Below are 72089 nucleotides of genomic sequence, written 5' to 3'. Positions count from 1 at the left end.
TAATTACGTTTTAAATACAAAACTTTTTGTATAAAATGGTGCACTTTTGACTTAATTTCATTAGTTTACCAGTGGAATTCAACTTGACACATATTGTTCATATTGAAAAGAAATATTCTTGCCTCATTTCAACGATCAAAAATGTCACCATAAAAAAATAAAACCTAGAGATATTTTCAAAAAACAAGTGACGGTGCTGAATGCAAGACGTGCAAAAAGTCTTTGAAAACAAAAGATGGAAACACAAGCGGACTTCATCGTCACCTCAAAAAAAAACACAGCCAAGATTACGTTGAGTATTCTGAAAAAACTGACGACTCTCTTCTTGCTCCTCCTAAGAAGCAACAACGAACCATGGTCGAAATGCTTGAAACAAAGTCCAAATATGACAAAGACAATTCCATTCAAAAACAGTTTAACTCTGCAATGCTGGATTACTTTTGCACTGATCTGGCATCATTTTCAGCAGTCGAAAGAGGAGGTTTCAAGAAATTGTTTGACATTGCAAACCCTAAACTGAGCCTTCATTACAGAACAACATATTCAAGAAAGCTTTCAATTCGGTCAAGAGAAGTTCAAGCTGGAATGAAGAGCATGATAACGGAGATTACGGCAAATCTAAAAAGTGCTGCATTTACTTCTGACCTTTAGACTTCTAGAGCTCAGGACAACTACATCTCTTGGACTTTTCATTCTATTGACGAAAATTGGAGACTACATCACTCGAAACCCCATGTCCAACAGTTCCCAGGCAGACACACAGGTATCTTAATTGAAGGAAAGCTGGATTCTTTCTTAGAAGAATTAAGTTTGCCTGCTGATTTGCCAATGTACTGCGTGAACGACCAGGCAAGAAACATGAAACTTGCAGTCAAATTGTCAAAGCGCTTTGACCAATACTTGTGCAACAATCATATTTTGCAATGTGCAGTTCGAGACTCATTTGGCATGACTGCTGGAATGGATGATGCGTTGCAAACATGCAAAGATTTGGCTTCTTTAACTCACGAGTCAACAGTTGCAGCTGAGTTGCTTGAATCAGAATCAGACGCTCAGGAATCAATTTTAGACACTTACGCCAATCTGTTAACACAAGATGGAATAGTGAGCTGGATTGCATGGCTTCTGTCCTACATCTAAAGAGTGCAATTATCAGCTAATGTGCAAATGAAGATATTTTTTCTTCAAAGACCATCAGTGCATCACAGCGGAAATCAATCGAGGGAGCAGTAAAAATTTTGGCACCACTTAAAGAAGCTACAGAAACGTGGTCGGCTGAGTCTATTCCAACAATTAACACTGTCACCGATTCTCTTTATTTAATCCATGACAAAATTGATCAATTTATTGAGACGGATGGAAAAAATGGCTACGCTGTCTTGTATGCAAAAAACTTGAAAAGCTGCATTGAGAAAAGATTTCCTCTTTATCACACTGGAAACTTATTGAGTGCTGCAGCAAACTACTTAAATCCTGCTTTAAAGGGACTTCACTTGAAGCTCTTCAAAAAATTTCAAATAACAAAAGAATGGTTAGCCTCACAGGTTAAGAATAATGTTGAGTGCCAACCTGTTGCCAGAGTCCTTTCAGCAGATTTGTCCCCTAATTCAAAACTGAAGCGCAAGTTAAACGTCAGACTTGAAACACAAGAGCCAACATCTGAACTGAATCCTATTTTGAGCGAAATGTGCCAGTATGAATATCTTCCTGATGCCAAAAAAGACTTTCCGATTCTTGATTGGTGGAAATTGCATTCAAATACATTGCCAGAACTCTCTTCATTAGCTAGACAAATTTTAGCTATTCTAGCAAGTTCAACTAAATCAGAGAAAGTTTTTAGCTCAGGTGGAAATGTCGTCCGAGCATCCAGACACAACTTACACCCAGAAAAAGTAGAACAAATCATCTTAATCAGAGAAAACATTGTCTTGTTGGAAAAGTTTGGCAAAAAAATTGTGAACTAATATTTGAAAAAGTTGTTTACATTTGACAAATGTCATTTGTGTCAATTTGTCAAAGCCATGTTTACATTTTTTTTTTTGCTTGGATTTTTATAAATTTGTTTTCAAAAATTGTTAAATTTCTCGTCTCGTCTTGTTCTCGGTCTCATGAGAAGTACTAACTTTTCGTCTCGGCTTGAAAAAACCTAGTCTTGCTCATGGTTACATTACTTCATAATGCTTTCTAAAACTCAAAATTTTGCTAATTACCAATTTTACTACATATACGGAAGGTTTTGAAAAAATAGAGCTTTTATTAAATTCTTTAGCAAGTGAATTTTGCATTTTTTATTGTGTCTTCTTCAATATAGTAAGTTTTCAAATTTAAATGCATTATATAAAGAGCAACTATAATACTTAAATTATCAACAATATGAAACATTATGAAACAACAATATGAAACATTATGAAACAGCAATATGAAACATTATGAAACAACAATATGAAACATTATGAAACAACAATATGAAACATTATGAAACAACAATATGAAACATTATGAAACAACAATATGAAACATTATGAAACAACAATATGAAACATTATGAAACAACAATATAAAACAAGTTACAAATTTTACATTAATTATGGATAAAAGTGGCAAAAAGGCTCCTTTGCAAATGACAATAATTAATTTTTTTATTATCATTTTCAACGTGTAAAATTCTTACAGTTACAGCAAATGCAACAAACAATTTATAAACTTCATTGTCTAAGACTTTCTCCAATACAATACTTTTTGTGTACAAAATAAACTGACGAAATTCTGTTGTCTTTCAATGTTCTAGTTCAGAAAGGCTTTTCGACATCCAAGTCAGAAGCAATGGACCGGTCTATTCCAAGCATTTGATTAAAAATCAGTCGTTTCTGCAAAGCAAAGTTAATACGAGTTTTCATTTGAATTACACAAAATAAAGAACTCAATGATGCGCTTAAAGCAACAAATTGCAAATGGTAAATGAACAAACCATATCTAATCAATTTATTAGCAAGCATATGCTGTTTCTATTCTTATGCAATGTTGAAGTATTTGACCTAAATTCAGCATCATTTCTTAAATTTGCATTATCATTTGTATAAATACTCCGTTTTTTGAAAACACTCTGCCATAGAAGTACACCAATCACACCAATTTTTATTTAGGAAATTTGAGCATGCTCATATTATACAAAAACGGCTTCTTTAAATAAAGTCAAAACTAAATGTTTCTATGCATTGTTTTTCAAACAAAGATAAATTGAATTTTTAGTTAACATATTTTTCTTTATGAAAAAATAAATTTCATTATTTTAGCACCAAATTTTCGCGCTGCAAATTTATTCATGCGTGATGATATTATTTTAACAAGGCAAAAAATTTAACAGCGTTTTAATTAGATGATACCCAGCGGGTATTTGTTTTTAAAAGTTACGTTCTAAATGTATTTTAAATGTCTTTTAAACGTCTTCTAAACATTCTTACCTAAAGAACGTTTAAAAGACGTTTAAAAAATGTTTAAAAGACATTTAGAACGTAACTTTTAAAAACAAATGCCCGTAGGGTTATGAGTAATTTAAAATATCAAAAATATTTCAATAAAAATGTCCAAAATTTAAATAAATAAACTTGTATATACATACATACATACATATATATATATATATATATATATATATATATATATATATATATATATATATATATATATATATATATATATATATATATATATATATATATATATATATATATATATATATATATATATATATATATATATATATGTATACAGTATGGTGCAAAATTGAACCAGAGTTTTTAAAAAAATACAAAACTATGATTTATTTTGTTTTCGATATATTAGTGCTGTCGGGATTATTACAGTAGTAAAGTGCTAATTTTTACGACTTTTTACACCTCCTCCTTTTACCCCAATGCACATTTTTATCTAGTGACAAACATCTTTTGACTCAGTTTTGCACCATACTTGATGAAGGCAATATGTTTATTATTTTTCTCAAATTAGTTTAATAATTTTGTGTGCAAATCAATTGACTACTTATATCTAAAATAATTTTCTATTTTCATAAATTTTATTGTTCAAATTTATTGTTTTCGATAGTTTTTTTTAATTTAATGGGAATTTCAAAGACAAAGAGTGATTTAATAAAAAAGATGATCGAAGAAGGAAATGCAACTCGTAAAATTGCTTCTAAAATAAAAGTTAGTCAAAGTACTGTGCAACGAATTAGAAAAAAATGTGGACATATTCTAAAAAAAAATGTTGGCGGTCGACCGAAGAAGTTGAGTGCGGTAGACAGTAGAGGAGTAATCAGATATTTGACTACTGGAGAAGCAAAATCGACATCTCATGCAGCTAAACTTTTGCAACGTGATATAGGAAAAAATGTGAGCAGGTGGACAGTGCAGCAAGATCTCAAAAATAGTAAATTTCGAGCAATTGAAAAGAAAAAAAACCATTACTTAGTAAAACCACTGATGGCCGTCAATGAAGCTGGAAAAGAGAAGGTGAACCATTAACCCAAAAAGATTTTATTCAGACAGTAAAACATGAATGAGGCAATATTAAACTATGGGGGTGTATGACGGCTTATGGATTGGGACCAATTCGAAGAATAGTTGGAAACATGAATAAGGAAATGTATCTTGATATTTTACACCACGAATTATTGGAAACTGTTGAAAATATGCCTTAACCAATAAATGAGGTCATCTTTCAACAGGACAATGACCCAAAGCACACTGCTAAAATGGTTAAGAATTGTTTAGCTTCGCAGGACTTTCAAGTGCTAGAATGGCCAGCACAAAGTCCTGATTTGAACCCAATAGAAAATTTGTGGTCACAATTAAAAAAAGCACTCGTTAATAACTATTCTGACTCTCCATCATCCATTAATGTGTTATATGAACGAGTTCAAGAACAGTGGGAAAATATTTCGTTAAACCTTTGCGAAAATCTTGTAAAGAGCACAAATAGAAGAACAGCAGCAGTTAAAAAAGATAAAGGATTATGAATAAAATATTAAAAATTGACAAAATTAACAAAAATTGACAGTTTTTTTTGCGTGGTGCCAAATTGATTCACCATGTTTTTCATTTATTATTTTGTAAGTAAATATTTTTCTTCAATAAATACTTAATAAAAATTGTTTTTTTAATAATAATTCCTACCAGCAATATTAATTCTCAAAATGCTTAATTTTTTATAAGAAAATAAAAATATTATGCATTCTGGTTTAGTTCAGTTTTGCACCATACTGTATATATATATATATATATATATATATATATATATATATATATATATATATATATATATATATATATATATATATATATATATATATATATATATATATATATATAGTATCCTAAGGTGAACAGATTCTATCTGTTGACCAGCCTCGCACCCCTTCTTCATCTATTAGGCTGGCGCAGATATATTTTTAATACATTGTTTCCGGTTTAGGATGTTGAATGCTGGATCTTCTTGACTCAATGCATTGATTTTGCTTGTGTCTCTGTTATTATGACTAGGCAACTCATTCTATTATCTCCTAATGAGGGTACAGCTCTAAAACTCAGTTTTATGGTTCTGAGGTCGGCTGGTAGCCGGGTTTCTTGAACTCTGTGGTAGCTCTTAGGGAGGCTGATTCCATCAACAGCTGAAAAATATCCAAATATTAACAGTGCCATGTTGCACATGGATGGTGTCCCTGTTTGTACTTTTGGTGTGCATTTCCAAGACCACATTTGGAGCCCTTTGTTACGGCTCCGGGTTTATAATTAGTAATGAAGCAATTGCTTGGGCTATTAAACAGTGTACTGAGTACTCTCAATGCTTTGAGTCAAGTTCTTTAACAAATTTAAAAACGAATAAAGTACCAAAGTACCACATAAATAAGGTTAGATGTCACTCATATAGTTAAAAACTAGTCAATGGAGTGACACCTTTAAAAAAACCAAAAAAAATAAAAAAATAAAACTTTATATAAAACATAGAAAGAATTTAAAATAAAGAGGTAAAAAAAAAAAAAAAAGAAAGAAAGGAAAATAAAGCACTAATATATAAAGATAATATTAATAATTGCAATAATAATATAATTAAAAAAGTAATAATATTAATAATAATGTGAATAAAAAAACATTACAAATAGTAACTATATCATGATAACTTTACTAAAAATTATAACTAATGATAAAAACTATAATAAAAATAGTTATAGTAAAGTTTATAACTATGACAGAAATTACTAAAATAAACATAACAATTGCAAAAATTAGGTATTTATAAAACTAATTATAGTTTTATAAATACTGTAATATGAAAAAAACAATAATAATTAAAGATAAAATTAACATTCATTAAATATATACTCAAATAAGAATTTCTTAATTTGGTTTCGATTGAGAAGAAGAATGTTGGAAATAAAAGGGTATTTAGTTAAAATATTTTTTTTTTAAATGGTATTATTTTGTTCCAGTGAGAAATAATTGATGTTCAATGTTCAATGTTTTTGTGATCTTAGTGTTGATGGTTATCTTCCTTCACTTCGTAAAGACTCCAATAGCCACATGCTTGGCTAAGGCATTTACATTCGTAAGAATTCACCAATCTGTCGAGAAACTAGGTTTGAATTCACAGACTACTGTGGATTCAAACCTAGTTTCCCGACAAATGGGTGTAAACTTCTTTTATGTCCTTTTGTTTAACACCACTTCACTCCATCGCATTTCTCTTTGTTCTATATCGCTCTCCTTTATCTAGAGACTGCACTATTTTCAATGTTATTTCTGATCAAATCCTAACTCTCTCTCTTCATTCTACTTGATGTAGCCGTCAAACAGGTTAATCCATTGCTTGACATTCGTATCACTTCAGCTTCTGTATCTAAAGTGATTTCGTGCTTAGACTCTTCTACAGCTTGTGGTCCAGACAACATACTTGTTATAGTCTTGCATAAGTGTTCTCGGAGCTGTCGTTTATACTTTCAAAACTATTTAATAAGTGCTTATCAGAGTCTAGTTTTCCAGCCTGCTGGAACACGGCATCTGTTATCCCTATTTTCAAAAATTCTGGAGAGCGTTCTGATTAGTCTAACTACCGTCCCATTAGTCTTCTTCCTATCATATCATAAGCAAGGTTTTTGAATCTTTAATTAACAAACACTTAATCTCTCATCTTGAATCTAATAACTTACTATCTGATCATCAATATGGATTTTGATCTTCTTTTTCAACAGCTGAATTGCTCACAGTGTTAACCGATAGGTTTTATCGTGCATTAGATAAAGGTGGAGAGGTTAAGGCCATTACTCTTGACATCTCTAAGCTTTTGATAAAGTTAGGCATGCTGGTCTTCTCCATAAGCTTTCTTCTTATGGTGTATCTGGTAACATCTTTAAAATTATTGAATCCTTCCTTTCCAATTGTTTAATAAAATTTATCCTTGATGGACAGCACTCTTCTTCATATTCTGTAACTTCAGGGGTTCCTTAAGGTTCAATCGTTGGTTCTATACACTTTTTAATTTACATTAATGATCTTCCAAATATTCTCACATCTAAGGTGGCATTGTTCGCTGATGATATTCTCATTTATTCTTGTCATGATAAGCCAACTTTCTCTGCTTGCTTGGAGCGGGCATTTGAGCTTGAAAAGGATCTCATTTCTGCTATAGCATGAGGAATACATTGGCTAATGAACTTTAATTTGGAAAGAACTCAATTTTTTTTAGCCAATTGTTGTCGCACCAGTATAGATTATCCTATATTTATGGACGGTGATGTGTTCGATGGGACATCTACCCTTCAACTTCTAAGATTGGCTCTTACTTCCGATCCTTCTTGGAAACCATATATCAAATCTGTTGCAAAATTAGCATCTTTTTTACTCCGGATTCTATTCTTTATCTCTATAAATCTCAAATTTGTCCTTGTATGGAATACTGTTGCCAAATCTGGGGCGGATCTTCTAATGATGCTCTTTTTCTTTTAGACAAGGTGCAAAAACGCATAGTTGGACCTGCTCTTGCAGCCAACCTCTAACCATCATCACATTGTCGTAGTGTTGCTTCTCTTTCTCTTTTCTACAAATACTATAATGGGCACTGCTCTAAAGAGCTAGCGTCTCTTGTGTCATCGACTAAAATTCATAAAAGTCTGTTGATTGTGGAGCACTAATGATCTGCTTTATTGCGATCAATCACAGTACTTCTGAACATTTTATGGCGGTGGTACTCAAAAACATTTGTAATGCAACACCGACGTTTGAAAATATGGGCTCGAGGCTCTTGGAAGAAATGATTTGAATCAGGTCCATAGCGATTCTCTCCTCTTCTTTTTGCGTATTAAAAGTCTTGTTGGAATGAAGCTTCTGAAATGGATATAATCTTTTTCTAGGAATAAATCAATGTTAGTGAGATATAATTTAACAAGTGTTAAATCACAATAACATCGGCTACACAAGTGAAAATGAAGTCGGTATCAAGTTCATGGAGCTTGGTGAGGAAACCCATGTGTGAGTTCATAACGAATTAGGCTGACTTTTTTTTTTCCAAATCGACCATGAGCCCATCCATAATCATGTTAAACTTGGACACCATTTTGAATATTCCCGTAAGATTGTGTGTTTAGCACTTGTAATTTCATCTCGGTGTCCATTTATACTCATTTATACTCTTCTATATCAGCGTAGACTTTTGCTTTTTGCTCATTGTGATCAAAGTTGGACCTAATATCTAGCAAGAAAAGGAAAAGGGATTCGTAAAGCTCTTTAACAACTCCAAGATCAAGATCAACAGCTTGAGGCATTCTGTTGATCTTATTAAATCTCTCCATAACACAACTCCAGATTATGGTCACTGCGGCAGTCTCCAGTTCCATTTTCTTAATAAGCTCACTAGCTTCGGATTGTGTTTTTGAATGCTGCATATCGTCCTCTTCTAACGCTTCTAATGCTTCCAAAAACAAAAAAAATACAAAAGTATGTAAAATAGGCTTTCAAACGAGACTGTTTTGCTTTTTTAATCTTAATAATGCACAGGCATTAGCACGAGCTTACCATCTGATTAGCGAAAGATTTTTTGGTACTTTGAACTTTATTGATTTATAATTTTCATTAAAGTGTAATGTGGAAATCAAAACGGACAAACGGTGGGTAGATGCAGAAAAAAACTTGTAAGCGAGGCTATGTAGCATGCTCACCGACAAGGTCTTACGAGTGGGTCTTATAATTAAACATTCTAAAAATGGATATAAAATCAAATAAAAAGATGCTCATATTGTGTTGTAACTTTTTTAAATTACTTCCTATTTTCAATCGCACGAACGAAGTTCGTGCGATTAAAAAACACTTAATTTATTTACATTTACATTAATTTATTTACAGAAAAAAACACTTAATTTATTTACATTACAAAAAACACTTAATTTATTTACATTAGGTGATTTTAAATAAAAACGCACAATTTATAATTGTGCGTTTTTATTTAAAATCACCTAATGTAAATAAATTATGTGTTTTTTGCAATTGAATGATAATTACATTATATCTTCGGCTTAAATAACTTTCATGAAAGAAAAATGGTTCTAAATTATAAAATGACCTTTTATAAAAAAGATCATCATTTTTAAATGGCCTTAATTCTTAAGGTGGCCTCCCGGCATTTGCCCATGATATATATATATATACATATATATATATATATATATATATATATATATATATATATATATATATATATATATATATATATATATATATATATATATATACATATATATATATATATAATATATATATATATGTATATATATATGTATATATATATATATATATATATATATATATATATATATATATATATATATATATATATATATATATATATATATATATATATATATATATATATATATATATATATATATATATATACAGAAGCGTAGCTACTGGGGAGCATTTGGAGCAAATGCTCCAAAAACACAAATTATTAGGGCGCATTATTTTTTTTGTACTTTTTTTTTATAACTTTGGAAAAATCTAGAAGGATCTTGTAACAAGCAAACCCAGTCAGAAAGTCTGCAACCTCAATCCGATTTATGTAACGTTTTAAATTGCATAAGTACCGTGCGATACAACCAGCAGGATAAGACTCTCTACGCAGGAGAATATAGTTTTTAATGATATACCGTGTAAAATCTTAACTTAAAGTTATCCAAACACACTCCACTTTTTAAAATATCATTCAATGATATTTTTTTTAAAAAACGTCAAAAGCAATCAAAGCATTACAAATAAAAGAAAAAAAGTTCTAAAAGTCATATTTATAGATAGTTTATAGTTAGTTTATAGTTATTTTTTTATGTTGTGTTTTTTGAAGCAACTGTTGTTAAATGTCTAGATTAGAATTGAATTGATAAATGTCCAGATTAGATTTTATAAATAATATTTATAAGAGTTAATAAATTTCTAGATTAAATTAACAATTGTTAGTAATACTAGTCTAACAATTGTTAGTAATACTTGTAAACTCAGCAAGTTGCCGGAGTTACAAACAGATACCTATTTGCCGGATTTACAAACCTATTTGCCCGATTTACAAACATTTACATATTATTTGCCGGATTTACAAACATTTACATATTATTTGCCGGATTTACAAACAGATATTCAGGGTTGTTATCTGTCAAACATGTCTGAGACATACTTTCTGCCGACATAAAATATGTCCCACATATTTTCTATCGACATATTTTGACATAATTTTATGTCTGAATTATTTTCTGCTGACATAAAATATGTCAGACATATTTTCTATCGACATATTTTGACATAATTTTATGTCTGAATTATTTTCTGCTGACATAAAATATGTCAGACATATTTTCTGTCGACATATTTTGACATAATTTTAAGTCTGAATTATTTTCTGCTGACATAAAATATGTCAGACATATTTTCCATTGACATATTTTGACATATTTTTATGTCTGAATTATTTTCTGCTGACATAAAATATGTCAGACATATTTTCTGTCGACATATTTTGACATAATTTTATGTCTGAATTATATTCTGCTGACAAAATATGTCAGACATATTTTCTATCGACATATTTTGACATAATTTAGTATCTGAATTATTTGCTGTTTGATATTCTTGAAGAAAAAATCAATCTAACAAATTTATTGCGCATTTCAACTTAATTTACAGAGTTAAGTGAAAATAGTTAACAAGTTTGTTGCTTTTTTGCAATCAATTATGCTTCATAAAACTTTTACTTTAAACCCTATAAGCAAACATCAGTTGTTTCATAAAGGTCTTTTTCTGCCCTTTTTAGAAATGTATCATTTGATAGTATTGACTAATATTGGCATTTATTGACTTATTTATTGATTATGACTTATTTATTGATTATGACTTATTTATTGATTATGACTAATATTGACATTGATAGTATTGAATAATATTGACATTTGATAGTATTGACTAATATTGACTAGTATTGAGGCATCATTTGATAGTATTTGATAGTATTGATTAGTATTGATTAGTATTGGCACTTTCCCTTATTAGAATATAAAAACCATCTCAAGCTGAGTTTTTATTACTGAAAGTGGTTTTTATTAGTATGACAAAACTTAAAATTATTTCTTTGATTAAAGTAATTAAAAAAAAAAAAACTTTTTCAGTTATTTTTTATTATTAGTTGATCCTGAAAAAGATTTCATTATGAAAAATTGAATTCAAAAGATTCTATGAAAAAAAAGGCTCACAGAATTTCAAAAAATTCGTGCCAAATTAAATTCATTTAAGCTGAAGAATTTGAAATATTTCATAAAAGTTATATTCAGCTCATTAAATTCATATTAAGAAGACTAACCGGTAATAATTTATAACTAATTACGAATAATATACTTTTAGTCATAATAGTTATGATTTATATAACAATAAAATAATTGACAATTGCATTATAACAGCATAATTAACTGCCATAAACTTGCATAAAATGTTTTGAGTGAAATATATATTGGAATAATTATTTTTTTCGTTTTCCTTACGATTTAAAGTCAAAAATGGAGAATAATTTATTGAATGAATCAATTATTATTTAAAAATAACTAAAAATGTTTTTTTTTAAATATTATTTTAATTAAGAGAATAATTTTAAGTTTAGTCATATTAATAAAAACCATTTTCAATGATAAAAACTCAGCTTGAGATGGTTTTTACATTCTAATAAGGGAAATCGCCAATACTAATCCATACTAATTAATACTATCAAATACAATCAAATACTATCAAATGATGCATCAATACTAGTCGATACTCTCAAATGAAACATCGCTAAAAATACTTTGTCAATACTATCAAATGGTACATCGCTAAAAAGGGCAGAAAAAGACCTTTATTAAACAGAAGATATTTGCTTATAGGATTTAAAATAAAAGTTTTATGAAGCATAACACAGGTCAACAAAAACAAAATTTTTTTCTGGTGCCAAGAAAACAATTTGTTTTTTTATGTAGGATTTCTTATTTTGATTTCAAATATGCAACTCATTTTTTACCATCACGTCAAGTTGTAAAGATATTTGGGTTCAAATCTTTAGAATTTGGGGTTAAGTCCCTAATATTGTCGAAAAAAAAGTTGTTCAAAAGTATGTCAACCTGAGTCTCAAAAGAAGCGTATTTTCATAGAGATTTTAAAGATGTTATTCGTTTGTAATAAAAATAAGTATTTTTTGCATTATTGCTGAAAAACATTTTGTTAACATTTTTTTAAGAGTCTTTAGCATTTTTTTAAATAATTTTTTTGCCAAAACATTTTACGGAAAAATTGTTATGTTTTCTAAAATCTCTATACTATCTTCTAAAATACGCTTTTTTTGAGACCCAAGTTGACATACTTTTGAACAACTTTTTTTTGACAATATTAGGGACTTTACCCCAAATATTAAAGATCTGAACGCAAATATCTTTACAACTTGACGTGATGGTAAAAAATGAGTTGCATATTTGAAATCAAAATGTGAAATGCAATCCAAAAAACAAATTGTTTGCTCGGCACCAGAAAAAATTTTTTTTTTTTTGTTGACCTTCAATTATAATTGATTGCAAAAAAGCAACAAATTTGTTAAACTATTTTTACTTAACTCTGTAAAATAAGTTGAAATGCGCAATAAATTTGTTAGATTGATTTTTTCTTCAAGACTATCAAACAGCAAATAATTCAGATATAAAATTATGTCAAAATATGTCCATAAAAAATATATCTTACATATTTTATGTCAGCAGAAAATAATTCAGACATAAAAATATGTCAAAATATGTCAATCGAAAATATGTGGGACATATTTTATGTCGGCAAAAAATATGTCTGAAAATATGTCGACAGATCTGCCAGACATATTATGTCGTAACAACTCTGGTTAAAACAAGACTTTACCGTATTTTATGTTTATATTTCTCCGCAAGTTTTTAATTTTTTCAAATTGATTTTTATCTATTTTAGACTAACTACACTGTTAAGTGTGAGATGTAAAATGAGAGTAAAATCTTTTCTAAAACATAAAGCTTCGTAAAACTGTGTAATCTTGAAATTCACCTTTACTGAAATTGTACGAACCGATAAATTTACTGAAAAATCGTGTTAACAGGTTATTACATTTTTGACAAAACCGTTCGGAAATATTTACAAAACATTTTTATACTTTTTTAGCGGATTCAACTACCTAAAAATATTTAATGCTATGCTAAGACTATATTGAAAGCAGGTAGCTTATTGGTATGACCAATATTTTACCATACCTAGAAATGTAAAACTGCAAATTAGACAATCTAATTTGCAGTTTTACATATAATAATAAATTTACTTTTATACTTTATTTTGGCTCCGGTCGATATTTTTTTGCCTTACATTTATATTTTGTAAAAAACACTGTAAAGCTTATTTTAAACGATAATTAAATAAAAAAAACTAAACAAATTTGACTCAGGGCATGTGTAAATTCATAACATAAATTTCGCAAGTTTATTTACCAAAAAAAGTTTCAATAGGTTAGTCTGAAAAGCTCGTTTTCAGACTAACCTATTTGAAGCTAAATTTGCCTTAATTAACATACAAGAATGGACTTTATTGTATCCGTTTTAATTAGTGAAACTACTTATTTACAGAGACGTTAAAATCTAAGGCTGGAGCTAAACTATGCGTAATCTATTTTTAATTACGAACTACAAACCTATTTTCCGTAAAAAAAATTTAAAAAAATTAAAATTGGAAAAATCTTTAAGAAATGCAAGTAAAATCCTCATTCCGCTTAGATCGTCCAGACTAATCTATATGCGGGATAAGAATACGTACCATGTAATACCAAAAGACCAATTCTTTTGCTCTTATTTTTTTTTTGCTCCCTCTTTTTTATGGGTCTTTAAACCAGCCCGGGCCCAAACACACATAGATCATCCACACCATATTTTAAAAATCCGGGAAATTGTTTGGGTAAAATATCCGGAAAAAATCAGAAATATATTTTTTTTTTTGCTTTTGGCCGAGTTGTTTCTAATTTTTTTTTCAAGCAATTTCTTAGTGTGAGCGATAAGTGAAAAAGCTTAAAAAAAGTAATATATTGCAAAAATATATGCCTAAACTTGAATGTACGGAAAACGTATTGGATATGCGGAAAAACTAAAAGTTGAAAAAATATCCGGAATTCCGGAAATATCCAGAAAAAGATAATCCCTAACAACACACCGCAAGCCCTACCCCCTCCCTTCACAACGGCCTTGCTTATTTAATGTAAACAATTCTCTACGTCAAATAATGCTTTTATTGAGATAAGGGGCTATGAAAATAGCCGTTTTAAGAAAAATTAGGATGAAATATCTTTATTGAACACAATTCCTTCTCCAAGGTAAAGCAGCACAAACTGTTACAATTTTGTCACAATTAAAAAGAGTAACTGAGGTAGCTTTATCAGTTATGTTTTTAACAGTTTGCAAAGGCAATACACCTTGAAGAATGGTGTAACGATTTTTTAACAGCCCAATAACTCTTTCTATATGAATCCTTACAGATGATATTTTGCGAGATGTTTCTACCTCTGAAGCAGAGTTGTGCTTTACTCTTTGTAAAGGCTGGATTAATTAACACAGAACAACTTCCAGCTGCAAAATCGTCTTCTAAAGTAAAGCCTCTATCTGATAAGATTTGATTACCTGGCATATGAAACTTGCTAGATGTAAACTCTGATTCTTAAGTTATTTGATAATCTGAAGCTCTCTCGCCATAACATTTGGAAATAAAGTTAATTGCTCCAAGATGTGTGCATGAGATAAGACATTTAATCGAACAATGTTTTTTATATTTGCTGTAAAATTGTGCTCTTGCCATAAGAGATGACGGTGATTCCACAAAAATCTCAAAACAATTAATAATTGATGTTAGTCTTAGGAATTTTTTCTTGAAAACAGGAGGGATTGTTCCATATATATGATCTCGATCTTGCATTTTTATTAAATATTTTAATTTTACATACATGTCAATCCATTTCCAAAAGTTATCCAATGCAGTAGTTTTTTTAAAGTCAAACATAAATGATAACATGTCAAAGCTAATGTCGTGCCTTAACTTTACAAAACAGAAAACTATTTGATCTGCCAAACCCAATTTTTTAAGCAAATTTTCTTGAGCTCCTTTGCATAGGAAACACAACAGCTTTTCTAATACTGGAAGGCTAACTCCAGTAAGCATATTGCACTTATCAGGATGGGCTCGAATTTTATTTATTCCTAAACTGCAGTTACTACCTTTTATTGACATGTTCTTTGACATAAATAAATCTCTTTCTAATCGAAGGTTATTTATTTCGATATATAATTGTTGTCTTTCCGAAGTTGTCACATGTCTTCCAATGCCAATTTCAGATTTCTCAATTAAACTTATTTCCGAATTCAAAAGACTATTGGTTGAACTTTGCTGAATATCTATGTTTACAGCAACACTCTTTTCTTTAAAATAGAAAAAAATACATAAAATATTTTGTATACTTATATTGTGTTTAAATAACTTTTAAATAATCAACACCTTCTATATAATTCTTACTAGAATCTTGGACTGGAACATCTTCATTAAATAAAGGAACACTGAATTCTGAAAAATATTTAAAATTTTTTCACAACTTTTGCAAATAAAAGATAATAGCAAACAGTAAACAAAATCAAAAATCAAAAAAGATAAATTAATTTTAAGTTAAAAGTAACTGATACCTTGTTTATTTACAGTGCTGGAACATTGTTCTAAATTAACTTTGTTATGTAGAGATTTACTAATGACTGGAAAAATATATTTCAAAAAACTATACTACAATCCAAAATGCAAAAAGAAAAAAAAAATTAAATAAAAATTAATTAATACCATGACTATAACTGGAAGATTGTTCTAAAACATTTTTGGAACATACAAGAGCAATGACATCAGATTGTTGCAAACACCCTTCAGTACTAACTTGGATATCATTTTCTGCTAAATATAAAATAAATTTCTTTATTTTATGAAAAATTACTGGAGTAGTTTTTAAACCTTACAACCTTTATTATAAATGACAATGAATATCATTATTGTTTATATACAACAATTTAAATCATAACTAAATTAAATAATTAGTTTTTTCACTTACTTTCATTAATTATCTTCTCTTTTTCGATAACAAAATCAACTTCGTCACTTATTGATTGAGCAATAGTTTTAATTTTTTGCATGCAGAAACACTTCTGAAAGAAAATTGAAAAGTTCAACAATGACAAAGTAATTTAAAAAAGTGACTCGAAGCAGACAATAATATTTACTTTGTCTATTTATCCTCCTATTGACTCTGTTAATTATGTTACTATTGATATTTCTTTGAGGAGAACTTATTGTTGCAGTATTAAAAACTGAAGGAACTGAGTCCGGATGTTTCTCAAAGAGTTCTCTTTTGCCTAAAATTTTTAAACAAGTTATATTTATTGAAATTTACTTAGTGTATAAAACAAAAAGTTTAAGAAATGCTGTTTACCAGTAATAAAGTGTGCTGAACAAACATAAACATTCGAAGACTTAGGAGACCACAGTTTGCTCAACGAAGTGCTATCTGCAGCACGATTTATCGCATTTAACCATTTTCTTCTAACCGTTTCATTCTTAGGAATGCGATAAAATTTAAGTTCTTTGTTTTTTTTACAATTATTTATGCAACCTACAACACAACAACTCCTTGGCATCTTTTTGTCATAAAAAACAGTTGTAACGCTATTTGATATTTGTGTTTGTTTTCCCTCCATTCAAGATGGTTAATTTATTTCGCAATTTGGCGTGACGTCACGCCGACTAGATATATATATATATATATATATATATATATATATATATATATATATATATATATATATATATATATATATATATATTAGTAGAACATCACTTAACAAAAATTTTTTTTTAATTTTACACTGTGTTTCATTAACAAAGATTCATCAGAAAAAAGTGATTTTCTACTAATATATAATTGCTCTGTTCTTTTAAGAACATTGAGCACTCTATTGTGTAGAATACATTTTAAAGTTGTTTAAATTGCATATTTTTATATTCTTTTAAATAATTTTACTTTATAGATGCCAAAAAAGTGTTGTATGGCTGCAAAACTAATTACCAACGCACTAAAAATAATAAAAACTTTGAAAAAATACCAGTTTATCGTTTTCCTAAAGATAAAGAACAAAGAAATATTTGGATAAAAAGTATTCCAAATTCTAATCTTTTAGTTTCAGATGAAACTATTATTTGCTCATTACATAAGCCAACAGTTTTTGAAAAAGTTACTGTTCAAGGAAAACAAAGACCGAAAATGCCACCATCTGTATGATCAGGAATACCCTCAAGTCAAATACTTACTCCATTACCACGTCATCGCACAACATGGAAATCTTTAAGCATTGTTAGAAATGTTAGAACTGATGAACTTAGCACTTTTTTATTGGCTGATACAGCAACATATATTGATTTTAAAAATGTTTTATTAAATATTCTCAGGGTTTTTTCAGTTTAAGTAATAGCATATATGATTGAAAAAACAATTAACGACTTAACAGCTGATTAACATTACATTTTATGATGGTATTCCTTTATTTCTTGTTAAAATTTTCGAGAATTTACATTTTGAAACATTTTATTGTGGAATAAAATGTTTTATAAAAGGTTTGTGTAAAAATTGTATAAATATTGTTGATTCTTGGTCAAAGTTTGAGGAAATACTTCATTTTTTAAATGTCATGAAAATAGATCATAAGAAAAACATTATTCAGCAACAAATATCAGTTATGTTTGCAAAACTTATTGGAAAAAAAATATATGAATCAGATACAATTATACGTAGTTTTGAATATTTTTCAACATCTCGTGCTTTATACAATAAACAAAGAAACGATTTTCAATTGCTATCAGTTAGTACTTTGACACGCATAGCATCAAAAGTTTGCAAAATTGATGATGCTAGTTTTTTAGACTCAGTTTTCCGAAACATTGAAGAAAAACAAAAATTTGTATAATTATTCACGATGAAGTATATGTCAAAAAAATGATGCTTTACCATGGTGGAACATTGTTTGGTAAATCTTTAGATGATCCATCATTATTGGCTAAAATTGTGTTGGGAATTATGATAGTATGTCTCAAAGATGGTCCTAAATTTCTGTACAAGATGATTCCAATTTCAAAATTAATTTCAAATTTTCTGTTTGAACAAATAAATGGCTCTTGAAATGTGTTGTAAAAATGGCAAAAGAGTGAAGCAGTTATCTGATGACACTGCAAAATCAATTCACCATACTTGCTATGGTATTGTTGAGCTATGTATATATTTATTAGCAACAAGTCATGATTATGTTCTTCTTGGTATGTTTACAAGTGACCACTTAGAAAAAGAATTTTGGAAATTGAGACAAGGTTCTGGTGGTGCCTACTTTATAAATGTTCAACATATTCTAGAAAAATTGCATATAAATCACACATCACTGTTGTTATCTTTAAATATTGACATAGATTCTTTTGATATGAGTTCAGGTCATGAGTGTGCTTCTTGTACATATGTTTTATGTGAAGCAGGTAGTAAAATATTTGACAATTAAGAAAAACTAGAGTCATCAATTTCTGATACTAGCAAAATGTCTTTGATTTATATTACTGGTTATGTATGTAGAAATGAATATAATGAAAACTTTTTGTTCAATCAAACATTACTTTATTATGAAAAGTTTGGTGAGTACCTTAAGTCTATAAATCGTTGTAGTCTTAAAATTCAACCAGACAATGTTTGCCAATTGGTTTTTTTTTGCTTTGTCTTATTCCATTCGATAAAAGATAAAGTTTGTCATAAGTCCTTATATGACATCTTTTTGCTTGTTTTTGAATTTTACTATTTTGAAATTAATCAAAAACATTGCAACACACTTGCTAATATATTTTTAAACAATTTTTGTGCACAAATTACACCAACATCTAATAAAGAACCTACATTAAAAGTTATATATTTGTCATAAATTTATCATAATTTTGTTTAGAAAAGAATGATTTGTATCTGTTGTTGTTAAAATATATGCAAATATTTTCTTTGTTTTAATTTTTTTTTTAAATATAAAATTTTAACTTTTAATTACATTTTAATATAAATATTTCTAAATAAACTAATTAAACTAATTAAGAGTCATATTTTGACTCCAAAATATAATTTTATAGCAGATTAATATTGGATGAATCAACAGATATTCAAGATAAACCTCAAATGGCAGTATTTGTTTGATATGTAACATCAATGTTACATATCAAAATATGTAACCTTGATGTTACATATCAATTGATTTGATATGTAACTTCAATGTTACATATCAATTGAAAGAAGAGTTGCTACTAAATCTAGCAATTCTTCTTTCACAAGAACATATTGATGTTCTTGTGAAAGAAGAGTTGCTAGATTTAGTAGAGCTAAAAAACACAATTCGTGGAATTGATTTAAAGGAAGCCCTTGACACTGTTCTGGTGAAAGCCAATGCTCCTAAGAACAAGCTTGTTAGTGGTGCAACAGCAATGGTTGGAAAATACATTGGGCTTATGGGTTTACTAAATAGTGATCCTACGTATCCAGAGTTTATCCAAGTTCATTGTATAATTCATCGAGAATATTTAGCAGCAAAACATTTTAATTTTCTAATTGTTTTTAAATTAGTGCTGGAGATTGCAAATTATATTCGATCTAATGCAAAAAATCAGACAGTTTAAAAATTTCAGTAGTGAATTAGATCTTGCTGACAAACCAAGTGACTTGTTGTTTTACTGTGCTGTCAGGTGGCTTTCAAGTAGTGATGTTCTTTATCGGTTTGTAGAACTATTAGAACCAATTAAATATTTTTTGCTTAAAAAGCAGAAGACATTTAAAATCTTTGATGATGTGAACTTTTTGCAATATTTTTTATTTTTAACTGATGTAATGCAACATTTACAAAATCTGAATTTGTCGCTTCAGGGAAAAGAAAAAAAATATATATATAAATATATATATATTTTTTGTTCTTTATTACAATATTTATTACAATTTAAATAAACAAAACTTTGTTACAATAATAAAAGTTAACAAGTCAAGATATCGTTAAGAAATAAATATTAAAAATAAATATAAAGAACACGGATTACTCAAATAACTGGTCTTGCTCAGATTATATTTAGTTTTCAAAAAAAAATTTTTCATAATGATCTTACCTTAAAAACTTTTAATCAACTTCCTCAAATGAAGAAGATGACTCATAATCCTAATCCTACAATTCAGTATGATTATAATAAAATTAAATTATACCGGGAAAAACTACAGAATTTATTCGAAGACTTTTAAAACAGGTTTATAGATTGGTATGCTCTTAAATCATCATTAGCATTTTAGTAAACCCTTTTTTAATTGATATAATTTGTTATTTTCAAACGCAAAAAATTTCAAGGTGGCCAAACCTGGGCGAAAATTTTCCTGGTTGATCAAAGTTTTATTTTCAAACAATTTATAATAAAAAATGTTTCAACATACGGTTAATTGTGCCTTTTTTATAAAATTGTATATTTTAAACTATTTCATATTGATTCGCCATATTTTATAATAATATTTAAAAAAAAGGATTTATCTATAACATCGCCAGGAGTGAGCACGTATAAAAGTTGGTAGGCCGATTTTTGCCTGAAAAGATGTGAATTTCTTCAATTTTCGAATTTCAAACTTTCCTTAGACAATTTTGTTTTGAATTACGGACCTTAAAAAGTTAAATTTGGTTTTCACATAACATATGAATTTTAATTTTTTATTTGTTTTTATTATAAAACAATTTTGTATTTATGGCATGGTATTGGACCACTGTGCAACGGCTTGATTTTGACCGTTATAAAAATTAATAAATCTGTCACTGCCTATATCGCCCTCCCCCCTCTTCCCCTTTCTTAATTATGTTCCTGATGCGTCCAAACTTAATGGTTTTTTTTGTGTTAAAACAGAAAATGTAAAACCGTTTTGCTTATCAATATATATATTAATCCAAAGTCTTTAAAGCATAAGCACTGAGTTAAAAGGGTTTTTATAGTTAACACTAATTCAGACGTATCATTAAAAAATTCAAACTTAATGATTTATAGTTTCAGTATAAATTTTAAAATTGTTAAGTTGTAAATTGTAATTAATCAATTATAAAATGTTGTAATGTAATTTATATTTTGACTATAATATATTTAGTTATGTACATATAAATAAATATAATATATTTAAATATATATATATATATATATATATATATATATATATATATATATATATATATATATATATATATATATATATATTGTATATATATGTATATTATATATGTATATAACATTACGTTTCATCAATTAAGACTCAGAAATAAATGTTCAAATTATTAAAACTTCAACTTTTATCAAAAATTAAATCACAGAAAGTCATTAGTCAAGTTTTACACATTTGGAATAGTTATATTAAATCCCCCATTTAAAAAAAGATTTAAAAAAAAAACAACCCAGAAGTAAACAGTTCTAAAGTATTCCTTTTTATAACATTATTGTAAAAAAAATTCTTTAGAATTGTTTACTTCTGCTATTTTTTAGATATATTTTTAAAAGAGGGATTTAATGTAACTATTCTTTTCGCTCACTTGTTTTTATAATTTTTTTAAAAACTTATTTTCATGCCTGCATTTAGAAATCAATTCTGATTTTTTGTTTAATAAGCATTCTTAGTTTGCATATGTAATTATTTCAAATTTTTTATGTAGGCATATTTTGCATTTTTTGGAAAGGATTTTTAAGGATGGGTCAATTCAATATAAAATCATCAATATTTTTATCTTTCAATTCCCATACGTATTTTGACAGCATGGTGTTTTTTAAATATTTTTTAATTTTAAAGGATTGTTTATGGCTGGCAAAATGTTTTTTCCATTCACCCTCTGTTAAGACAATGTATTGTTTATCAGGTACATTAAAGGAAACAACACATTTGTATGCCATATTTTTTGATAAACATTTCTTACTCATTGGACAATTTTTTTTTTTGTTTACAATTAGAATTTTCTAATGTTTTTTCATTACGGATTTCTTTTTTGTTTAGCAAAGCATTACTGTGACCTTTTATAATTCTTTCTCTATTTTTGTGCAACTAACTTTGATAATTTTAATAAAAAAATTTTGTTTAATTTATTGCATGGTGGGAAGTGTTCATCAACCAATTTTAAAAACACTTTTCCTATGTTAGTGGAAACATTTTTGAACCAAATTACATTTCTAGTTTTATTTCGTTTTTTTTCTATTCTTTTTTTCAGGGTCAAATTTTAGTTCAAAATTTTGAAATCTACTTTTTTTAAGGGCATCTTTAAAAAATTCATTTAGAGCAATTTAATACATTTTCACCAGAGGAGTTTTGGTTTAGCCTGTTATTAATTGAAATCGGGATTTGTTTTAGAATTTGGGGTGAATGATTTGAGTTAATATTAATATAAAATAAGTTATCATTTGGTTTTATAAAAGGCTTGTATGAGTTTTCAGATATGTTGTATGTGACATCAAGAAGGTTCACAATTTTTAAATTTATACTTATTTTGATTTAAAAACCAATATTAAAAATAATTCCTATATATATCTTTTTATATCTTATATGTATATCTTTTTTAATCTTTTTTACGGTTTTTGAAAGAATTTATTGTGTATTAGACAGAGGCAGGGAGGCTAGAGCCATTGCTCTTGACATATCTAAGGCCTTCGCCAAAGTTTGGCATGCTGGTCTTTTCCATAAGCATGTTTCATATGGTGTATCTGGGAAAGTTTTTGAGATTATCAAATCAAAGTTTAAAGCAAATAAATTCATTATAAATAAAGTTTTGCATGCCTTTTTTTTTTAATTTTCTTATTTTCCTTAAAGTGAAGTAATGTTTGTTTGCGTATTAAAAACACTTTAAATTTTTTTTTTTATTCTGCATTTATCAATAATTTTGCAAATGTGTAAAAAAACAAAATTGAATAAATTTACCAAGCATCTTTGATGTATTTAATAACTTATTGACAAGAATAAAAATTATTTGAAAATAAAACTCCCTTATGACATAAATCTCTTAAATTTATTGACATAAATCTCTTAAATTTATTTATTGACGTTCGTCAATGAATAAAGATATGCAAGTCAATGTTCATTTAAAAAAAAACAATGTCGCGCCCTGGGATAGTTAAAAAATAGTTGGCAGATGCGATTGTTTCAAGATAATTGTAATGCTTTTTTTTTATTAAAGAATTTTTTATTAGAAATCATATTTCCATGATAAAATGGTTTGTAATTATTTTTTGATAGCTTCTGCACTCATTTTGCCTTAAACTTTTTAAAAGGGCTTTTTAGTCAAAACTTGCAAAGAGTCGTGACCAAGTCGTCAAAAGAAAGTATTATATTTGTGGTCATATAAGGTGTGCAACTGCATACCTCTTGCGCCAAGGCCTAATATATATATATATATATATATATATATATATATATATATATATATATATATATATATATAATTTAAGGGGTAAACAGATTCTATCTGTTGACCAGCCTCGCACCCCTTCTTCATCTATTAGGCTGGCACAGATTTATTTTTAATACATTGATTCCAGTTTAGGATGTTGAATGCTGGATCTTCTTGACTCAATGCATGGATTTTGCTTGTGTCTCTGTTTTTATGACTAGAAAACTCATTCTATTATCTCCTAATGAGGGTACAGCTCTAAAACTAAAGAATTTAAATTTAAAGAGTTTTATGGTTCTGAGGCCGGCTGGTAGTCAGGTTTCCCGAACTCTGTGGTAGCTCTCAGAGAGGCTGATTCCATCAACAGCTAAAAAATATCAAAGTATTAACAGTGCCATGTTGCGCATGGATGGTGTCCCTGTTTGTACTTTTGGTGTGCATTGTCAAGACCATATTTGGAACCCTTTGTTACAGCTTAGGGTTTATTAATAGTAATGGGGCAATTGCTTGGGCTATTAAACAATGTACTGAGTACTATCTATGCTTTGAGTCAAGTTCTTTAACAAATTTAAAAATAAATAAAGTACCAAAGACTATAAAACACATAAAACCATCGTCATCATTAAGTTCTCTTTCTTCTGTTGAGTCTTATCTCTTACAAAGTTCACCAGACCTTCTTGCTCTTTATACTAATTTGAGTTCAGCTGTCTCAACTTGTGATCTTAGTGTTGATGGTTATCTTCCTTTAATTCGTAAAGACTCCATTATTCACATGCTTGGTCTTGGCATTTAAATTCGTCAGAATTCCCCTATTTATTAGGAAACTAGGTTTGAATCCACAGACTATTCTTTTACGTGCTTTCATTTAATGCTCATCACACTGAATGGCTTGGCTCTTGTGTTAATGACTCTGCAGACGTTAAAGCCCACAACTTTTACCTTTCTCATTCCCTAAGTCAAATAGTCAACTTTCCAACTGGCTTTCCAGACAATCCGAATAATTTTCCTTCTCTACTCAACTTATTTCTTGTTTCTGATCCTAGTCAGTGCTCAGTTTCTCCATATTTACCCTTAGATGCTTCTGATCACGGTTTGATCTCTCTAAAACTATTATCTCATTCTTTTTCATCATCTAAATACCCCTATCATCGTACCTCTTACAACTACCGTTAAGCTGACTGTGACTCTTTCCATGATTTTCTTTGTGATGGCCCTTGGGTAGAAATCTTTTGTTTTTCTGCTGACAAATGTGATTCTTACATAACTTCGTGGATTCAAACTGGCATGGAATCTTTTATTCCCTCTTGACAATTCCAGGTCAAGCCTCACTCTTCTCCATAGTTTTCCTTATTCTTCTCCATGATTTCCTGTGGGTAGATGAGTCATCTACCCTTCGTCTTCTAGGATTAACATTTACTTCTGATCTTTCTTGGAAACCTTATGTCAAATCTGTTGCAAAATTAGAATCTGCTAAGGTTGCATCTCTTTATCGAGCTCAACACTTTTTTTCTCCGGATTCTTTCCTCTATAAATCTCAAATCCGGCCTTGTATGGAATACTGTTGCCATATCTGGGGTGGATCTTCTAATGATGCCCTTTCTCTTTTAGACAAGTTGCAATAATGCATTGTAAGCATAGTTAGACCTGCTCTTGCAGCCAACCTCCAACCATTTTCACATCGTCATAATATTGCTTCTCTTTCTCTTTTTTACAAATACTATAATGGGCACTGCTCTAAAGTGACAGTGTCTCTTGTGCTATCTACTAAAATTTATTCTCATGTTACTCGTCATTCAATTAAGTCTCATCCTTTTTCTGTGACTGTTCTTAAGTGCTCCAAAAACTCTTATTCATCTAGTTTTTTTCCTCAAACATCAGCTCTTTGGAATTCGCTTCCTTCATCTTGCTTTTTCTGATTTATATAATTTGCAATGTTTTAAGTTGTCTGTCAGTTATTATCTTGCTCTATAATCTTCATCTTTTCTCTTCCATTAACTTCTAACTCTAATTAGTGGTTGCTTGCAGCCTTGTTGGAAGCGAAGATGTTAAAAAAAAAAAAAATTTACTTTGTACGATGGTTTTTATAAATTTTAAACAATTATTTTAGCTTTTAAAATTCTTTTATAAATTAATTTACAAAAATTTTACCATAATAGTTATTTTAATGCTTAAAGAAACCAGTGCTTTTTATTACACTATTAAATTTGACTTGTTACATAACTTTTGTTTTCGCACTAAAAATATTTGCTACTAATAGTGATTTTAAAACTAATTCTAGAAAAAGTTTGAAAAGATTTATGAAAAAAAGGCCATATTTATATAAATGTAATTAAGTGTAACATTCTTTGATAATTTAAATAAAATGGATTTATTGTAAACATTATAACTAATTTATTACTTTATTTAATAAAGTAATAAGTAAACTTTATAATTTATGTATTTAATATATTTACATCGTAACTTATGTATTGAATAATTTTATATTTTTATTATACATTTTTATTACATATTTAGTTATCTATTTAATAATTACATAGTTTATGTATTTAATATATTTACATAACAATTTATATATTTAATAATTACAAAGCATTTCGCATAGTATAGTAATTTTTGAAAAACGTAATATAAATATATTTTCCTTTTCAACCTTTAGTTTTTTGAGTGTAGATTTTTTTTTTGTTTAAGATTTTCTTTCTGTTAGATCTTTCAAATTTTCTTTTTATTTTCAGTGCATTTCAGTTGTCAAAACATATTGCATAAAAAAATAATATTTTATGCGTTTTCAGGAATGGCGTTAGATCGCACTTCTTTAATATTTATCGGACATGTCCGGCAAACTTAAGTCTTTCAATAAAAAAAATTTTTTCGAGCCCTGTATATATATATATATATTTTTTTTCTTTTTTAATGTTAATTTACCTCCCCAAGGCTGTGAAGGCTACTACAGACTAGGAGGCTGCTCAGTTGTGGTTATAACCTTCTATCAACTCTATAACTCTGAAACACGAACCTTGACGGACTAGGCTGCTGCTCGGAGAATCAAGTTGAGTGTGATACTAGCAGGGATGTGGTGGGTGGTCAAACTCGGAACCTCTCACTTATGAAGCGAGGGGTCTACCACTACACCACTGCCGCACTTATATATATATAGATATATATATATATATATATATATATATATATATATATATATATATATATATATATATATATATATTAACATATTTATTCAATAATATTTTTGTTATTTCATTATTTGTAAAAATTTGTGCTTGAATATTGAGTAATATTAAAGTCTATGAATAGAATGTGTTTTTAATATAGATAAAATAATGGCAAATGCTAAAGCACAAAAGTATCTTCAGAAAGAAGTTGAAATTTTTCAAAAGTTACAAAAAGATTTTCAGAAATTATTAAATGGTCGTCAACAATTAGATATTCAGTATAATGAAAATAAAATTGTTAAAGATGAGTTAGACTTGCTTGAAGAAGAAGCAAATGTGTTCAAGTTAGTTGGTCCAGTTTTGATTAAACAAGATTTATCAGAATCAAAATTAAATGTTCAGAAACGAATTGATTATATCCAAGCTGAATTAGCAAGGCATGATAAATCTATTAAAGAAATTCAAGAGAAGCAAGAAGAAAAAAAAGAGGCATTAATGAAGTTACAACAAGAAATGCAGATTGCAATGCAAAACCATAGTAACCATAGTGATAAAGTTTAATGCTTTGTATTTTTGTTCTAAAAATATATTCTTTTTATTTTGTATTGTTTATTGAAACCTAGATTTTTTTGTTGTTTCTATACTTAATTCGAAGTTTTTTAACTATTAACTACTACATAAATTAACATAAATTAAGTTTTTAAATTAAGAAAAGTGGTTATAGTTTTTATCTTTACATTTGAAGTACTTTTTACATTTTTTAGCTAATGAGTTTATAAATGTGAATGTTTAAATATTTGAGGTTCTTGTTTAGTTTTTGATATTTCTTCAATAAAACAGCTTAAATATATAAATTTACAAAAGAAGAGCTTAATTTATTTTATAAAAATAAGCTTATTAAAGATTAATTAAAACATTTTCTGTACTATAGATGTAGTTATCACTATAGATGTTGTTATCACTATAGATGTTGTTATCACTATAGATGTTATTCATTAGGTCAAAGCAATTATTTTTGTACTTATATAGAAAAAAATGAAAAATAATGCACAAAAAAAAGGCTTATTCCATATGAGTTTGTTAAAAAAATTAGTTTAATAATAATAAACTATTTCTTGTTTTTAGGGTTTGTGTGTAAAATAGCTGATTTGGATTGATTAGCTCAATTGATTTCAATTGGTTTGATTTGGTTTTAATAATAAATTTAATGTTATTAAATAATGAATGAGTTTTGTGTTAAAGAGGTTGTTCTTCAAGGAATATCTTGTTTGAATACTGGTGATAGAAAGCAATATGATGTTTTATTGGCGGCACTTCTCAACAAAAATATATCTAACGATATCATTAAAGAATACATAGTTGAATTTAGAAAGATGGTATCATATATTAGTAAAGATCATGAAACTTTGATAGGTGTTCTTTTAAAATTAGATTGGAATCATTATGACAGCGAATTCGCTTGTTTATTTTCAAGTTTTTTGACAGAATTAGTATCTGCAAAGCCTTACTATTTAAAATCTTGTGTTAAGCGTTTAATTCAACAATTGGTTCCAAAAACAGAAGTTTTTGATGCAGAGTTTGAACACCTTAAAATTACTTTTGATTATGCACATGCTGCTCTAAAAGCTATTTCAATTCTTGCTCCAATATCTTTGAAGTACATCAGTGAAATATTTACAAATAATTTTCCATACATCGAGAAGAGTTTATTTGTTATTAAGTATTATATTTTGAATGCTTTGCAATTGACTCTATATATGAAGGAAACAAGATTATCCATACTATCTCTCATCATTGAAAAAATGTTGTCTATAGATGTCAGAATACCAAGGGCATCATTAGAAAATCAAAATGAAGATATATTGCAATTCGAAGATGATGACTTAAAATCTTCAAATGAACCAAGCAATGATAGAGTTTTAAAGTTGGATAAGTTAATGATGATTTTGTTCACCTTTATTCAATCATCTTGCTTGAATGATGGAGTATTAGTTTTTGATACAGCAAATGAACTCTCAAAAGATTTATTGCTTGTTTTTGAAAATGTTATTTTAAAAACACAGCAGAGCTCACATGTACAGTTTATTATTTTTTATTTTGCTAGTCTAAACAAGGTAATTTATGGTTTGTTTAAATATTTAATGTTACTATATTGTAAAATCAGTTTTCAAATCTTTTGAATATTTATTAAAGTCTTTATTTTGATTAACACCACAATCAATCTTATTTATTTTTATTTATTTATGATTTCTTATTCTTAGATTTTTTTATTTTAGCATTTTTATTTTTTTACTAATATTGTTGACTAAAACTCTCATCATACGAAATTAATTGGTTCTACCTCACTGATCCAACTGCCATTACTTGTTGTAAATTTATCAGAATATATATTATTCTTGTATCAGTATTATTTTTACCTGCCCCTTTTTAACTACTGGATTTAAATATATATCTTTTAATTTACTCTTTGACAGTTTATTAATCACTTTTTGATTGGTTAGAAGAGATTTTTAGAAGAGACAGTTGTTAAAAGAGGCATTCTCGTTTTTTCTAATTCTAGAAAATTATAAATGTAGAGGTTCTATTCTCCATATCTGTAATTATCTCATTTGTCTTTGTATGGATTACTGTTGCCATAATTGGGTGGTTGTTTTAATGAGAGCTTCTCTCTTTTAAACAAGATCCAAAAATATTTTGTAAATTGCTCTAACCTCCTTGTCATAAGGTTGTATCTTTTTTCTTTTCTTTAATTAATACCATGGTTGTTGCTCAAGTAAGCTATTATCACTTATTTTATTAAAAGCTCAATTATGCATGACTTTAACTGTAACTGTTCTTTTGTATTCAAGGATCTTTTATTCATTTAACTTTTTTATTTTTTCAAACATCAATATTTACCTTTTTGCTTTTCTGAATCATACTTTTTAAAGTTTTTTAATTTTTTTGTCAATTGTTTTCTTTCTCTTTAACACTCTTCTTTGCTTTCTGTTAACTCCCAACTTCAATAGTTGTTGCAGTACTGGGAATGGAAGCCAATCAATGATCAATGATCGTCTATATTTGAAAAGTGATGTTTTTATCTTGCAATATCCATTCTAGACAATCAGATTTGATCAGCAAGAATTGAAAAGTAAACTTAATAAAAAATTTAAATACCTTCAAAAATAGTTAAAATTTTTAAGTTAACAACTAAATATTTTTGATCATTGTTATAAAAATAGTTTTAAGACCATAAAAATCTTACAACAAGTTTACAGTAAAAAAAAGCGCAAAAGTATTACTGAATAAGCAAAAATACAGAATAATAAAAAATATGAATATTTTTTATTGGCGGATTAAACATAAATAGCAATCAAAATAAGTCAATTAAATGCTAATTGTTGATTAATTAAAAGTTAAATGTTAAAAGTTAATTAAATTTTTATGAATGAAATTTTTTTTGAATAAAATGAATTTAAAATAATAACCTTAAATGATAAATTTCTTTTTAAAGTTCAATTAATAAATATAGCGATCAATAATTATTTATTTTTGCTAAATTGTTTAATAATCTCAAAAGTTTGATATCATTAGATGTCAAAACAATGTTATAGTTTTTGCTTTAACTGTTAAAATTGATTAAATAGAAAGTAAAAAATTATCATCACAAAATAGAGCTAGACAAAATACAACTGATAATTATTTCATTTTAATAAGAAATAAATGAATCACCCACAAAAAAAAAAGTATTACTTTTTTTGAAATTTATTATTTGAATCGCCTAAAACAAATGATAGATAATACCCATAACAAAAATGATATTTTCATCTAAGCATCAGCGTTACCACACTGTCGATAAAAATGCGTAAAAATATGTAAATTAGTGTAAAATGCGTAAATCTGCGTAAATTTGCATAATTACTGCGGTAATTTTGCGTAAAAATGCGTAATACGCAAATTTACCACATTTGTCACTTTTTACCGCATTTTTCACTTTTTACCGCATTTTTCACTTTTTACCGCTTTTTATCACAATTTACTGCTTTTTATCACAATTTACCGCTTTTTTTGCTGGTTACCTAAAAACTAAACAAGGATTTTTTAAATTGCTTTTTGTATTTCTATTAGTAAATTTTACATTTACAGTTTAAACAAACAAGTTATTAATAACAAATTAATCATCAGATATTTCATCATCTGTCTCTAATAAAATATTTGCAAGCTCAGATGCTCTGTACTTTTTTTCTTATTCCCCTTCCGATTCGACAATTTTCGAGCTTTTTTGCTTCTACTTTGTTTTTGCTGGAGTGTCATTGGAATAAACAAAGAGACACTATGAGGTTGGTCTTTACCTTGGGTCCCTTCATACCCATCTTGTTGAGCTAGAGTCCTTTGACTCTCTTGAGTATCTAACTGTAGCTGTTGTTGCTCTTTAGGTTCAGGACCAGTTTGAGTATCTGATAGAGTTGGAGAGCCTTTTCAGATGCACCTCTTTTTTTAGTTTCAGTTTGAAACTAAAAAAAGAGGTGCATCTGAAAAAGCTCTTTTCCCTGTTGGTAAGTCTTCTTAGTTGGTAGTGTGACATGTGGTAATTCATATGGCTCTTCTTCGCAAGTTTTTTCCCAATCATTGAGGTTAGAAGGAACCATGGGTAATTTTGACTCACAAAAACTAACATGCTAGTGTTTTCTGGTTTTACGTTATGCCTAAAATCAGTAACCGTCCTACCTCCTTCTGAAAACATTCTTTCTAATGAAGCAGAAGTCACAAGTTTAGCCAAGTAAATTCTAGCCAGACCAGCTAGCAAAGGTAACTCATTTTTATTTTGCTTTCACCCATTCCAAAGCATCCACATCCCTTTCAGATAAGGCCATAGTCTGATACTTTTTAAATTCAAGCATCAAGGGTGGCTTGAGCTTTTATTGGTTTGACTGTGAAGTCCAAGGGTGTTGCACTGAAACCTGCCTCCTGTTTTTCAAAAACTCAAAGTTCACTGGATCCATAGTTTCGTCAAAATCTGATGTTTCTAGCGAAGTATGATCATCAACCAATGACTCGTAGAACTGGATTGTGGTTGGGTGATTGTCAACCAATTCCTTGATAGCGGCTTCCCTCCTTTCCTCACTCTTTGCAATATTTTTGAGTGTATATCCTCTATGGGTGCAGAATTGAACCCACATTATAGTATTTGACTCCAGCGCCATTATTAGGTCAACCTTTCTCAAATTCTTCCATGAAGTTGTCTAGGCACTCTGCAACTTGATGGTCACACTCTTTAACGTCATTTATGGTTTTTTGCAAAGAAAGTGGATATTTAATGTCTTTTTGAACTTTATGCATAGTCACCTGTTTTTCAGAAGACCAAGAATCAGGGCATCACTTACATTTGCCAGAAACGGTAAAATGTTGTAAATACTATTAAACTCTAACTCATCCGAAATCAAACTTTGAAGATCTGGTTTGTTTAGAGTTTCCAGAGCAACCAGTAAACCAGCCTTCAATCTGAGGATTGACTTGAACATCATAAAGTTAGAATTTCATCTTGTTACTATTGGCAGAATGATTTTGATGTCCTCCCTGTCCAATGAAATTTGGTGGGTCCTTTGAGTAAGTCCTTTACATTTCTTAATTATAGCATTAATTCTTTCTGATTTTTCTACAGCCTTTGATAAACAAGTGTTGAGCAGATGATCGGCATAGGTTAGATGATCACTGATCTCTTTGCTTTCCGTGATTGCTTTCATGTTTGCTCCAGTATCAGTAACACCCACTATGTAAAGGTCTTCCCTCAAGGAAATTGAGAAATCATGTGGTCTTTTCCTTGTGCAAGCAAAACGCCTGTATGTCTCCCAATAAAGTTTTGGCAATTTATAAATAAGTTTTTGAGTTCAAAGTAAACATAAAGCAATGTAAGGGAGACAAAGGGATCACCATTTCTTGCAATCTATCCATCTGTAGTGAAAGCTGCCAATTCGCAATGCGGGATGTCTCTCTCAATTTGCATTTTTACATCACATCTTAGATTGCGATAAATCATTGGCAGCTTGTATTTAGATAAGGTGGATGAACTTTTTAGATTGGCATGTGGACAAAGATAATTCAGCAGCATTTTGAAGCCAACAGTTTCAATAACATAAAATGGGAGGTTAGAGAGAACTAGTGCAAGGGTTAGGATGGTATCAAATTCCAACTGTTGTGCACTTTGTGAAGGTTACTTTATGGTTTCATTTAAGTCGTCCATTTTTGTTTGATGACTTGATGATGCACCATGTGGGAGGCTATCAAGCCTTTTGTTTTTATTAATAGGACCAAAATATCCTCTTATGGTACTGGACTTATCAGCCTCTGCTTGAGCATTCCTCTTTTCTTGAACTTTTTTCTCTTTATTTTCATAATCGACTTTTTGCATCTGGTAAAAAGATAGTGGATTGCAGGATCTGAAAGAAAATAGTGAAATTAAATGTTTAAAAGGATGCGTAAATAGCTCATAAAAAGCAAATACATGAACCACAAGACACATTAGTGTATTTTGAGTAATTCAAAAAATGTTGCATTTTACTCAGAAATTCTGGGTTTTCGCGCACTTTACTGCATTTAGGCAAAGTTACTGGAGTTTAAAATCACTGATCTCAAAATGTACTTGGATAGCGTATATGGAAAATTTTTTGAAGCCAGTTTTGGCCTCCCAAGATGGTGGCGGATATAAGGAACGGCTATATGAAAATTATGAAACTGATGATAATCAAGTTTTACATCTTTAGCTCAAATATTGATAAGTTTCGAATAAAAATCTATTTTTTTGTTTAGCATATGATTTTTTTCATAAAAATAACAGAATATTACATATTTATATAAACTTAAAATATAAATATGTTTTATTTAACAAAACAAATTCTTACAATAACTTGTTGTATATTAACTTTCTGTTTTTTGTTTTTTAGAATAAATATAATAAAATAAAAAACAAATTCTCAGTAAAACTAAGTACGAGTTTTAGTTTTAGTTTGCTTAATAGTAGTAAAGAAAAAGCATTTGTTAGCTTGTGCAGAAATCTCAAATTTAAAATAATTAGCACATGTTATATAATTTATGTACCTTTTAGTTCTTAACTACCCAATGCTTGTGCTAGAAGGTTAGTAACACAACTGCATGTTGTGTTATGAAAATATAAAATTAGTCAAAATTGTAGGTAGACACCACTGTCGCTTACGATGCAGTTATGTTATCAACCTTTTAGCATACTGCAATTTTTAATCGTAAATTTCACTTAAAAAGTATATCAAATATTTTGAACTTTAATACTTAAATTAACAATTTCTTTAATTGTCTAATTTTTTTTAATCATATCATTTCTTTAAACTTTTTAAAATTTATTTTATTGTCTTGTTTTGCTTTCAAAACTCTGTTTATTTATTTTCTTTCATATTACTGTAAAGTCTTATAAGATGTACATCATTCACCGCTAAAAGCTTTGATCGCCGCGATCTTGGGAGGGGAATTTTGGCTTTAATTTTTTTTCAAAAAAAACAATAGAATACTCTATCCAGTTATATTTTGAAATCAGTGGTTTAAAGTATACTTAATTATAGTAAGAGTAAAACACTTACTTTAAGCGAGCTTTAACTCCACTGGTGCTACCTTGAGATTTAATCACTTTTTTGTGCTTATTGCACTCAGCAAATCCTGATTTTCTACCAGAGGTGTTATCCTCTTCTCTGTCAAGCTTGGTGAAATAATTCCAAAGAGACAAAGTTTTTTCTAGATGGTTTGATTTGGTAGTGGTTTTGGTATACTAATCAGATCAATGAAGTTAGAACTTTGAGACTGTTAGTCTTTCTTGACTTTTGTCAAGCTTGTATAGGAGGCTAGTTTAATTTTAGAATGTAAATAATTATCTAATAACTATCTGATTTGATAAAAAAAATTAATTTTTTACACTATTTTACCATAATAATCACCACTTTTACTAACTTTTATCACAAATTACCGGATTTACCGATTTTTACCGATTTTACATAATTTTATCATTTTTACGCAATTTACTGTTTTTATACATTTTTACAGATTTTACGCATTTTTACCGTCTTCTGTAATAAGAAAGCGTAAAAATGCGTAATACCTGTTTTACCACATTTTCCCAAAAAAAATTTACCGCCATTGCGGTAATGCCGATGCTTATTTCCATTATTAGCCCTTTTTAATTGCAATTTTCTTTGTATAGAAAAAAGTGCTTGCCTCATAAGTGAGAAGTTCTGAATTCGATCCCACCATGTCCCTGGTAGTATCACACTCAATTTGTTTCTCTGCCCAGTGGCCTTTTTCGTCAAGATTCATGTTTTGGAGTTATAGAGTCTGTGATAACACAGAGTTTATTTGGGGATACCTTTTTTTTTTTGGCAAGATGAAGAGAGGGGTGGGGGTGTCTCTGTGGTAGCCTTATCCCCCTTTCCTCACGAGTAAAACTAATGCTGCTACAATGATTTTTAAATATCACTTTGTTTGTGATCACCTGGTTTAGTTTTATCTACGAGTTGCTATTTGAAATCAACTCCTTATCGAAAATAAGGAGTTGATTTAAAATAGTTTTTAATAAAGCTTTAAAATAGTTTTCAATAAAAGTCTAATTATTGAAAACTATTTTAAAAGATTGAAAAACTTTGAGACAATCAATTTATTGATTGTTACAAAGTTTTTCAATCTTTTTTTTATGCTTAATTTACTAACTGGTATTGCTGAAAGATTCCATCATGCATTAGATGGAGGCGATAAAGTTCAGCATATTAGTCTTATTGAGACTGTTAAATCATTTCTTTCTAACCGCTTTATCAAAGTCATCCTCGAAGGTTAATACTTTTCTTCATTTCCAGTAACTTCTGGGGTACCTCAAGGTTCTATCCTTGGTCTGTTTTGTTTCTATCCACGTTAATGATCTTCCTGACAGTCTTACATCTAAAGTGGCTCTATTTGCTAACGACTCAACTTTATACTTCTGCCTTGACAAAAAGTCAGTCAGCCAATCTTGATCTCACTTCTGTACCAGTTTGGTGCTTGCACTGGGTTGTGAATTTTAACTCCAATAAAACTCAGTTATTTACTGCAAACAACTATCAAAATATTGTCAACACTTCTATATTAATGAATGGCAACCATCTCACTGAGTCCTCTTCTTTATGTCTTCTTGGATTATCATTGACTACTGATCTCTCATGGAAGCCATATAAAATCGACTGCAAAGTTATTTGCAATTAATTTGTTAAGGTTGCCTATCTATTACATTTGCTAAGGTTGCCTCTCTTTATCATGCTTGTCATTATCTTGCTCCTGATTCATTTCACTAACTCTACAAATCTCTTATTCTTCCTTGTATCGATTACTGTTGTCATATTTGGGCTGGTTTTTCTAGATATACTCTTTTTCTTCCTGATAAGGTCCAAAAATATAATACACAAAGTTGGACCTGCTTTATCTGCCAAGCTTGGGCCTCTCTCCCATTGTTAAAAGGTTGCATCTCTTTCCATTTTCTACAAATAATATCATGGTTGCTGCTTAAAGAACCTATAATCTTAAGTTCCATCTACCAAAACTCATTCTTGCTTAGCTCGTCATTCAGCAACTCGCTTTGCTCATTCAGCGACAATTTTGCTGAATGGCTTGTAATTTAGCAATGCTGCATCCTTTTTATTGTTTATGTTCCTGCATTCTCTAAAAACTTCTATCTAGTTTTTTCCCCCACATTTCAATCCTTCCAAACTCTCTTCCATCATGTTTTCCTGACTCATACAACCTTCAAAAGAATGTGACTCTATAAGAAAATTAGTGATACTCATAGACAGATTGTGAATAGTAAGTGCATCTGATAGGTTGTGCTAGAGGAAGTTAAGGTAGTTTGACCATGATGGTAAAGTTGATATGTTTTTACATCTCTCCAATGTTTTCTATCACTACATTAAACCTGTTTGTTTTTGTTTTACTAAGTTTTTACTTGTACTTTTCAAATCAACAATTTTTGTTGTTGGTGTTTTTTTTCACCCATTTAAATTTAGGGTAAGAACATATTCAAGTAATTATGCCTAATTACTTAGAAATTTATTAATAGTTTAAAATAGAATAATGTAGAAATTGAACCAAATTATAATGTTAGAAAAATTATGGTTTTAAAAAGTATGATTTTAAATAATTTTTAAATGATACACCTTTTTTTATTTCAGCATTTTTATGAAGAGTTTTTAGACTGCTGTTGGACAATTTTGAAAAACCCAAACAAGGCAGTAATAATCAGACAAGCTTCTGTTAGCTATATTGCAAGTTTTTTAGCAAGAGCAAAATTTGTTGATCAAAAGATAATAAGAGAACAAATGAAAAAGCTAAGTGATTGGATTCTTCGGTATATAGAGCATCAAGATAGCAATCATGCTGTTGCTGAAATTAAAAAACATGGTGCATTTTATAGTGCATGTCAAGCATTGTTTTACGTTTTTATATATAACTATAAAACAATATTTGAAACATCAAATGGTTTAGAATTTGCAAAATCATTAAATTTTAGTCGAATTATTTTCTCTAGACTTAATCCATTGAAATTTTGTATGGAAACCGTTGTAAGTTATTTTGCTAGAATAACTCGACTTTATGAGGTTGTTTTTTGCTATAGTATTATTGAGCGAAATAACAGAAATACTTTAGCCAGTTTTTCTTTTGGAAATAACAATACTTCTTCAGATAATCAGTTGGAAATGTTTTTTCCATTTGATCCTTATTTGCTCCCAAAATCAGTTTGCTTTATAGAGCCAATATATTTGGAATGGAGCGGAAGAACACAAAACAGTAGCAATGATGAAGATGATTATGAAGATATTGAAACAGAGGCATCTGATGGAAATAATGAAAAATGTCTGATATCAAGTAGTTTTGACATGATGTGTATATCACCAGGGTTTCAAGTTAACAATCATTGAAAAAATTTATTTTTTAATATTTGTTTCTTATTTCCTCCCTCAAGTTAGATACATTTATTAATTTAACATTTATTAATCTTTATTTTTAATGAAACTTTTTTTTATTATTAAAATCTATTATTTGTTAAAATTATTTTAGAATATATTTATTTTATATTTTTTTGTTTTAAAAACTGTTAAAAATAATTTTAAAAAAAAAAAATTTTCTTAAGATTTACAAATTTTTTCTTAAGAATTACATTGTTATTATTGTGTTTTATTATTTTACTTCATACAAATCTTTTTTTTTTTTTTAACTTTTTGTGATATAAAAATATTAACATGATTTGTTTAAGACTATTTCATATACACATAATTTATTTATAAGAGACTTGAATAAAATGCAATTTAATATAGAATGGAGCCAAAAATGTTTTCTTTTTTGTAAATGAAGAATGGAACAGAAAATAAAAAATAAAAAAAGTTTTCTTTATAATAAAAACAAAGCTTTTGTTTTCATCAAACTAATTTAGAGAAGCAAGCAACAAGGTTAGTGTATATTTTATATGCATTATATATTATTGTTGTTGTTGTTGTTGTTGTTTTTGTAGTTGATGTTGTTATTATTATTGTCATTGTTTTAATCATTATTATATAAATATAATATATATGTTATTGTTATTATTATTATTAGTAGTAATAGTAAAAATAGTTGTTGTTGTAGTGTATATATAGTTACATATATGCTGTATCAATGCGTTAAATATTAGTTAAAATTTAAATCATAAAGAGGAAAAATTATGCATATATGTACTTATATGTGTGTGTGTGTGTGTGTGTGTATATATATATATATACACTTACTAGTATTGCATTTCTTTATAACATACAGCTTTTTTATAAAAAGACAAAATGGCAAACCCTCAGTCAATGTAGTGGCACTCCTTCGTAGCAGCAGGCTTTGAGATATTGATGTATGTACTAAAGCCCCTTGCAGCAGGCTATTATAATGTGGCATCACAGTGCTTATCTAAACATGTATTTGTAGTATATTGTATGTGTATATTTATATTTATATATATATATATATATATATATATATATATATATATATATATATATATATATATATATATTAAAAATATTTTAAGAAATTTTAATTGTTTAAGATATTTAAAAATAGCAAATAAAAAAGTATTTTTAGCCTTTTAGAAAAATATAATCTAATGTTAGTCCTCTTATCATACTAAAAGTATTGGAAAAGGTTTGGTAGCTATTGCATTACATTTAGAATAAGTTTTACTGCACTGAGTGCAACATTAGGTTCCTAACAATTTTGGAAGGATTGATTTTTTTTTTCTCAAGCAATTTGTTTAAAGTCAAATAGAAATAAAAGTATAAATAAAACTATGTGTTTTAATGAAGATGAATTTACTTTAATTGTTATATTTAAATTAGTATTGTCAAAAGTTTAAAATATTGTCAAAGGTCTTTTTTTCCGTTTTCACCTTTAAAAAAAATTTAAGAGTCTAGCAAGTTTTCTTTAAAAACATAATCTTCGCCATTTAAGTTTTTCAATGTTTGCTTATGTATTTTTTTGCACTGAAAAAAATCACAATTGTTTTAAGATAACATTGATAGTTTTATATTTGCGGTTAATTTCATATTTTCTTGATATAAACACAATTTTATTGTATATAAAAGTATATTGTATCAATCTGATACAATATACTTCCTAAGTATATTGTATCAGATTGATGCAATATACTTAGGAAGGAAGAAGTCTAGTTGTGAATGCAGCATGAATCTTTTTGGATATACAAAAACCCAGTTTGTTGAATTTTTCAAAAAGCTTTGCAACCAATTGTTTGCAATTAGGGAGCTTGCAATTTCCTAGGAATCCACACTACACCAAAAAATGCACAGCATGGCTCTATTTCATCTCTTGTCATTGCTCTTCTTCTAATTCATAAATCATACAAAAGTTATTGTGATGGTTTTTTAACTTTCTCTCTATATATTCTGGAAACAGCAAAAGCGGTCATGCTGCAATGTTAAAAGTTCTGGTTTGGAACCAAGAGGTTTAAGTTTTGATGCAGGTTTAAGACCAATAAGCAAGATTGGAAAGGCATGAATTTCCTGATTAAATGCTCCTTTGCAGTGCTCTGTGATAAGATTGTTATGTCTTCTTGAAGCATATTATTGATTTAAAAAAATAAATTTCCTTTCTTCTACCTTAAAACCATCTGTAAACATCCTGCTAGAGTAGTTTGGCAGGTTCCATAAAGCTTCCATGATTTATCTGAATTACTGGCCATTTTAAAATATTTTGCGTACGCTATATTAACATCTTCGCTTTCAACAAACTACTCCACTATTAGAGTTGGAAGTTACTGGAAGAGACAAGATAAAGATTGTAGAGCAAGATAACGATTGACAGACGACTTAAAAGATTGCAAATTATATTAATCAGGAAAGCAAGATGAAGGGAGCAAATTCCAAAAAACTGATGTTCGAGGAAAAAAAATAGACGATTAAGAGTTTTTGGAGCTCTTAGGAACACTCACAGAAAAAAGATGAGACTCAATTGAATGACGAGTAACACGAGAATGATGATGTGGTAATGGTTAGAGGTTGGCTGCAAGAGCAGGTCCAACTTTGTTTACAACTTTACGTTTGTTTAACTAACAACTAACGTTGTTTACAACGTTAGTTGTTAGTAAACAATTGTTTTGTAAACAGCTAACGTTGTTTACAACGTTACAACTTTGTTTACAACTTTGTTTACAATGCACCTTGTCTAAAAGAGAAAGGGCATCATTAGAAGATCCACCCCAGATATGGTAACAGTATTCCATACAAGGCCGGATTTGAGATTTATAGAGATAGAGAAAAGAATCTGGAGTAAAAAAGTGTTGAGCTCGATAAAGAGATGCAACCTTAGCAGATGCTAATTTTTCAACGGATTTGATATATGGTTTCCAAGAAAGATCAGAAATAAGAGTTAATTCTAGAAAATGAAGGGTAGATGACTCATTGAGTACATTACTGTTCATAAATATAGGAAGATCTAAATTAATGCAATAACGATTAGCTGAAAGAAAAAAAAGTTTTATCAGAATTAAAGTTCACCAGCCACTGCGAACCCCATGCTGTAGCAGAAGTGAGATACTTTTCAAGCTCAAATGCCCCCTCCGAGCAATCAGAGTGTGTTCGCTTCTTATCATGACAAGAATAAATGATAGTATTATCAGTGAACAATGCCACCTTAGATGTGAGAATATCTGGAAGATCGTTAATGTAAATTTAAAAAAGTATAGGGCCAAAGATTGAACCTTGAGGAGCCCCTAAAGTTACAGGATATGAAGAAGAGTGCTGTCCATCAAGGACAACTTTTATACTATGATTAGAAAGGAAGGATTCAATAATCTTAAAGATGTTACCAGATACACCATAAGAAGAAAGCTTAAGAAGCTTTCTTCTTACGGTGTTAAAGCTGGAGAAGACCAGCATGCCAAACTTTATCAAAAGCTTTAGAAATGTCAAGAGCGATGGCCTGAACCTCTCCACCTTTATCTAATACACGATAAAACCTATCGGTTAATACTGTTAGTATATCAGCTGTAGAAAGATAAGATCGAAATCCATATTGATGATCAGAAAATAAGTTATTAGATTCAAGGTAAGAGATTAAATGTTGGTTAATTAAAGATTCAAAAACCTTGCTTATGATAGGAAGAAGACTAATGGGACAGTAGTTAGACAAATCAGATCGCTCTCCAGAATTTTTGAAAATGCCACTTTCCAAAAGGCTGGAAAACAAGACTCTGATAAGTACTTGTCAAATAGTGGCAGTACTTGTCAAATAGTGGCAGTACTTGTCAAATAGTGGCAGATAAGTACTTGTCAACTAGTGGCAAAATAGTGGCATAAATGGCAGCTCCGGAGAACACTTCTGCAAGACTATAGCAGGTATGTTGTCTGGAATGCAAGCTGTGGAAGAGTCTAAGCAGGAAATCACTTTAGATACAGAAGCTGGAGTGATACAAATGTCAAGTGATGGATCAATCAGTTTGATGGCTATGTCAGGTAGAACGCAACTAGTGGAATCAGGTGATGATATTAATGAAAAGTTATTAGCAAGCAATTCAGCTTTGTCTTTAGGTGAGGTGACAAAGTCTGAACCATATAAGAGAGGCAGAATAACAGATTTATTCTTATTTTTAATACTGTTAAAGATTCTCCAGAAGTCACGAGAGCCTGATTTTTGTGATGAAATATGAGATTTTATGACCTGAGAATAGCTGGCTTTAGCATTAGATAAAAACCTTTTTATAATGGTTTCTAGCAGTAATAAACAAACGTCTGTTTTCTGGAAAATTGTATAGCTTATAAATATGGAAGTAATGGTTTCGGTTGGAAATTGCAGCAGCACAATTTGAGGAAAACCATGGAGAAGAGTGCGGCTTAACCTGGAAACGTCGAGAGGGAATAGAAGATTCCATGTCAGTCATGGACAGGAAAGGCGTGCAATTGCACTCCAATCTTGACCATGCATGTAATTGTTTTTTTATCTTGATGACGCTTTTTAGATTTTTAGAAAACCGACAAAGGAAAAAAAATTTTAACAGGCGAAACTATATAAAAAAGAAAGAAATCTTAACAAAAGAGAAAAAAAAAACTCTAAAAAAAAAACAAAAAGCTAATATAAATCTGAAAAGCTAAAACTCTAATAGAAAATTATTTTTATTTATGCTTTGCAGTTACGTTAAAATTAAATAACTCGTCGTTGGTTTAAGGAGTTTCCAACTGATTTTGTTTATATTAGGAGAATAGCAATTAAATCTTTTTTTCTTTTTTTTTTAATGTCTAAATAAAAATAATTATATGATTAACTTTTATTTATTTATATATTTTTATATATCAATTAAAAAAAGAATAATAAGAAAATAGAAAAAAACCTCAAATAAAAAAATAAGATTTTTTTAAAATTCTCCTAGTAGTTATTAACCTTTTAAAACCAATGCGACGAACTTTGATCTTTTCTAATGTTTTTATAATATTAGGCGAACTCTTTTAAATAAAAAAAAATTTTATTATCATTTAATAAAAAACTAACTTTATTTAAATTATCAAAAACTTTATTGAAACGCATTCGTTGTCGTCATTGTTTATTATATTAAGAACACAAATTGTTTTTAAACTATTACATTCATCATTAAAAAAATACTTAAAATAATAAAATTTAATGAAATTTTTTTTTAATATTTTTGATAATTTATTTAATGGCATTTTAAAACTTTATTTGAAAGCATTTAGCTTAGTGTAAATAAATTTTATTAGAAAGTTTACATAGCATAACATATAGCATAACAAAAAAGAAAAAAGACTTTGTTATGTTTCCGACTATTAAATTTATGGAATCAAAATGTTTATTAAAAAAAATCCTTTTCATTGTTGTTTATAAAAGTAATTGTACAAAGTTTTTTAAAAACATTTATGTTCATCATAAAAAATATACTTTTTAACAATATCTTTCAATAATTTAAATAAATGTTTTTTATAGTAAACAATCTTTTAAAGGAATGCCTAATTACCTTATACTTTATTTAACGCATTTTTCAAACGTTTTCAAAATTTTAGCTGTGGTTAAGTTGTCGTAAAAAAATATTAAATGCGTGGTCTGGAATAGAGTGCGATTGCACGTCTTTCCTGTCTGAATCCACGAAGTTATGAATCCACGAAGTTATGTAAGAAGACGAATCCACGACTGAATCCACGAAGTTATGTAAGAAGCACATTTGTCAGCAGGAAGGCGAAAGACTTCTACCTAAGGGCCATTACAAAGAAAATCACAGAAAGAGTCCCTGTCATCTTTAATGTTAGTTGTAAGAGATTTGATGATAGGAGGTTTCTGATAATGTAGAAGAATGAGATAATATTTTTTTAAGAAAATATGCATAGAAAAATATATCAGCAGATTATTATAGTATCCACATACATAGAAAAATATATCAACAAAAAAAGACTTTAAATGCTCTAAGAAAATTAAGTCATTGAAAAGTTAATTCGTCTCAGTGAAAGGCTGCTTGACAATGATGAAGAATTCGCAATCATTTATCAAACAATGAAAATTTTTTTGTCATAACTTACTACCTATAGGTTTTAAGTATCAAATATGTCAATTATTTGTTAAAATGAAAAATAAAAAAATATAGTTATATTTTTATGCGTTTTTTTCTTTGCAAACTGGTATTTAGTATTTGGTCAAATAGTTTGCAATATTCTGCTGATTACATAATAGTATAAAAAGTAGCCGAATAGGCAGAGTACCGAATAGTCACTGAATATTTGTGATCTCTAATTTGGATTCAAAATAAAATTTTCAATAATAAAATTATTCTTGATCAAAAAGTATTCTTGAACAAGATACTTTGTTGAATTTCCCATCGACATTGATTTTACAATTGCAAAGATTTAAAATTATAATGGTGAGCTTTTTGAGCATAGGAGATAAATTCAAGCAAAACAGACTAAGGTGCTTTGATGCTGTAGTTTTTTTTCTAGCCATTTGAATATTGTTAAATCTTTAGATTCTGTGTTTCAGAAAAAAGACTTTTATAGCAGCTTTGTGAATCTTGATTCTGGAATTTGTTTGCATGCACAACCATTATGCCAATTATTTGGATTTTATTGTTAGATAAAAATTCAAAATGATTTTTCAACTTAATTATCTATAAATAGCTATTTTTAGTTTGATGCCCATAGTTTTATGTCTGTGCCTCTCCTGTCCCAATATAGGATCAATATATGTCATGACCTGGGCAGGGATCAGTTTAATATTATGACCTGGACAGTTCAGATTATTAAAATAAATTAAGATTTTAATTTATAAATTATTACGATTATATAAATAATAATTTAATGTATAGATTGCTTGTATTACTGGTATAAATTGAGGATTATATATATATTGAGTCTATTAGATTACTTTTTTCTTGTAATTTTTTGCAGAGATATTGAATTTTTTATTTTACTTGGCAGAAGAAAGTTTTTTCTTTTTGTAAGTCAACATCTTTATAGATTTTTCAGAGGGATAATATTTTTTCCATTTTTGCATCTATTTTCAAATATACAACATTGTTATTTTGACAATTCAAAATTACAACTGAGTTTATTATACTTTTAAACAAGGCTTTCATTTGTAGTTAAGAGAATGGAAGAAGCTATTCTAGGGCTGTAATCTTGTCATTGGGTAAACATTAGCCAAGGTCATATGAACATAATTTGAAGAAAAGTACCAGATGTAAAAGACATCACTAATTATCATAAGCACTATTATCATAATTCACAGTCAACTTTAGGTCATTTGACCACAGCATGTGTGGTATTTTAGTAGCTGCAAATATAATTTCTATTCTTCTGCATTGCCTAAGATTTTAGGTAGCCCTAGTACATAAAGATTGCATTATGGTTTTGCATTATGAAAAAATATCAACCTTGCTTAAAATTTTATATCTGCTTAAAAGATATTTTTTTTATATATTTTTAGAAATGCTGTTGCTTTTTTTTTAATGTCAATATAATAGAAATTGATTGTTTTAATGTTTTACTTATGGCTAAAACTTTACCTAACTTCCTTTATGTGTTTGTAGTTGATATGTTACCACAAAAATAATTATTCCTTCAGATACTCTTAAGTACTCAGATTTTAGAGATTTGGAGAACAATGTCCAAGAAGTAAGTTATTTTTAATGAAAACTTCTGACCAATTACTGATAACCCCAGTTTAATATATGTACCAATGTTTTAAATTGAAATAAATAAGACAATTTAAATAGGTTGAAAATTTAACCTATAGTGTGATATTTGTTCTTAACAAATTTTTTTTGATTTTATTTTAATGTTGTATGTTAAATAATGTGCAAATGTAAGGATTGCTTTATATTTTATATAGCTGTATGTCAATTGTTACATATCAGTTACAGTTTTTGGATTTTTTTAATTGTATTTATGAGATAACATTTTATAAAAACTGAAAGAGCAGAGTTGATGAACACAGCTCTCTTCTTGTGCTGTGTTGAAAATGGAGTTTTTTTGAATTGATCATTTTATTTGCCTAGTCTTCAATTCTTTTTTACTGATACCATGCATGAAATCTAACATCAATTTTTTTCCATTGTTCATGCATGAAATAAAACTACATCTTTTTTACTATTCTATTTTATTTACTGTTCTATATACAAAATTTTATGTTTAGGAAAACTTTGTTATATTCTATTGAATATATATAAAGAAATAATGCAAGCTAAAAAGTGTTGAATTTTATGCCAGAATATAGTTTTAAACCTAAAAAAATGGACGAAAATAAGATCTGTAAGCAATCAAATTCTACAGATGATACCTATTATGATCCTGCCCTAAATGAGCTTCTAGAATTGATGGAAGATGTCAGCGAGACTTTCAATGACTTAGATATTAATGAGACTTTCGATGATTTTCAATATTTATCAAGTGGTAATATGTAAATTTTTTATTTTTCAATAGGCTTTATCAATTTAATTATTTTTTAACTTATGTTTTATTTAAAGAGTATATCAGTACAGATCAAGAGAATCAAGAAAGAAAACATATATCATCATCAAGCCATTATGTATCAACATTATCTTTGGATCCTATGCTGCGTGTCAACATTGATCAGTTAGAATTAGTCTGTGCTTTCTTTAAATTTTCTATTGACAAATCATCATCATCAGAATATTTCATCATCAGAATATTTGAAATTAAATTGACATTTGTTTAGGCATTGCATCAACTTGGTATATCTCCTTCAGATTCAGAAAAAGAAAAACTAAGAACAAGATTAAAAACTTTTAGTAATGGAGATGTTTTTTATGGAGGTATTTTAAAAGCAAATTTTTGTTTTAAAAGTTAAATTTTTTAAGTTTGATTTTTAAATTTAATGTTATTTTAATTTTTTTTTTACCAAATAATTGTTTTATTTTGTAAAATATTTTTTTCTAAAAATATATTTTCAGATTTTGTGGAAGCTGTTAAGGATCTATTATTAAAAAGTTCAAGTATTGTTAAGTCACCAAAAAAGTCTTTTAATGAACCGGTAAGTGATAAATTCCTTTTATAAAATTGTTATACTATATATTTATTAACAACTCTAGTTATTTGATAAAAAACTTGACTAACAAATACAAACAAAGAGCCATGAAAGTTTTTTACTGCTTATTAAAAATATTTTATATTTTCTTACTGTAATAGAATGCAGGAGGTTACAACAATTATTACAGAAAATAAAGATGTTTATATAATAAATATAATTATTTTAGAACATTTAAATCTGTGGTTCCCAACCTTTCTGATGCTGCCACTCCTAGATATTATTTATATTTTAAATGGGGTTCCAGCAGAGGCTCACAATTTTTTTAGATATATAAGCCACTGCAGTTGTGGATTTGTTGATGCCTCTATATCACTACTGCAAAGACATAAAAATGTATGAAATGTCTAGATTTTTAATACGTAAAATAGTATGACTGAGTGGGATAAGAAGGTGCATGTTAGAAAACAACTTTAAAACTAGATTTGCTTGTCACATGGACAGCATTCTATACAAAGGCATGAACAAAGCAAGCTGCACACTGATGGAGTCCAGTCCTATTTTGAAAAAGTTATATTTAAAAAAATTGATGCTCATTTGAAACAGATGTAGGAAGATTTAAAGAGTTTAGGATCTAGTTTAGAATTTTTGAAATTCTTTTATTTTAAAATTTTTGTATATTATGAATCAATCAATTTTGTTTTTAACATTTATATATAATAAGTTTTTTTTGGGGAGAAACGGGCTATAATGTAAGGTATCCTTAGTTATCAAAAAAAAAAAAATTTTTTTGTATTCGAAGGCGAGATTAAAAAATTTTGCTGTAAATTATTCTTAGCATATAAAAAATTCAAATATTTTCTATTATTTTAACTTCATTAATTGCTTTTTATTTTGTAAAACATAAATTTGGATGATTTATAGAAGTTGTATAGTACATAAGTGACATTAGGTAAATCCTTAAAACTATAATAATACATATAAAATTTAAAAATCACTATTATTATAATAGTCAGGTATTATTATTATGATAGTCAGGTCAATTGTTTGGTTTTCATGATCACCCTACTACTGGTAACATGTAACCCAGTGCAACCATGTCCTGCTGTCTTGTGGGATTCGCTTTTTATTCAAAGGTTGGAAGGAGTTTGCTTCCTGTCATAAGTACCATATAAAATCAGCCATACCTAATATATAGTTTTTAGTAATATATAATTTATTTTTTTGGTATCATTTGTAAAGTTAGAGGTGCCTTAGTTACTGTTTTGGCTCACTTGTAATCTACTTTATTTGTATATTTGTGTTCTATCTAAACCTCTAGTGCAGTGTTGGTATTCTAGTCTTCTCCATAAGCTTGTTTCATATGGTGTACCTGGAAAAGTTTTTGAGATTATTTAATCATTTCTTTCTAACCATTTTAATAAAGTCATCTTTGAAGGCCAACACTCAAGGTTCTACCCTTTGTCCTGTTTTGTTTCTTATCTACATTAATGATCTTCCTAACAACTTTACATCTAAAATAGCTCTTTTTGCTGATGACTCAACTTTATATTCCTGTCTGGACAAAAAGTCTTCTCTTTGCGATCGCTTAGAACAGGCAGCCGATCTTGAATCTGATATTACTTCTGTAACAGATTAGGGCCCACAATGACTTGTAAATTTTAACTGCAACAAAACTTAGTTATTTACTCAAAACAACTATCACAGTACTGTCAACATTCCTATATTAATGAATGACAATCCTCTCACTGTGTCCTTTTCTTTATGTCTTCTTGGATTATCATTTACTACTGGCCTTTCATAGAAACCATATATACAATTGATTGCTAAATTAGCGTCTGCTAAGGTTATTTCTCTTTATCGTATACACCATTTTTTCTCTCCTTATTCTATTCTCTACCTCTACAAATCTCTTATTCATCCCTGTATGGAATACTGTTGTCATATTTGGGCTGGTTCTTCTAAAGATGCTCTTTCTATCTAAACAAGGTCCAAAAACGCATTCTAATCGTGGTTGGACCCGCTCTATCTGCTAAGCTTGAGTCTCTTTCCCATCGTCGTAAAGTTGCATCTCTTTCTTTTTTCTACAAATACTACCATGGTCACTGCTTAAAGGGGCTTTCCTCTCTAGTTTCATCAACTAAAACTCATTCTCACTTGACTCGTCATTTAGCAAAGTCTTATTCTTTTACTATATCTGTCCCTACATGCTCTAAAAACTTTTATTCATCTAGCTTTTTTTCCCTGCATTTCAACCCTTTGGAACTCTCTCTCCCATCTTCATGTTTTTCTGACTCATACAACCTTCAACTTTTTCAAGTCTTTTGTCAACCGTTTCCTTGCTCTATAACTCTATTCTTTTTTTTCTAGTAACTCCCAACTTAATAGTGGTTGCTTGCAGTCTTGTTAGGGGTGAATCAGAATAAAATTGAGAAAAAAAAAGTTCCGTAATCTATTAGTAGCAAAGTTTTCACTGCTAAATACTTCTCAATGATTTTTGAACCTTTATCTGACACTGCACACTGTGATCAACTTGCAATAATCATTCAGTATGTGAGCAAGAAAGCTGTTATGTAAAAAAGATTTATTGGGTTTGGTTCATCTTATTAGTAAGTGACCGGGGTTGATATTTTTCTGGGTGTGGGTTTGATAAAATAAAGCCGGGGCCAGGTTTGTGACCGGACCGCATAAACATTTATACATCCCAAAGTATTATTTTTTTATTCAAAATTCATGTTATATTTTGTATATATATGCATATTTAAACATCATTGTGATCAACATGATCACGATCATCTGTTATATTTTGTATATATATATATATATATATATATATATATATATATATATATATATATATATATATATATATATATATATATATATGCATATTTAAACATCATTATGATCAACATGATCATCATTATCATCAGCAGCAGCAGACTTTTGCTTTCCTTTTTGAAGCTGTTACTCTAATATAAACAATCCAGAGCATTTTCTTTTCTTTACTAAACCTCATTCATACAATATCTAAGGCACTCTCTTCCATTTTTTTTTTTCTCAATTTTTTTCCTTTCATCTACCTTTACCATTTTCTCCAGAAGCTGCTACCTCTCTACATGCTGATACCTAAATCACTTTAATATTCTCTAACAAATGTTGTTTGATACAATGTTTTTTTCTAATCTGATTAAGATTTTTCTCATTTTCTTGTCCTGTTAGAGTCACACCACACATCCATCTGATGGTTTTTTCTTTCAGCTAACACTTCACCATATAAACACTAAATTTTATATAAATATGAAAGGATATTGTATGCCAACATCTAAATAAGTAGCAAGCGTATATTTATATCTATAAAATGTATGCATGGAGCACATCTTGGAAACTTTTATTCCTTCTGTAATAAAAATTTTGAAGCTTTTATTCCTACTCTTCAATTTTAAGTCAAGCCTCATTCTACTCCACATTTTTCACCATCTTGAGCAGTTGTGTTATCAAACAGTAATCATTTTTTTCATCTTTTTTACAAGAACCTCTCTCTTAAGAACAAAAGTCCTTTTATTATTCCAAGAAGTCAATGTAAAAAAGTCCTGTCTGATGTTAAGCTCTGATATTCTCAGTTTACTAAATCTTGCATCTTATCTCAGATGTTAGGTTCTAGAGAATTTAAATCTGATCTCTCTTCTGTAGCAGCAGTAGAGGCTTGCAGTGGCTTGTGGATTTAAATTCTGGACTTCCACAACTGAAAATCCACAACTTTTGTTAGACAACAAAACTTATTTAATGCAAAAAAATATGTAATATTGTTGGCATTCCTATATTGACAAATATCAACCCTCTTAAACTCAGACAAAGTCTAAAAGCACATTTTAAATCTAATTAGACCTGCTAAGTTTGAGCCACTCTCCCATTGTTGTAAGGTTGCATTTCTTTCTTTTTTCTACAAATGTTATCATGGTCAATGCTCAAATAAGCTATCACCACTATTACAGTAAACCAAAACTCATTCTTACTTGGCTTCTTATTTAACAAGTTGCATCCTTTTACTGTATCTGTCCCTTAATGCTATAAAAACTTTTATTAATCCAGTTTTTCCCTTGCACATCCAAAAAATCTTATAACTCTTACCCATCTTCTTGTTTTCCTTTTTTCATAAAACCTACAACCCAGTTGTGGTTGCTTGCAATCTTGTTGGAAGGAGATTTGAGTTTAAAAATATATAAACATATGCCAGTATTTAATAAATAGTAAATGCAAGTGTAATTTATTATCCAAAAAGTATTATAAATTTTTTTCTTACCCTGGCTATCAACCCCTACTAAATCTTATAATTTTGCCAGGGCTGCGTCTGCAAAAAGTCTCATTTTTAGCTGGGTACGGGGCCAGGGCTCTGGCCACTTTTTTTTAGAAATAGGGCCCCAAATATTTTTTTTGCACTCAAGACCCTAAATCTGGTCTAAAAAATATCGCTTAAATTTAAAATGATAATCTGTACACTGCAATGACTAGTCAGAGCTTAAATTTAAATTTAAAAAACAAAGCCACTGACTAAAACATATTAAAGAAATTCTTTCAGAAGGTCTAATGGCGACCCCTGGCAAATTGTCAGGCGAACTCCGTTGGGGTTGTGACCCACAGTTTAGGAACTGCTGGTTTAAAAGCATTGTAGTTTTTAAGTTTTCTCAAATTGATACAAATTTATATAATTCATTATAACTAATATATAAAATATATAATTCATTACATATTATAAAAATTATTATGCAATAATAATTTTTAATATTAGTGCAAAATAATTTTATATTATATGTATGAGTTTGAGCAAAAGAAAAAAATAGCAATTATAACATTCAAAAAGAATGTTTTAATTTTTCAAATGTATTTTTAAAATGGTTTAATAATATTAATAGGAAGACATGACTAAGAAAATGATTTACAATAAAATATTATCAATTTATTTTTTCATAATGGCATTTTTATAAGAAACTTATTTTTATTTAAAAAAATAATAAGTTAGTTTTATTTGATTAAAAACATTTTTTTTTTCAAAATGCATTCTTTTAATTTTTTTTTTGCAATAACCTTTGAAAAGTCATTCAAAAATGCATTTTTAAAAGTCTTTAAAAAATCATTGCAGTTTATTATGTAATAATTAATTTAACACCCTGTTTGCACCCTGTTAAAAGTATTTTAAAAAAAGACCCCACCCTATCAGGGTGGGGTCTTTTTTCAAAATACTTTTAACTTTAAGCAAAAAATAACAAAATGATCTTTTTTTCTAAATAAAATTTTTTCAAAATCATGATTAACCATTTATTTTAGTGAATTTTTAATGTTAATTAATTGTTATTTTAAATCATGGCCAATGGACTCACATTGACATAATTAGTGAGTTAATGTGGGTCTATGTCACCAAATAAATAACTTTTATATCCTTTTATATCTTGAAGTTTACTTACCACAGTTTTGTTCACTATTTGTTTGAATATTTTAAATTCATAACAGTACTCTACATATTTTGCTTATGATGCTTAAAGTTTTAAAATAGGAGTTGTATGCTGTAGTAGTAGAGCGCATGCTTTATAAGCATGAAGTTCTGAGTTCGATACTCACCTCCGCTTTGGTAGTGCTGCGCTCAACTTGTTTCTCAGCGCATTGGCTTTGTTCTTCTAGGTTCGTATTTGAAGTTAAAGAGTTAAGAGAGGATTGCAGCCACAATAAAGTAACCTTCTTGATTGTAGTGGTCCTCTCAGCCTTGGAGATGTAAATAACATAAAATTCCTAAATATGATCTCTCTTATGTGACAGCATGGGGTTTTCAGTGAATTTTAACCCAAACTAAACTCAGTTATTTACTCTTAGTGTTTATTGCAATATTAATGATATTCCTATATTGATGAATGAACCACTCTTACTTTAGTGCTCTTACCTTCTCAGATTATACTTCAATATTTATGATACTTTCATAGAAACCTTTTATGTGGCTGGATAGCTTAATTAGTTAGAGCGTCAAACAAAATGTTAAAACCTGGACTGTTATACAATAAGAGTTTAAATCTAGCCACCGCTAACTCATGCTTGAGTACTACTTCATTACACAAAAATGTTGATCGATAATGAACACTACTTTAAATTAATCTATTTGTGGCTGTTACTATGCGACGCTAAAAATATCTTCGGATTTAAGAGCATTGTAGAGAGAAAAAAAAGGCATGATGTTTAAATAAAATAAAAATAATAAATAAAAATAAAAATATACAATCCGTTTTTTTCTATTAAGTATTTTGAAGTGTTAAAGTTTTTCTGTTTATTTTGTATTTATTGGTTTCATTTAATATACATTTATAAACATAATAGACTTTTTAAATTTTAATTATAGGTATTACTATAATTAAATTTAAATAATATTATAATATCTTGTTATACAGTAATTGTTTTTATTTCATGATATTTTGTTATGTTTACACAGTATATAACTCTTTGCAACTTTTCTTATCTGTGTATATATTTATCAAATTGTTGTTTGAAAACTAATTGTTTTCATTATTATTATTATATAATCATCTTTTTTTTTCATAATCTTTTATTGTCTTGCATTCATGTCTCTTTCCTTACCAATGACGCTTATAAGGCTAGAGCTGATGTTGAACCTTGGACCTCTTGGTTCTGAACCAGAACTCTAACCACTGCGCCAAGGTCACAAAGTTTAAGATTAGTAACTTAATAATTGATTGGGAACTTAAAAACAATAGTATAACATTTGTAACTTAAAAACAATCTTATAAGATTATTAACAAATTCTAATAGCGTATAAAAGTAATAAAACTAAATGTTGTCATTTTTAATTTATTATCCTCACTTAAGTATTTTTTGTCTTTATCCTCGTGACTAATTTCCTGAAGCATGTTAGTATTTTATTTATTTAATATAAAAATCAATAAATGAAATATTGATATTATTATAAATTGCCTTTGAAATTCCACGTACAGTGGAGATTTTAAGTTTATTTTCCATAATCTGCAGACAGTGGAGTAAAGAGATAAAAATCTGTAGTTTGCAAATTTTTATTGATTCATGAGTTTTAAAAGAATTTTTTTTTTTTTCAAGTTAAGAAATAAGAAATTGGTAACATAAATACCAGCTGTTATTGAAATAGTAGTGACAGAAGATAACAAATATCATAAACACTTAATGTTCTATTTCATATAATAGCATTTTCCAATGATTACATTATATCAAGTATAAGTATAGTATGCCAAAAAAATTTTCTATAAAAATCAAACGGTTTGGTAAAAATATGCTAAAAAAGTGTTATGTATCATGTGGCAAATGTTGTTAAAAAAGTGTGTGTGGTTTTTTAATGTATTATCCTCCTCAAGGATGATTCGGCTACTACAATCGAGGAGGCTACTTTATTGTGGTACAACCCTTTCTTAACTCTTGTTATATATACATGTTGTATGTGCAAAATATGTTTTATAAAATAATTTTTTTTTATTAGGTGCTTTACTGCAGTAGGTTGCTGATGCTAAAGCTATTTTTCTAGCTGACAGTACAAAAAAATTTTAATTGTTTAATGGAAATGTCAAAATGATGCTGTTGCTAATAAATATTAGCAACAGCATCATTTTGAGTTTTTTATAAAAAGTTTCCTTATTTTAAAATCAACACTCAAAAAAAAATCTTTTTTCTGAGTACTGAGTTTAAAATAAGGGAAAATATAAACTATTAAAAAATGTTTTTATAATCTTTTAGAACTTTTTTTAGAACATTGGTGTCAAGTTTTTTAAAACTTTTCTTTTTTTTAAAACATTGGTGTCAAGTTTTTTTAATGTTTTATAGAGGTTTGATAAAGAAAAATGAAATATATTACAAAGATATATATGTGAATTTAAATTTGTAGGGAGCAAAAAGAAATTCCGTTGAATTTGACAATAAAAAATCTGATAAAGCTGTTTACGCAGAAATACATAATATTGAAGAAAAATGTGATAATGATGGTAGTAATCTAACAATTATAGATGAGTTGAAAAATATAAGAAAAGTATACTCTTTTATTTCAGTTTTTTAACATAGTTTATTTTATTTTTTAACATAGACTGTTTATTTTATTTTTTAACATAGACTGTTTATTTTATTTTTTAACATAGACTGTTTATTTTATTTTTTAACATAGACTGTTTATTTTATTTTTTAACATAGACTGTTTATTTTATTTTTTAACATAGACTGTTTATTTTATTTTTTAACATAGACTGTTTATTTTATTTTTTAACATAGACTGTTTATTTTATTTTTTAACATAGACTGTTTATTTTATTTTTTAACATAGACTGTTTATTTTATTTTTTGATAAATTTTTAACAGGTAATTTTCTATTATTTTTTACTGATCTATTTTTCTAAAATTTTCTTTAGCAACTTAAATTAGTAAACAATGACTTTAACTTCCTTAAACAAAAGAATTACTACACAGAATCAAATAAAAATGTTTATGAAGAATCAAGTATAAAAACAAAATTGAAAAAGGAACAGTCCAAACCTGATCAAGTAGTTTTTCTTTATTTTTTATACATTTCTTTATTTGTTTAAATTATTTATTTTCAAATTAGGTTTTCATTTTTTTTTTTATTCATTTTGAATATACATTAATGTTATAACATCTCAAATTAAATTTAACTAATTTACAATTTATCCAGCAGCCATTTTGTGAGTTTAACAAGCAACTTGCAGCAATAAGCTCACATTTGAAAAAGATTGAAGCTAGTAAAAGATCATATGAAGTTGCTGTTCATAAACTTTTAAAGTTTACTGAGGTGTGTATTTATTAGTTAATTTAAATGTGTGCATTTATTAATGAAGTGTATTTACTAATGAGGTGTGTATTTATTAATGAGGTGGGTAAATATTGTTGATTGTAGAAATTTTCTACAATCAACAGTTGAACTATGTTTACTATTTTATAAATGTGTTTTTAGATGGTTCATATGTTTACAGAAAGTGAATCAAAAAAGATTCTTAAGTAAGATTTCAATTTATTTTGAAAGTTTTTTCCTTTTTTCTTTTCTTTTTTTCTTTTGGTTTATTAAACCAAATAAATATACCAGTTTTATATTGATTATATCAGCATGGCGTCATCAATCATTGATCATATAACCAACCATCATGGTGTCGTGTCATCATGTCAAGTTTCATATCAGCATGGTGTCATCAATCATTGATCATATCAACCAACATAATGTTATTATGATATCATATCATGTTTCATATGAATTAATTTATAAATTTTTTTTAATATTTAAAAAATAAAAATGTTTTGACTTTTATTTATCAAAAATGATAATTTTTTATGCAATAAAGTCTAAAATAAATTTAAATATAAAATGAGTTTTTAAATACACAATGATTACTTTTGAAATTTTAATAAATTTTGTATAAATTTTATATTTTTAATCATTTTATATAAATTAGAATTTTAAAAGCTTTTTACTTTGTCATTTTTGTGTCACTTAGTTTGTCATTTTTGTGTCACTTAGTTTGGATTTGATTTTATTAAAACCAGTATCATTATTTACTATTTTATTAAAATCATTTTCAGATTTCCATTATAATTGTGTTTTAAGCAGTTCTTTTTGAGAGACTGTGACTTAGATTCCTTTTTTATTTTCCCAGCTGATAAATATGGTTCTTAGTTTATCTCCTAGATGTATCTAGACATGAAAGGTTTTCTTGTTTTGTATTGTTTTCTTATCAGGTTTTCCTTTTTTTAGTTCAATATTAAGTTTTTTCATGTTAAGGCTTGCGTTTTTTATCTGAAATTTTTTTAAATAACATCTTTTTGCGATTGCAAAAAAAAATTTAAAAAGGATTAAACAGAGGACAAATTCAAATAATCAATTCTTTTATTTTATCTAAGAAACTAAACTCTGGTGAATTTCTAGCAAGTCTTTAATATCAAATAAAATATAAAATTAATTTGATATTTCTTTTTTTTTTCACAAGATGATATATTTATGTAAACTAGATGTCTAACTTGCCGGGTTTTATTGGACAAAAAATGAAGCCACTTTTTTTTGTTTATAAATATATTCCACCATTTGTAGAAAGGGCAAGAGCTGAAGCCATTGGAATAAAAGTTAAAATTTTTTTTAATAATAATAAAATAAAATAGAGTTAATAATAAAATAAAATAGAATTAATTTTAAAAATAATAAATAAAATGGAATAAAAGTTAAACATTTTTTTAACTTATATACCATTGACATTCAAAAGTTCCCAATAAGTTACAGATAATTCAAAAACATGTTTTAATAATTATAAAATACTTAAAAAAGTTTTTTATGAGCCTATGTTTATTAAAAAGTATTATAATTCATAAAAATGTTTCAAAAGTGTCTGTCGTTTCACTTTTCTATTTAAAACTTTTATCTCTTTCTTATCGTAAATGAATTTAGGAATCATAAATTATTGTTATACTAGTATTCTAATTTCCTCAGAAAACTTTTACATAATTAGAATTTATATTTAAAATACATTTACTTTATTTAAGAAAAGAAAAGTTAAATCATATTTGTTTACAAATTTAATCCGCCATTTGTAAATAGGGAAAAAGTGACTTTACTTTTCGGATCGAAGTTAGATATCTAGTTTATATAATATATCATTAGTTTGAATAGTTAAACATCCAGCAGATTTTACTTTAAGTTAAGTTTACTGGTGTCTTACACAAGTTTTTACTGGTTTCACACAAAAACTCTATATCTTCCATTAGAATTCAAATATTTTTACTAAAACTTTAAATCTTCTTTTAAAACTTTAAATCTTCCATCAAAATTAAAAAATTTCCATGAAAAGTTAAACTCTTGAAATGATCAGATGGTCGATATGATGTTGAAGTATTTTAGTAATTTAAAAGTTTAGCGCATGTGATTAAAAAACCTCTTAACCAAGCAAAATATAACATATTTTAATTAGTATTAAAATATAAATATCTTTAATTAAAAATGAAACATTAAAAAAAATGATACATGAATTTAAACTTGTTTTACAATTATTTACCATTCTTCATTTACAAAACGGTTTTACAAATTTCTTTATTGTCAAAGCTTGGTTAATTAAGAATGAAACTAAAAAGATAAGTTATTTATAAATTTTGTACCAAGTTTTGCTCTGTTATATTAATATAGTTTGAAGAGGTGAGCAAAGCTGTTCAATTAAAACTTTAATGTTACAAGTAATTACAATGTTTTGATGTGCTAAATAAACCATAAAAAAAACATTCTTATGTTGTTTTTTAGTGGTCAGACTAAACGATTGCAAAAGAAGTTAACAAAGCTATGCAACGATTCTCAAGATATTATAAAAGCTGTGAAACTTATACTAGATGATGAGCGTAAGATTTTTAAATATTTTTGATTGTTATTTCAAACTTTCAAATAACATCAAATGCATTTGCAATAAACTGTTAAAATTTGATGCAGGATTTGAGGCTTTAGTATATGATAGAAAACATGTTGGTGTGTATAAATAAATAAATATATATATATATATATATATATATATATATATATATATATATATATATATATTTTTTTATATATATATATATATATATATATATATATATATATTAAATTACAAAAAGGTCACCCACAACACTAAATTTTTAAAACTTTCTAGAATTTTTTGGACTGTTTCTGAATGTTTTTAGAAATCTTTAAAACTTTATAGAAGTTTATTTCCGGAGAATTTTCTGAAGTTTATGGAAATATTATGAATATTAGCAAGATTTTAACTATATAAGCTGCCTGATTGAACATATAGAAGTACAATGGCATTTATATTTTTTGCTGTCTTTCGTAAGATAACAGCAGGATACCACTTAAAATCGAACATGTTGTTCACTATCTGTTTCTGGGAAAAATTCTCCCAGAAACAGAATCCATGAAAAGGATTGATGGTTGAGAAAGAAGTAATGGGTTTATTCGAGTAGTGCAGGCAAAACTGTATCAAGTGTTGAAGATGTATGATAAATATGTAAAACAAAGAAAACAATGAATGAAGTTTTTGACATCACAAAAAAAGATTGTAAATGGTTCTGCAGTGAGCACAAAAGATTGTATCATCTTCAGATTGAAAGGAAAGGACTGGTGACTGGTCAGGTATATGAATGGGAAGACAGCTAGTTCAAAAGCTATCCATCTATCCATAAGAAGAAAAATATCTTTGAAGCCTACTTCAACAACAGTAACAGCAACATCAACAAGGTCAACTTCCAAATCCAAGTCTGAGGCAGAATATCAAAAGTCTGAAGATTCAGAGGAACAGTCCATCAGTACCAGCAAGAACCATAGCGAAATCAAACTGCAACCAAACTAATAACGTTATTCAAAGTTATCAACCACTAAAGTAGCAATCATTTGTTGACAGTTATCTCAAGATTAAATGTGTTTGTGATAATTCCTGCCACACACATCTGGAAAGTTTGAAACAGAAGTTTATTTCCCGGGGGTGTTTTGGAAACTATTGTTCAACCAACTGGTATTTGGTTCTTCATCCTATCATTATTTGCCATTACCAATAGAGTTGCAAAAAAAACCTTTTTTTTTAATTGTGTTTTTTTTTGCAAAAAAAACATGTTTTTTGTGTGTTTTTTTTGTTTTTTATAGTTTTTTTTGTTTTTTTAGATTAAAAAAAATTATTTACTTTTATTTAATTTCTATTTTTATTATAAATGTAATACAATATATAATAGTAACATGATATATGATAAATATATAGTACATCACTTGAAAAATTTATTTTTAATTAACAAAAGACTCTGTATTCTGGCTTTCTTGTTCATTAAGGTCTTCTATTGTAAAGTCAAATCCGTATTCTTCAGAGTCACTTGATACCTCTGACTCTAAACTCTGTGAAGTACCATTGTCCAGAAAAAATTCTTGGCTTTGACTTGTTGATGATTCTGCATTACATTTTAGATTTTTGAGTTGTAAATTATGTGATATAAATACTAATTTTGAAGCTCTGTCATTTGTTAATCTATTCTGTTTTTGATTGTGGATCCAAGATTGTCTACTAAATGATCTTTCGACTGCAGCACTTGTTGGTGGAAGTAATAAAATTTTACTTGCAATATTTGATAGTATTGGAGCACAAAAACAACATATTCCCTTCCACCAACTTACAGGAGATGAATGTTTTACTGAAGCCCATATAAAAGGTTTTGCAAAAAGTCCTTCGTTTGATCTATAATCAGCCAAAATTCTCACCCAAAATATCTCACCCAAAATTTTGTCATCACATTCTTTAATAGAAAAATCCATTTTTCCTAATTTATGTAGCGTTTCAATGGCATCAATCTAAAGAAGATGTTTTAAATAAGGCATCTTAATTCATTTTAAATATAATTTCCTTTTTTTTCAATTAATTCAAATGAGGATTAAATTCTAAAAATACTCACCATTTCATCTCCAGAGATATGACATCCTTCATAACGTGGATCCACTAAATTTGCAGCAAGATGAATGTTTCGAATGTAAAATTTCCTTCTTTTGGCAATTATTTCCATCATAGCATTTTCCTCGCTTTTTAGAATTGGACTGCAAAGGATATTGTCCTGAAAAGACTTTTCTAAATCTGAAAATGTTTTTGCAACAATGGAGAGACTTAATTTATCTCCTTCAACTGCTGCAATGGCTATGGCTATTGGTTTTGATAACTTTATAAACCCATCCACTTTATCCCAGAACACTTCTGACAACAATAGGTTTTGAATAGGCTTAGCAAGAGATTTTTCTTCATCGTCAATAGCTAATCCCCGTAGTGCTAATCTGTTGTTATGAAGACTTTCCATACAATGTATAATTGAAGCCCATCTGAAGAATATATTTATTTATAATTAAATATTTATTTGCATAATGTTATTTCCATACTAAGTATTATGATTTATAATGTAATATAAATTTTTTAAAAATTTATAATAATACTTTTTATGTTTTATTTTTTATGTTTTTATGTTTAATTTTATTATAAAATTAATTTTTAATAAACCTAGTTGTTACTGGAAGCTTTAGTGATTGTTGAATGATTGTTGAAAGATACTCTTATTAGTAGCTGAGCATTACAGTGGAATAAATTTGAGCATTACAGTGGAATGCAGAGAAGTTTTCTTTTTTTACCAAAAAAACAAGAATAACATTTAAAGGTAATTAGAGCATGCCTTAAGGTGCTGCAATTACAATAAAGTTTCATAAATTTGAAATTTTTTTGCTCTGTTTGTTTTAAACTGATAAACAAGATTTAAAAAATCTTTCGTGTCATCCGTGCATCATCATAAATTTTTTTTGTTAAGATTTCTGTGCCTTGTGATTAAACATAAATATTGGAATGTGAAGTGTTGAGAGATTTAGTGGAATGTGAAGTGTTTAGAGATCTAGTGGAATGTGAAGTGTTGAGAGATCTAGTGGAATGTGAAGTGTTGAGAGATCTAGTGGAATGTGAAGTGTTGAGAGTGGGAGGGAAGTTAAGTGGAACTAGCTTTCATTTTATGACAAATTTTCCTGACTGAAATTCATTGAGTTTAGAGTGAAACTGACTAAAATTCATTGAGTTTAGAGTCAATTTAAGGGAAATAGTTATTTTGACAGTTGAACATGTATCAGTTTGACTTGTCAGAATTTTATAATGGGTATTTGGGAATGATGGTTTACTTTATTTCCATAGAAACGTGTTAAGTTCTGTAATTATTTGCAAATAATGAAAGTCATCAAATTGCAGAGTTTCGTCAAAAGCTGAAGTTTTACAAAAAAATGCAGGAAATGTCCAAGCTACTTCAATGAACTTTGTAATTTTAGATCAGCTGGATTTTAGACTGATTGTAAAGTGTCCGAAATTTTTAATTTATGTATCATTCTACTCTACATCTACAATGAATTTTACAGATAACAAGAAATCTAAATGGGTATAAAAGAAATGCTTGGATTTAAAAATTAAGTTCTAACCATGCTTTAGTGAATTCTGATCATGCTTTAGTGAATTCTGTTCATGCTTTAGTATAATAATAGAATAATAAGTTGAACTCAAAGAAAAAAATTGAAATAACTATAAGGTGAACTCTAAATATTTTTTTTTCAGCCAGTTTTTTAAAATATGTCACTCAATAGACATGTTAGTTAATTTTTTTTTTCAATTTTTTTTTTTTGCTTGTGAAATATAAAATATAGTTTAGTATTTTTTAAACAAGTGCTTTTTGCGCAATAATAGTTTAATACAATAATTTTTTGCACATAAATTTTATAATTTATAAAACTTTTTTTATAAACATGAAAATAGTTAACAGGTTTTTTATAAATATGAAAATAAGTAACATTTTGTTTTTATAAACACGAAAATACATAACAGATTGTTTTTATAAACATGGAAATACATAACAGATTGTTTTTATAAACATGGAAATAAGTCACAGGTTGTTTTCTAACTTTTGTTTATTATACTAAATAATTTTATTGTTTTGTAACTTTTACTTATTCTTAAAAGCTTTTCTGTTTCAAGTAACTATTTCATATTTCATATTTGTTTATTTATTTCCTTGCTCGTTTTTCAGACCTAGCACTAGACTAGTTTTCAGACCTCAACTTGTACGCAGAGGTTATGGGGGTAATAAAAAATTTTGTATAAAATAATAAATATACACTTTATCTTTATTGTCCACTTTTTAAATAAAAATATTTTTGAACAATATATTTTTAAAAATCATAGTAATTCAAAAAGTAACAATTTGGCAAGAGAGTACTTGATGAAGTACGAAACATAAAAGAAGCTGTTTTTATAATTGTTTTAATTTATATAATGACAAATGGCAGAAGATTAATAGCAGAATCAAGAAATGTGATGCATTATGTGGCCTAACAACATTTTTTATAATAAAAAAATTGAATTAAAATAGCGAAAATACATTTTCACAACTTTAGTTCAAAGTTTTAGTCACAGTTATAATATATAAAAAAAGTACTAAATTGAGCAGATAAACAGTTTTATTTCTCTGATATTTTTCTAAAATACATGTTCAAAATATTTGTTTTGGAATAAATATATACAGTTTTGGAATAAATATATACAGTGGCAATAAAAATTACTCTTTATATTCTTGAAGAATGCCAATTTTTAATTGTAGTACACCATTACCTTCTTTTTGATACTTTGAAACTTTTTGATACTTTACAACTTCTTTTCATAGTTTTTTCGTATTTATATTTTAATCAATTAATCTAAGAATTCACCTGATTTACTATGAAGTCTCAAAACTACTCGCTAATGTCCAAGTTCATTTAAATTAAGTTTAATGTATTGATAATAATAAAAATGGCAACAGATGCGTAAAATTTCTTTATAAGTTACTAAAGATAAATGTGTATGACGCAAATAAATCTAAATCTTTCAAGCTAGTTGATATCGGTACAAACGCCATATTTAATTTATCAGAAGCTTTGGAAAACTTGTGGCTAAAAGAAATTTTGGCAAAAAATGATTGTGATGTCTTATCAAGAAATTACAATGTGTTTAAAATTCTAATTACCTTTGGAATTTTTGTCTTTTTTGATTATTTAGAAAAGAAAAATAATGAGTGCTCAAATCTCAATCAACTTAAATCTAATTAGTTAAATTAAATCTTTCAATATTATTTTTGTAAATTAACTCTAAAATATTTTTATTCTTGGGTTAAAAAAATAGTTTTTCTTAGTTTATCCGTGGTTCTGTCATATAATGAGTTTTAACTCTTCGTTATTTAACGGATCACTTTTTTTTTTAAACTGGTCTATATAGACTTTTTTTAAAGTACGTTAACTAAAAGTACGTTTCGCATAAAGCAAGTTTTAAGGATCTCACTTATTTATACCATAAACAGGTTTTTTTAAATTTTTATTTTAAATTTAAAATTTTTGTTATAGCTTTGCCCTTTGGATGGGAGGAAGTTTATTCTCAAGATGGTCATCGTTACTATATTAAGTAATTGCTGTTTTTATTTATATTCTTGATAGTTAGTATAACTTTATAATTTAGTTTTAATTAAATTTTTATTAATTTTTGTTTACAATTGATATCCATGAATATTATATTAATAATTTTCAATTTCTCACAAAAATATTCTATAAAATATAATGATTGCTTATATTGTTTAGTCACATGACAGAGACGACGTCATGGGTGCATCCTGTCTCCGGTATTCAACATTAATAGTTTGTTTCAACTTGATGAAACTATAATTTTAATTGTTGTTTTTATTTTATTTTATTAAAGATGATTTTTTTAGATTTGTTTAATTTTGAATTAAAGTTCATCCATTTCCTTTTAATTACTCTTAAAATAGTGTGTGTGTTTTTTTCATTGTTTCTTTTAATTTTTATTTATATATAATCTGATAAAAAAATAATTTTTCTAATTAATGTTGAAATTAATAAATTGGGTTATTTATAAACTTTTTTAAATGTATGGAAGTTATTGAAATTTTTGTTTTTTTCTTATGTTATTTTTATATACGAGTTATCTTCAGCCCCCTTTTTGCCAATGTCTAGTATAGGCAGTTGCTGGGGGGCCTGGGTGTTTGGAGGGGCCATCTGAGCAGTCTATTTTCAGACAATATTCAAATAATTAGTACTTTTCATAAAATGATCGGTATTTTTTGTTATTCAGATATCAGTAAATTTTGATCAGTAATTTAATAATTTTTGCCCGATAAAAAAAAACAAAAAATCAGTAAACTAGATAAAAAGATCAGTAGATTTATTAAAATAATCAGTATATAGTTCTAATATGACATGATAAACGTGCAGCGAGTGTACATACATCGAATAACTTATGTAAAACATGAGAGGAGTGTACATACATAGACTGTGGATTTTTTGTTTGGGCAGGCGCACTATCCGTCGCCTGATGTTCAATCCAATATTTGCTTCCCGACGCATCAATGCGCACTGTCCCGGGCGCATTGATGCGTCGGGAAGCAAATATTGGATTTTACTTACTTTTACTGAGAAAAAAAATTTTAATATTTTTTAACCGAAACATAAGTTAATAAAAAAATATTTATTTCAAATTTTTTTAATTTGCCTTTTAAAGTGCGGAATTTTTAGGGGTAAAAAAGCCCGGGTTTTCACTAAATCTCTATATTACATACGGCAATTTCCGAATTTCCTCAATTTTTTTGCATTTTATCAAATAAATGATACATTTTGTAAATTAAAAACCAAAAAAGTAAAAAAAAAAGTTTGGATCATTGGTTTTGTGTGTCCGTAAAGATTGATTGATTAGACCAAAAACTGGCTACAGAGGTAGCCACTTTTTATTTATAAATTTTCTACAATAAATAGACTTTTTAAAAGTGAAATAACATTCTGGCTAACTCTGTTGTAACATGGTATAATACCAATTCATTGTAGTGGGTTTTATTAAAAACCGGTTAGTTAATAAGTATAAAAAAACAACACTAGATGCGGAGCGGTACATTAGTTCCTTGTCTACATACATAAGTTACGACTTTATGCTATTTACACTGTGAGTTTTTACATTTTTAAAAGTCTGCCTTTTTATTTAATAAAAATTTGTGAAAAAAGAAAAAAATTGGTTTTAATTAAATATAAAACATCAAAAACCAACAAAGTTAATATCTCTTGTAAGTATAATTATGATCGGATCATCTGAAATTAATGAGCACAATGACATTATCGGATCATCTGAAAATGAAAACACTGATTTGCCATTTTATTTCTATACTGACTTTGAATTTACTGATTAAAATTTTATTTATATTATTTTTACCTTTTGATTTGAACGAAATTATTCATGTTCAGATGTTTCTCAATTTTGGAATGTTGGTTCTTACATTTTATGCAGCATTTTTAAACAAAATTTTTATTAACCACTTAACCAATTAAAAGATTTTACGGATAAAATACGTTTTATAACAAGAAAACATTTCAGCTTCTTATATATTATAATTGTGGCCTTATGCCCTCCACTCTAAAGATATTATTTATTTTATTTTTACACTGTCATTCAATGAAAGTAATTCTTGAGTAACGGATGTGTAAAACGTAGACTTATATACTAAAAAGTGAATTAAACTCGGAAAGAATGTTATATTAATTCTCAATATAGTGAGTAAAGCATGATTAATTCTAAGTAACTTGAAATTTCTTTTTATTAAAAGAAGCAATGATTAGTTTTACTTCTAACCTCGAAGGTAGCGATCCAACTACTGCACCACGGCTGCTTTATATATTAAGATTTTATATATTAAGTTTTTTTTTATTATTATTATTTTCTTTTTAAACATCAATGATTCCCAAAAGGTTACAAGCAACCACTAATTAGAGTTGGAAGTTACTGGAAGAGAAAAGATAAAGATTGTAGAGCAAGATAACGATTGACAGACGACTTAAAAGATTGCAAATTATATGTATCAGGAAAGCAAGATGAAAGAAGTGAATTCCAAAAAACTGATGTTCGAGGAAAAAAACTAGACGAAGAGTTTTTGGAGCACTTAGGAACAGTCACAGAAAAAGGATGAAACTTGATTGAATGACAAGTTACATGAGAATGAATTTTAGTAGATGGTACAAGAGACGCTAGCTCTTTAAAGCAGTGCCCATTAAAGTGTTTGTTGAAAAGAGAAAGAGAAGCAACATTACGACGATGTGATAATGGTTGGCTGCAAGAGCAGGTCCAACAATGTTTACAATGCGTTTTTGCACCTTGCCTAAAAGAGAAAGGGCATCATTAGAAGATCCGCCCCAGATATGGCAACAGTATTCCATTCAAGGCTGGATTTGAGATTTATAGAGATAGAAAAGAGAATCCGGAGTAAAAAAGTGTCGAGCTCGATAAAGAGATGCAACATTGGCAGATGCTAATTTTGCAACTGACTTGATATATGGTTTCCAAGAAAGATCAGAAGTAAGATACATTACCGTTCATAAATATAGGAAGATCTAAATTATTGCAATAACAACAAGTTTTTTATCAGAATTAAAGTTCACCAGCCACTGCGAGCCCCATGCTGTAGCAGAAGTGAGATACTTTTCAAGCTTAAGTGCCCCCTCCAAGCAATCAAAGAGTGTTGGCTTCTTATAATGACAAGAATAAATTGTAGTATCATCAGCGAACAATGCCACCTTAGATGTGAGAATATCTGGAAGATTGTTAATGTAAATTAAAAAGACTATAGGACCAAGGGTTGAACCTTGAGAAACCCTTCAGAGATCAATTTTATACTACATCGAGATCAATTTTATACTACGATTGGAAAGGAAGGATTCAATGATCTTAAAGATGTTACCAGATACACCGTAAGAAGAAAACTTATGGAGAAGACCAGCATTCCATACTTTATTAAAAGCTTTAGAAATGTCAAGAGCGATGGCCTTAACCTCTCCACCTTTATCTAATACACGATAAAACCTATCGGTTATTACTGTTAGTATATCAGCTGTAGAACGAGAGGATCCAAATCCATATTGATGATCAGAAAGTAAGTTATTAGGTTCAAGGTAAGAGATTAAGTGTTGGTTAATTAAAGATTCAAAAACTTTGCTTATGATAGGAAGAAGACTAATGGAACGGCAGCTAGACAAATTGGATCGCTCTCCAGAATTTTTGAAAATAAGTATAGCAGATGCCGCTTTCCAGCAAGCTGGAAAACAAGACTTTGATAAGCACTTGTTGAATAGTTTTGAAAGTATAGACGATAGCAACGGAGAACAAGTTTGTTAGACTATAACAGGTTTGTTGCCCGGGCCACAAACTGTGGAAGAGTCTAAGCAGGTAATCACTTTAGATACAGAAGCTGGAGTAATATGAATGTCAAGCAATGGATCAACCTGTTTGATGGCTATATCAGGTAGAACGCAACTAGTGGAATCAAGAGAAGACATTGATGAAAATTTCTCAGAAAACTATTCAGTTTTGTCTTTAGGTGAGGTGACAAAGTCTGAACCATACAAGAGAGGTTGAATTGCAGATTTCCCCTTATTATTGATACTATTAAAGATTCTCCAGAAGTCACGAGAGTCTAATTTTTGAGATGAGATACGAGATTTTATGACCTGAGAATAGCGGGTTTTGGCGTTCGACAAAACCTTTTTACAATGGTTTCTAGCAGTAATAAACAGACGTCTGTTTTCTGGAGAATCGTTTTGCTGATAGATATGGAAATAACGGTTTCGATTGGCAATTGCAGCAGCGTAATGTGAGGAAAACCATGGAGAAGAGTGAGGCTTGACCTGGAATTGTCGAGAGGAAATAAAAGATTCCATAGCAGCCTGAATCCGCAAAGTTATGTAAGAAGCACATTTGTCAACAAGAAGACGAAAGATTTCTACCCAAGGGCCATCATGAAGAAAATCACTGAAAGAGTCCCAGTTAGCTTTAAGGTAGTTGTGAGAGGTACGATGATAGGGGGATTCAGATAATGAAGAAGAATGAGGTAATAGTTTTAGAGAGATCAAACTGTGATCAGAAGCACCTTATTATTATTGTTAAATAAGATATGAATACACATTCACGTGCACGCACACATATATATAATACATATAGTGCTAAATAAATACAAATCATAACTTTTTAAATAATAACAACTGGTATATAAAAGGTTAGAAAAAGATCCTAAAATATAGATTAGGACATATGAGGAGGAACAGCAATTAATAAAAATATCTGATTAAACAGGGTAATCAACTTATCAGAGTGAGCAAATAAGCAGAGTGAGCATATATATATAAATATATATATAAATATATATATATATATTTTTTTTCCTCTTCTCCTGCTTACAAAGCAAGCGCTCTAACCACTGCGCCACGGCCGCATGTATATATATATATATATATATATATATATATATATATATATATATATATATATATATATATATATATATATATATATATATATACTCATCTAACTTTTTTCTTCATTTTTTCATATATATATATATATATATATATATATATATATATATATATATATATATATATATATATATATATATATATATATATATATATATATATGAAAAAATGAAGAAAAAAGTTAGATAAGTATATATATATATATATATATATATATATATATATATATATATATATATATATATATATATATATATATATATATACATATATATATATAGACACACACACAAAAATTATTTTTACTATGTTTCACAAAAACACTTCTAAGTTTGATATTTTTGTTGGTGTTGTATATGCTTATATTCTTGATAGTAGTATAACTTTATAGATTTACCACAAAGAACACCTAAATCAGAATAAATAAGTTGTTTCGAGACTTACTCATTGATATGAGCAGCACGGCTACAAGAGCGGATATAGATTTTCAATCAGAGATCTAAATATCTATTTGTAATCATTACTAATTACATCTAAAAAAAACCTATGTCACAATCTGTACAATCTGTATTTTAAGTATCATCCAATCAGGTTCTTTGTCTGAGAGTGCAATCGAAGCCAGAAACCAAGAAAGCAATACTGCACGAGTCATGCACCTTTAAAATTTTTGGCAGAAAACACTAGGGATACAGTTAATTATTTGTTTGTGACTTTTGATATTTACTTCTATAGAGTGCTATTCTGAATGTTATGCTATTTTTAGTAGTTTAGACTATTTTTGTTGGACTATTTTTGTTAATTTTTTTTTTGGTGAAGAAATCTCAATATAGTTTACAATAACAATTCAAAGTTTTGTTGTTTTTTGTTTTTAAAAAATATTCAAGAAATAATTTAATAAATTTTAACTAGTAATTAATTTTAACTAATCTAGAAAGATCTATATCATGAACTAAAATGATATACTGATAAGCTGTTCTGCGTTGAATTTTTAAAATTACGGCTATTTTCATAGCAACAAGTTATTAAAAACATCTATTACAACGTTGAGAAACTTTGTAAAATACTAAAGAATAAAGAATCAGATGATAGCAGATTTGTTTATAGTTTAAATAAGTTTGTATTTAATGATATTGTTTAAAAACTTCTAAAAAAGTTTGTAAAATTCAATAAAATATCGGCGCCTACTGTTTTTTGAATAAAAATATCCGGACCTATGTAATTTTCCGGATTGGTCAGAAATTAGTCCGGATGAAGCAAAAAAAAAAATGCAGTAAATTGTTTTTTCTAAAACCCAGATATTTTTCTTTTAAATATAGAAATATAAACAAAAAGTTTTATCAGCATTCTCTGAATGCTGATAAAACTAAATTCATTTTGTTCTAAAAATTGAGTAAAACTGATAACGTACCATTAAAATTACTAAACCTTATTATAAATAAAGCTATAAATAAAAGAGAATCATCGGTAAACTTATTAAGCGTTGTTGTGGGTGAACCTCTAAACAGTCTTCATCTGTTTTTATTTTATAAATATTAAATATTCTTTCAGTCTTACCGGCAGTTGTTAAAGCGTCTTTTCCTGTCAAATTTCCACAAATTCTGCAAACTCTTAATAATTTTTGTTGGTGTTTTTCAACCATCTTTTAAATGATGTTCTTGAAAAGCTCTAAACTAAATATTGAAATTACATTTCATAAAAAAATGACAGGTTATAGAAATTGATAACTTTGGAAAGACAATGAATAATATCTTTATACAAAACTAAACCAAATGTCATACAAATTTTGCTTCGACTATAATTGAAATGTATATAATGTGTTATTTTAAACCATATTAAAACATAAATTTCACTTGGATTTTTTGCATATAGCAGCTAAAATATGTAAACTACCATTTTATTTGTTTAAATTATAATAAACACATACCAATTTTCTTTATCTCACATTTTAAAATTTTATTTTAAAATGTGAGACAATGCTTCGCGCTGTATAGTAAGTTTTAACACGGTAAGTAAATATTTATATATTTTACTATTTGTATCAGACGCATGCGCATGATAAAATCACAAGCTTTCATAAGTATTGAATCACCCTGACAAAAGGGTTCAATAAGTGCAACAACAAAAAAAGTTTTACTATCTGTAATCATCAGCATTTTAACAAAAAAAAAAAAAGTTTGAAGCTTTATCTAAGTGAGGACATAAACAAAAAACGCATTGTTTGAAAAAATTAAATAAAAATAAAATATTTTAAATGCACTTTTTAAAAGACCTATTAATGTATATTTTAAGCACTATAAAACTATTCCCTTAAAAAAATTTGGAGCTTTTAATAAACTTTAGCTTTAACACTATAAAAACAAATTAGTACTAATAACTCGAGAAAGCGAGTTATTTAAAAAAAAAAGAATTATGGGTTAGATTATGGTTTCTACAGAGTTAAAGGTCAATCCTACCCTAAAAAAAATACATAGATAAGATGGACCAGAGACTCTTTTATATATTACCGCCAAAAATGTTTCATAACGCCTTTTTTAATTTTCGTCAAATTTTCAGTCCAGTTTTGAAGCAATTCTGCCTCATTGTGCACTGTTTAAGTTGGAGAAAATATATATATAAATGAAGATATCCCGGAAAACTTGGACACCGGCAGTCCACTATTTAAATTTGAGAAAAAAATATAAAAGATAATATACGGGAAAACTAGAAACAGAACAGCTTTAGAGAATACCCCAAGGATCCTTTTTTTTCAGAGTTTCCAAGTTGATAAACTATTTTATAATTTTTTAACTGAAAATTTTGAATTGTTTTCAATTTCAATATTGTGACACCATGTCACAATATTGAAATTGAAAACAATTCAAATTTTCAGTCCTGTGCAGCGAATTGCCGGTGTCCTAAGTCCGCAGGATCCTTTAGA

General features: G+C 28.1%; 3 protein-coding genes across 4 annotated transcripts; all 3 read left to right on the top strand.

Moving 5' to 3' along the window:
- Window positions 1-27364: 27364 nt before the first annotated feature.
- Window positions 27365-27838, top strand: LOC100201097 (prefoldin subunit 6). Its single transcript, XM_065814595.1, has one exon. The coding sequence runs from the start codon at window positions 27409-27411 to the stop codon at window positions 27799-27801; it is 393 nt and encodes a 130-aa protein (XP_065670667.1). The 5' UTR covers window positions 27365-27408; the 3' UTR covers window positions 27802-27838.
- Window positions 27839-28345: 507 nt separating this feature from the next.
- Window positions 28346-38191, top strand: LOC100214238 (RNA polymerase I-specific transcription initiation factor RRN3). The gene is made up of 2 exons (XM_065814592.1): window positions 28346-29354; window positions 37428-38191. Exons 1-2 carry the CDS (start codon window positions 28461-28463, stop codon window positions 38172-38174), a joined length of 1641 nt encoding a protein of 546 aa, XP_065670664.1. The 5' UTR covers window positions 28346-28460; the 3' UTR covers window positions 38175-38191.
- A 314-nt stretch (window positions 38192-38505) lies between these two features.
- On the top strand, window positions 38506-64787 carry LOC105847296 (syntaxin-binding protein 4). 2 transcript variants are annotated; one of them, XM_065814594.1, is made up of 12 exons: window positions 38506-38702; window positions 46414-46670; window positions 46745-46863; window positions 46957-47053; window positions 47192-47271; window positions 55172-55312; window positions 55686-55817; window positions 55970-56083; window positions 56246-56289; window positions 58565-58659; window positions 64217-64274; window positions 64448-64787. In XM_065814594.1, exons 2-12 carry the CDS (start codon window positions 46481-46483, stop codon window positions 64500-64502), a joined length of 1125 nt encoding a protein of 374 aa, XP_065670666.1. In that variant the 5' UTR covers window positions 38506-38702; window positions 46414-46480; the 3' UTR covers window positions 64503-64787. The 2 variants fall into 2 exon arrangements, with proteins under 2 accessions (XP_065670666.1, XP_065670665.1); XM_065814593.1 differs by having other exon boundaries at window positions 55967-56083.
- Window positions 64788-72089: the final 7302 nt, after the last annotated feature.

The sequence above is a fragment of the Hydra vulgaris genome, chromosome 12 (genome assembly GCF_038396675.1).
Source record: "Hydra vulgaris chromosome 12, alternate assembly HydraT2T_AEP".
In the NCBI taxonomy this organism is placed as follows: Eukaryota; Metazoa; Cnidaria; class Hydrozoa; order Anthoathecata; family Hydridae; genus Hydra; species Hydra vulgaris.
Note: the sequence above shows the minus strand (reverse complement) of the source record. Positions and strands in the feature narration are given on the sequence as shown.

Bases quoted from the DNA above. Each gene is read 5' to 3' on its own strand.
- LOC100201097 (XM_065814595.1), top strand. From the start codon at position 27,409: ATGGCAAATGCTAAAGCACAAAAGTATCTTCAGAAAGAAGTTGAAATT.
- LOC100214238 (XM_065814592.1), top strand. From the start codon at position 28,461: ATGAATGAGTTTTGTGTTAAAGAGGTTGTTCTTCAAGGAATATCTTGT. The intron at 29,355-37,427 runs GTAATTTATGGT...TTTTTATTTCAG, and splicing joins ATTTTGCTAGTCTAAACAAG to CATTTTTATGAAGAGTTTTT.
- LOC105847296 (XM_065814593.1), top strand. From the start codon at position 46,481: ATGCCAGAATATAGTTTTAAACCTAAAAAAATGGACGAAAATAAGATC. The intron at 56,290-58,564 runs GTAAGATTTCAA...GTTGTTTTTTAG, and splicing joins GAATCAAAAAAGATTCTTAA to TGGTCAGACTAAACGATTGC. The intron at 64,275-64,447 runs GTAATTGCTGTT...TATATTGTTTAG, and splicing joins GGTCATCGTTACTATATTAA to TCACATGACAGAGACGACGT.